General features: G+C 38.8%; 1 protein-coding gene across 5 annotated transcripts; it reads right to left on the reverse strand.

Annotated features, from left to right (window-relative positions):
• Positions 1–8,190: 8,190 nt before the first annotated feature.
• Positions 8,191–54,429, reverse strand: SGMS2 (sphingomyelin synthase 2). Of its 5 annotated transcripts, none has more exons than XM_075090698.1 (7): positions 54,383–54,429; positions 53,765–53,796; positions 16,772–17,429; positions 15,870–15,987; positions 13,924–14,077; positions 11,009–11,175; positions 8,191–10,162 (listed from the first exon to the last, which is right to left on the reverse strand). In XM_075090698.1, exons 3-7 carry the CDS (start codon positions 17,224–17,226, stop codon positions 9,959–9,961), a joined length of 1,098 nt encoding a protein of 365 aa, XP_074946799.1. In that variant the 5' UTR covers positions 17,227–17,429; positions 53,765–53,796; positions 54,383–54,429; the 3' UTR covers positions 8,191–9,958. The 5 variants fall into 5 exon arrangements, with proteins under 5 accessions (XP_074946799.1, XP_074946796.1, XP_074946795.1 ...); XM_075090695.1 differs by lacking the exons at positions 53,765–53,796; positions 54,383–54,429 and adding exons at positions 39,154–39,191; positions 39,648–39,678; XM_075090694.1 differs by lacking the exons at positions 53,765–53,796; positions 54,383–54,429 and adding an exon at positions 39,648–39,731.
• Between the last annotated feature and the right edge of the window lie 9,426 nt (positions 54,430–63,855).

Raw genomic sequence — 63,855 nt, forward strand, 5'->3', positions numbered from 1 at the left:
TGTTGCAACATTAAAGTGTGTTTTTCCAATTAAAATTAGAACCAAATAGTTTCTTTTTAAAGCATAAAAGTAACAGCAAAATATAACTGATATTCGGCATATCCCAAATAACTACATATACAAGTTTTAGCACTGTAACGCTTTCCTTGGAAATCATTCCTCCTCAGTCCTAGTATCAGTATAATAAAACCCACCCCCATTTAGTTCTGCACTTTAGGAAAATCCATTCTTCAAGCTATAAACTGAGCAAAGCATTTGGTGACTCTATTTTAACAGGTAAAAATACAAAACCTCCATGTGACAAGCAAACAAAAATCCCAAAGACTCCTTATAATGTGTGTAAAAAAACCAGAATAGTCCAAATTAATTCATTTTTGAGGATAAGCAAGTTACAGAGTTAAGGCCCAAGCAGAAGCATTGGAATTTTAATTGACATGTTAAACTCTCAAAAGCAATATAATATTCCTTTCTCAGCCTTTATCTTCGCCTTTGAATCCTACCAACACCTACAACTTTTGACCAGTTATTCTGTACAGTTGTTGAGTTAGCACCTATTCTCTTCAAACATGGGCTGTGTTTTTATATGCTTTATTTAAGCTTGCAGGCAATTTTTTTTGATTTTTAGGTCCACAGGCACTTTATTCACAAAAAACCACTCTACTTGTCAAAAGAAGACTGAAAACATTTGAAAGTTCTGACAGACTAGTGCACTGACAAACATGTTTGTCACTCACATCAGATGCTAGGGCTGAATATCTGCTCTGAGTCAAGTGCACGTCACATGCTTGCAAAGGTTTCATTTTTGCAGGGCATTTAAACATGCGACCATTTATCTCAATAGTCTGTAAATATTGCACTTTTTCATTAAGTTAAAAAAAGACAACCAGTTTTCTTTGAAGCATCTGGTAATTAGGAGACAGGAAAGTTATTTTTCAGTGTGGCTTAGAACTGTTATGGATGACTGTTCTATCTTTGGATCTTCCAAGTGTCCTACTATTAAAGCAAGCACTGAGAGAGGTAGCAAGGCACAAACCAGACCACTGTTACTAGACTATCCATCTTCACTCAACAAAAACCCAGCCAGCCCTGCTTTCATCCTAGATGGTGGGTTTGTTTCTGCTTTAAATGAAGTTACCCTAGACCTGGTATATTCTTTGCACGGACACACACGTTCCATAAAATAGATAGAGAAGCCTGTTCATTTCTTGAAGTACTAGGTGCAAGCAATACAAGAGAACTTGCTCCAGTATATGAGAGAGCGCTGTTCAGCGACCAAAACCTCAGGGTGCGACTACTTTAGAGCAGAGGAAGCACGCCGCAGTGTTCCAGACCATACCCTTGTGCGTGCACCCTGCTCACTCACCACTATGTTCACATGTCCAGATCAATTAAGAGCATCATACTTATTTCAGGGATGACTACAGTAGGATTTCCAAACATGTTACAGGCAGACACTTTTACAACTGCAAGTTGAGAAGTAAGGGGCCTTTAACAAGAACTAAAGGCTTTGTATTCTCCATGGAGAGAAAAGTGTAGGTACCACTGCCCAAAGATGCCTCTTGAAAAGATCTGGAAGTGTACTGTCCTTCACTACATGCAATGCAAAATCATACCCGGGGGGGGAGCTCAACAATATCTTCTGCACAGAAGGCATAAGGTAGTATTTCATCACAAGAGAAGGTTGCTTGTGAAGCTTTGAAACAAAGTTAGAAAATTACTTTACTGTTCCACAATCTAAACAATCCTAATTTAAGGCTCTTTCATGTGTTTTTAGAATGTCCTACTATGAATTGCCTTGATAACAATGTCAAGTTTCACTTCTGTTCTTTAGATATGGTTACACAGTCATGTTCCTTCACAAGTTTGTTCTTCAGAAGTTTCAGCAAAAGATAGATCTACACTGTGTAATCAGTGTTCTCTTAATACAGCTTTGATCATTTTGCATCCTCTCTCTGCCCCCAAGGCTTCAACAACCATGAAGCCTGAGATTATTTTTTTTTCAAATATTAGCCTATGCCTTAATCCTACCCACCCAATTCTTGTATTTCAGACCAAGTTTCAGAAGATTACCTATCCTAAGCACGTAAGAAAATTTAATCTTGGACATGTAGTCTAGACCCATGTATATTCCTAATGTTTTCCTGCATTAAAAATACTCTAATATTTTGCATTTTTATATAAATCAGAAATAGAAAAGGGTCATATTTATATAAAAGGCATTTGGAACAGGCTCAAAACGTAGAGAAATTTTACTTTATTGAAAAGGTGTCACAACAGCTTTCGTTAGCGTTCCTGGGTAAGAAGAGAATACCAGCTCTTTATAGTTTTTAAGAGATCATTAGCACCATAAATGGACATCAGTTTTTGATTTTTAAAGATGTGTGTGGTCATGTAAGCAGTCCAAAGTATTGTATTTGTTAGTACAGCCTGACCATAGAAAGTTTCAACTTGAATGTGCTGAATAAACCACATAAGACAATTTCAACATGTTTTTACCAAATTCATGGAAAACAGTGCAAGTGATCATGACAGATAGCACCTTTGGAGGTAAAAAGCTACAAGATGCTCACGTTATTGCTTTTTTTTAAAACGTACAGCTAGTGCAATAGTGGTTTTGGGGTGGTGGGGTGTGTTGGGTTTGGTTCCCTCCCCTGCCCCCAGTGAAGAGATTGCAACATTTTACAACTCGCAACTCTAGTACCTCATGGATACAGCAAACCACAACACTCAGTTGCCATACACTCAACCAAAATACCTGACATGTGCTAGAAAGTGCCATCCTGAAAGTTTCGCAACATAAAAGCCAACTCTTGCTAATTATGAACAGTTTATGCAAAAATGAAGCCCAGTTTGCAAACATTAGTAGAAACTATAGCACAAAAGTCTAAGGAGTATCGCTTGTTATTGTAGTGTTATGTTGTACAGTGTTTGCAGAACTGGACCCTAAAGGCAAGGAAGGCACCCATATATTAGCACCTTATCATGCAAGCATTACAGCACTCCTGTGTTACCATCTACAGTTCCTCAGCAGCCAGCAGCTTTTCTTGACTAGCTCTTCCCAGTTTGCATACATAGCTCCAATTAACATACAGAGCTACAGATTCAACCTGGGGGAAGTCATGCAAGAAAAGCTGTCAGCTGATGAAGATGAAACCATGTTGCAGTTAAAAGTGACATTTTTACTGTATTTACTATTTTTACAGTTTCCTCAAAGTCACATGGAAAGCACAAGAAGCACGGCCATCAAACGAGTATTTCCTCTTATTTTCAGGTTCCTTGGTGTGACCCTGACCTCACAAAACACCCAGAATGTGTCTTTTTCACATCTCACACATGCTCTCCTGGATCAGGAAAACAAACAAATGAATGTACTGAACATTTAAAGAGCAAGAACTGATTCCTGAAACAAGAAGTGTGCCCCAGGATGTTAGGTCTTGTACTTGAAAATAATTTCAAGTTTCAAATCGCACAGAGGTGTGTCTGACGACAATACCTTTTGGCTTTAGTGTTAATTTTGTAGCCTTCAAAGAGCCTGCTCTTTTGTACTGAGCCATTTAGAAAAGGCAGTTAATAGAAGCAGATAAAGTACGACAGGAGCCCAAAGCAGCCTAGGCTAAAGCATAAGCAGATTTTGAGTGGCAACAAACTATGAAAAAAAGTGGAATGCAGAACCAGTTTTTACAGAAGTAACACAGAACTGATCACAAGTTACTCAAGATGTAAGAGGGGTTGAGTTTAGCAATATTGTTTAAGGTCCATATCCAAACACTTCACTGGAAGAGGTAAAAGTAAGCAGGGAGATAGATTTCCTGCTTATGGTCTCAGCACTCCTACCATCTCTAATTAAAAAGACAATAATAATAGTAGTAATACTTTAAAAGAAAACACCCACTCGTATGCTTGAAGTAACACCAGATTATGTATTCCATTGCACCAGAACACAGCCCTCTGATGACTGGTTTTACAGCGATCTGCCTTTTCACCCCTTTCATAGTTTTCTGGTTTGTAAGTGAACTTCACCAGACTTCTTAACTATTGCCACCTTTGGTACTGTGCCCTCAGCCTGAAAAGAGCTCAAAAGGGCAAGCAAAAGGTGGCTCGTGGCCTACTACGTAAGTACAACCTGGTTTATCTTCCCAGAGAAGCCTCTGTTTACTGCATCCAATGTTGTGTACGCTGCAGAGACCCCCCTCCACTCATGTGTGCTTGCATGGTGCCTGGGTCCCCAACTGCTCAAGATGCCTTTACTTCAGTCTAGTTTCTAACTATTTTTTCTTTTAATTAAAAAAAAAAGGAAAAAGTCACCTTCAAACACATTTCAAAGTTGTTTTGTGAAAAATTAATCTCAGTTGGCACAAAGGAGATTCTTCTGTAGTAAGTCTCTGCAGTTTCACACATGCTAACCTCCTAACAACCTTATTATGCAGAGGGCAAATACAAGAGCTGAAATTAATATTATATAGGCATAGTTTGAAAGAAGAGTATTTCTGCTAGAAGAAATCTATGCGTCAAGACTTTAAAAACACCTTAGGCACTGTATGCAATGGATCTGCTTTTTTTCATTGACACTTACCAGAACTAAAACCAATTACACCTAACCATACAGCAAGTAAAGGACAAAACCACTCACTCCTCATCTAAGGGAAGGACTAAGCAAACCAGTACAGAATCATTTGAAAAAGAGTGAAGACTAAATGGTATAATAATGCAGCATTTTTTTCCTACTAGAGCATGGATATAGTCTCTGTGCTACAGGCAGTCTTATAATTTGAATTTAAAAAGTCACAAACTACTTCCAGCAAGAGCTGGTTTGCCCTCTCCTCCTACCTGGGTTCCATCTTTAAGTTAAAGGTTAGATGCAGCAAACAGCCACAGAAAACAAACTTCTCATAGTATTCGCTAAACTGAGTCCTTAGGAATTAAAATATTTTCCATGAGAACAAGTCAAATCTTCCTGAGTTTTAAGCACTGATTTTCACCAGGAGAGAAGGTCTCCTCAACACCAGTATTTTAGATACATACTAGAGACTGCACAATACCATTACTTCATCTTAAAACATCGTTCAGGCATTCTAAGTGTTTTGTTAGGAAAGGTTATCTACCAAAATAAGAGATGAGCTCAGAACTAGAACTTTTTCCTACAATATTTAAGTCACATGTACCTAGCCTGAAATCCTTATGTACCACTTTCTAGGTTAATAAGATTTAATCAAATAGTTAAATAGACAGCAACTTGACCTAACTAGAAAAAGCTTCAATATGTTTTAAGCATTGCAGCCCTTTCTTCTTGTTTTAGAAACTATTAGTGACAGCTTGGAGGAACAGCCTATGAAAATTCACTAATCATATTTAAATATTTTAAAATTTCCAAGCATCTCTCACTGAGTTGGGTTTTACTTTTATACTGTACATTATAGATGAGAACCAGCACAGTCTGCAGCACAACACACACAACTGGACTGTAGAATGAAGTGCTTCGTTTTGCCTGTTTCCTTATAGGTTGGGTTTTTTTTTTTTTGCAGCACTATTAGACATAAGCAATTTAATTCTACATTACTTAGAAGTTAGGTGTAGTTGTAGCTCAGTTTCATGTAAAAAGCAATGTATGATCACCATCTACCTCAACATTTTCACCTTCCTACCTTTTTGTTGTCAATATTAGAACAAAAGCCTTTGGGTCTTCACTCTCTGATTCCTGGCACAATAAGCAGCACATGAAAGCTAACTTATGAGCAAAGTTACTTCAGTAGCACACTAGGATATTTTTTTATCATGTGCACTTAAGCAGCACTCACGTGGTGTCCAACAGAAGTATTTATTTTTAAAACCCCTTTTTTTCAGTAACTGAATTTAAGACATTGATTTTACAATGCCTGGTATAGAACATGTAAATTCAGAAGTGTTCAATCTTAGAGTATCACTCTAATTTTGTGTGCCTATAGAAGATTTTAGGTAAGTCCAAAACACATATATTGTAAAAAAAAAAAATCAGGATGACAAAGGAGCTTAAGAGCTGTTGAGTCGGCCAGTAAGGAAAAACGGTTCTAGTACATCTGATAGACTGGACGTGTTTTCAAAATTACCCCATGAATCTTTAAGATAGTTTTTTTAAAGTTAAGAGAAAAAGAGCTGTGGGAAGGTTCATTTGAAGTAAATGGAAAGACTTCACCTTGCACTGAACTTAATGGATCTGGTCTCTAGGACTGTAAATCATATTTCATATCTTCTGGAACAGGAAAAAATTTGGGTTAGACAAATTGTCTAGCCAGATACTACTGATGGGAGAAAGCCAGAGTTTGAACAGATTCTGATTTAAGATGCAGATAAGTGGATTTGCAGTAATCTAATTAAGAGAATTGTCTCATCTCTTAAAATACTTGCAAGTTGTGTCTCTGTTACTGAGCTTTATTTCTCTATTACATGAAGGTGGTGTATCTTAACATATAAATGCAGTCTTGATTTTTTTTAACTTCTCTCCCACACTTTTTTTTAAGGGGGGAAACAAATCCAGTGCTAGAGTTCATAGCAACGTTTAGAACAGCTCTTTTTGCCACATACCTGTAGCTATCTTTCTAAAACAGTAGTGAAAAATTAACATTTAGTACCGTTTATGTCCACAAGGGAGTGCTAAGCACGTACCATAAAAATGTCAGTTTACAGGAGTTTCAAGTACATGTTAATCATTTATGGCATCAGAATTAAGCATCTGTAGCATGACCACATAGCAGCGCAATTCTTTAAATGCTCAAATTAACCTTTTAGATCCGGGTTTAAATTTAGGTTAGGCATTTAAAGAAGCACGTTTCATAAATGCAAAGCACCCAAGAGAATCTAAGTCATACTGATACGCCAGGTGTACAAGCGTGGTGCCTTCTGCCTGGGAAATTCAACATGGAAATGCTCTTCAGTAGGGAGAAGAAGCATTTCATTTATAGTCACAGTACAGGTGCAGCTCATGTATCATCTGTAACAAAGATTATTGTAACTCCAGGAAAAAATAGTGACATACTGTAAAACATTTGGCATATTCAGCCCAAATAAGGTACTGATCACTTTGAGGGCTTAAGCTGTTCTTTTTACCTAATGCAATCCTTTTTCCTCTTAGGACGAAGCCATGTTTTCAGCTTCACAGAATTTATATGCCATGATCACTTTGTTCTTAAAGTTAATAATTTTTATGTACCAGCTGTGGTTTGTATTGGATAAACTACTACAGCAGTAAGCACTAGCATATACCATTACTTACCCCATTTCATCACCTTACATATAGGCTTAAAGAGTCTTCAAACACACCTATACCATCCAAGTTTGCAAAAGCAATTTAAAGCTATTGAGATAGTAGAAGAGTAGGGTTTTTCTGTTAATTAAACACACACACACCATTTTGAGGTTTTTGATACAATGGAGAAAGTTTAAGAACTCGAAGGGAAGGCCGAGCCAGAACAGGAATCAAGTATTTTTAGCTAGTGCTGCCATTTAAAACCTTCCTTCTGTATTTCAATAGAAGTTTCTATCAGATTCAGCAGTAGAAGGAAAGCTCACACCGCCCAACAGCAGCATCATCTTTGCTTGGTTCTATTCCATCACTTTCATGTTTTTTCCTTCCAGAAATAGGAATAAGTATAAAAAAGGCAACCCAAACACCTCAATCCGCATGAAGAAATTCTACTTTGCAGATATATTACAGAAATGCCACTGAGACATGGTGGTGGCTATGCAGGCAATTAGCTATCTAGACGATCAAAGTATTTATTATTCAGCCACCAGATGAAAAACCACTATTTAAGTTCTTTACTGGAACACTTTTCATCATGTTATGTTCAAGGCATGGTTACCACTAATGAAATCCATTTGCGATTTCTAGAAGATAATATCACTACAAGTGGCTTAACATGACTGTATTTAACACAAAGCTTAGAATTTGGCTTAAAAAAAATATGCTCTATGAAGTAGCATTGATATAACAAGAATCTCAGGAGATTCACAGGCTGATATTGAACAGCTTCATTTATATGACGTGGGAAAAGGACTTCCAAATAAATGTTTTGATACTGGCTTTTTAGCTGCTCAAGGTCTGCCAGGAGCAAGCAAATGAAAACACAGGTACACCCATAGACACAAAACTTCCACAGGCTTATTATAAGATTTTAAGAAGCTTATTTTAAATAACAAAACCAAACATCATCAGAATGTCTTTCTTAGCTAAGTTTTACCAAGGATGTATTATAAGGAACATTGTTTATTGTATTACTTCAATAATGCACAAAAATATTTGAAACGCACATTAATAATATTCTTATGTACAACTCATAGCAATTGATCCCCTTAACTAAAAAATCTTATTAAATACTCTGTATTGCATTTTATAACTTTAACTGGGCTTTTTAAAAAAAGTTGTCATTTAAGTAAACTGTTCACACTTGTCACTCAGTTCAAGACATTTTTAAAATAACCAGCATTTCATTTATATTAGTACCACTTCAACACTTAATGCAGTTTTATCTTTGCTATCAGATTTTACTGAAGATTTGAAAACAAAATTAACTGCAGAAATTAATACAGAACATAAATGGTTAAACATAGAATGCTAATTTCCTACTTTGCTTTCCCAACAGTACAAAACAATAAAAACCAGCAAGAACCAGGTAGCTGTGAGTCTGTGTTTTTGTTACATGTTTGCCATGGTAATTTTCTCACATTCTCAGCCAACTTGCTTAAATAGCCACTTTAGTTGGCCTCAAACCTGGCCGGGGAGGGGGTGGGGTAGGGAAGAGAAAACAGAATTTGCATGTGAGTTCTACCACAGTGTCATTTAATATGAAATGGTTTTAGGTAATAATTGAAGAAATGCTACTGTTGTAGGTATTCACCTTGGCACTTTAAAAAAAAAAACACAAACATAAAGTCATAGAAACATGCCAACAGGCAAAAAAGAAATTCAATGCAGAACTATGGCTCCCAAGCAAACCTGCTACATACTGTCAGCAAGAGAGATAGCTACTAAAATTAAAAAGTTTGAGATCTGTAGGACTTTTGCCTGAATTAAGAACTGTATGATCACTCTTTCCAACAAGTAGTTTTGTTTAATTGTGTTTAACTATGCAGCAGCGTGTGCTTTTGTGTGTATATGCACATACATACACCGATAGGCACTGTATAGCTATATACACAAGGCCAAACTGCAATTAAAGGTTTAGACTTTGAAACGGTGTCCTTTTTTAAAAAATACAATTTTAGGCCCCTTGAGCTCTGATGTTGGCAGCTATTCCTAATTTGCAAAGTCATCAGGTAGCACAACAGTTTAAATATAAAATTACTAATAAAAATGTAAAAATCAGTATCTAGTAGAGTATATGGGAGATAACGGTGGTAAGTAGCATTTTAGGGTCATAAGATATTCGTACCCACAGAGTGTAAAAAAAGTCAAGACTTGTTTCCAGCTGTACCAGTCATGCAAAGGCCTTACCTTCATTAGCAAGAATAATGCAACAAACCACTTCCCACAACTGTGTTTTGGTTTTCTTTTTTTTTATACACCTCAGTACACTGATGTTGTGCCTTTACATGTTCACATGTTTTTGCCCTTGCGCACTCCAGAAGTCTGAAGACGAGATTTTTGGGTGCTTCTGTGGATGAGTGATAGTTAGTAATGAAAGTGTTAATGTGGTCTTTGGCACCTCTATCTCATTAGTAAAGCAAAGTCCTGCTCCATTTTTTCTTGAATATAAAAAAATCCCATCAGTGGTGCATTCTATTAGCACTGAAGAGTAGAACAGGTCTGTACAGCCTGATGATATGAAAACATACGAAATGGCAATATGCGTGTCTACAATTGTCTTTCCAATCAATTGCACAGAAGCTTGGTCCACTTCTTCAGTTACAGTGTAGTCCTCTTAAGAACTTTGGTTACAGCATTAATGTTTTGGTAAAAAAAACAGAGCAGATGCTTTCCTTTTCTTCAGGTAGATTTTTCATTGTCTTCTCCTGTCTTCTGAACCCGTGAATATTTTTTGCATGAAGATTTGAAGCAGCTAGGAGGCCAAGATATCGGCCAGGAAAAGCTACAAGGAACAGAGCCTTGCACGTTCTTCTCAAAGAAATAAAATATTGGATACCACCATGCTCGAGAGAGAAAATTTGTCTGCGAAGAGACCTTTAAAGTCTGTATTGGCACAAGTAGGTAAAGAGGAAAAGGAAACAGGCAATCAGTTTAAAGCATTACAATCAATGACGTTGAGTCAAGACAACTACAAAAAAAAGCGTATGTTCACATGCATTTCTGCAAAGACAAGGTGCATTTAGCCTAGAAAACACAGTACTGAGGCAGCGCATACTTCATAGTCCAAATGTCTACTACAGACTGAGCATCTTTAACACAAAGGGATGCTCTGTTGCTGTACAAAATTTAGGGAAACGAAGCACTCAAGTCTTTTGAACAGGAGCCCTTTCAGGCATGTCATGTTTCCATTGATCACTAATAGTTGAAAGCTAGATTAAAATGGCTGGAGAGCTGTGCTCCTACTTGAAAGTGTTCTTGAAACAACTGCAGCAGACACCTTCTAAACAATGTACTGTTCGTGACATTTACGGAAGAACTGTCACTAGACTTTCAGGGTGGTCTAGGTAATTTAGGTCTGTCAGAAATGGTTACTAAACTACTGTTTATTCATAAGCTTAGACAAACAAGGGCTATTCAACACATCTGCTACAGCAATAAAACCTTGAAGTTCAAAAGAAATGTTTCTAAGCCACAGTATCAGGAATTTCAAGAATAACTTTATAAAAAATAAGTTTTGAAATAACTTAAGAACAAGCACAGATCAAAAAAAGAACACCCTAATCCATTAAATATTTACTTAAACCACAGTAAAGTGAAACTCCTTGCCCAATTTGTTTAAACTTCAATATGGAACCTCTTTTTATCTTGAAATCAAGAGCTAATTTTGACTTTAGAGCAGTATTAACAATGGCAGGCCATACATTGATTCTAAAGGTATTTGCCACTCACCTTTTCATTAGCCATTGAGTGGTACCACCAGAAAAGCCGTGTAGTGATATAGTAAGCAATGATGACATCTATGGTATAGTGTTCATGAGCAACAAGGATACAAATTATTCCAGCAGCACTCATTAGCCAGCAGATTAAGTGATACCACCAGAAATGACGTGGTGAATCTATGAAAGAGAGATGATGGGCAGAAAAAAAAAAAACACACACAAAAAGCCATATACATTATTATAGCAGTCCACAAAGGGAAGGGGAAGATAAAAAAGACTATTTAATTAAGGCTACTAGATTTAAAACACAATTCATTTGTACCACACTGGTACAAGAGCCCTGTTTGACATAGAAAACAAGACTGAAGAATTACACAAACTTACTCACATGTTCTTACTTTGTAAAATGAACCCAAGATGAGCTTACAGGATAGTCAGCACTATACCCCATTTTCTAGTCAAATTAAGTTTCCCAGTAAAACCACTTCTAGGGTGCAGAGGAAGAGACAGAATTTAGGCAAGACACGCATGTTGATTATTTTACTTGGATGTGTTGAATCCCTGCTCTTTTTACAGTCTATGCTCAAGTGAAATGTCTAGAATCGATATAACCTGAGCAGAGATCACAGATTAAAATAATAGTATCTCTTCCTGCTTAATTCCTAGGTTTTAACTACTTCGCATGAAACCTCCATTCTGTGAAACAGGATACACTGTATGGGGAAGTACAGTATGTGAATTTATACCCTTTCATTAAAGACTAACAAATGGGAGCGAAGCTATTCTTCAAAATGCATTTAAGCCACTTCAGCGGAAAAGTTTCCCTGCCCTCTTTCCCCTTTGAAAAATGCCTTGGGTGTCACAATGACCATTCATAACTTCTGACAGGCTAACGGGCTTCATTTCACTCGCAGTGGGAGGTTTTGGCACCCCTTGCCTTCTGAGGCAATGGTCAGCCTTTACTTTCACACAATGCTGGCAGAAAAGTTACCGATCTCAAAAAGCCTACCCAGTAGTAGTTTGAGAGGCCTGCGCAAAATAGGTACTGCAGGGCGACTTAAATTTTGGTGCAAGTGTCAAAACAATAAATTCTCTTAACTCTCCCCAAAACATTTCAAACAAATCTGTATCTACTGATTTAAAAAAAAGGAACCAAGTAATCAAGAAGTTGACGAAAATGGTCCCAAGCAAGACATACATATGAAGGCTAAAAATGTAAATGACTACTCTAGGCAAAAAAGCTGGAGAGCAGAGGAATAAGTTGAGCAGCAAAGGGTGAAAGGAAGAGCAGAGCAAAAAAATCCACTAAGCCAGAAGCAATAAAAACCTCAGAATGCTCTTCTTGCACTGAAGACGTCATCAAAAGAGCAGAAGAGAATACAATAAGCAACCTCTTATTTAGAGCAATTATAGGGCTTAAGCCCTTGCTCAGATAACATTTTGCTAATTATACAGGAGGCAGAAAAGGAAAGCTATGCATTTCTTATTTATAGAGCTTAACTCTGCTGAAATATATGCCTAACAATTAGGCAGTGGTCAAAGGGCTTATTACAAGAATTTGTACAATACAATTCCTCCAACTCCTTATGATAAAAAAAGTACATGAGTTATACCAGCCCCAGACACACTGAGTTATCTACATCTTTCCTGGTAGTAAAGATATTAAAGAGTATGTGACTAGCATTAAGCTGCAATAACGTACACAAAACAAGGCAAACAACAAATCTATTAGGCTGTTTTCCTAATAGTGTTCTGGCAGTTTTGATGGGTTACACATGTCATTCCCCCAGTAACACTCACTTTACACAAAGGACCTAAGGCCTAAGAATCAGCAGACCATAGCCAGCATCTTAAATCAGTGTTTGAAGAAGAATGTCTTGCATCCACAGATTTGAAGTTTGTTGTATTAAGCAGGTGTTTTTACATTGTGTTTTTTGTTTAAGGCAGAACGTAGCACTGCAACACTTCCTTCCCTCAACATTTTAATAAAAGGAAGGCATTCAACTGATGCTGGCTAGTCTTATTTTTGTTTCACTGAGAATTACACATTCCCATGAGCCAAGCTAGCATTCGCATAGCTTGGGGCACAACAGTAGGAGAGAAGATTCCCATTCCAAACATGTGAACTGGAAAGGGAACTCCCCACTACGCATTCATGAGCAGCCAAGTTCCCAGGGTAGAAGCTTTGCTTACCATATATCAGATTTAGAAGTTGCTGCTCAGTTTACCAAAGCTTTGATCAATGCAGTGTGTGCAACACAGACAGATTTTTACCCCCATGCCCCATAGCAATGTAAAGCAAAGGGGGAAACCATAACCCCAACTCTATCTTCTGTGTGCTTGCCAAATTATCATCAACTTCAAGAGGCATAAGTAGGAAACTCTAGCAGAAGATGTTCCAGCAGCATGAATCAATTTTCCACTGTTTAAGTGGGCTGTACATCAGTTGCTTCAAAGAAATAACATTGCTTCTGGATGTGGTACAAGTGTGCAATGGCCTAGTGCTCAAGCCACAAAAATTCCTTTACACCCAAGGTATACCAGCCAACCTGCACAGAGCTAATCTGCATAAGTAACTACAGTATATTTTACCCAAAATTTGAATAACGTGTCAATGAATAATGAAAAGCTAGCTTGCTTCAACCAGTAAGCATTCTATATGAAGATAGGAGTGACATGACTAGTCACATTAAGCTGTTCATTAAAGCCCATACCGCTTTATTACACCCACATTCCATTTTCGCTCAGCAAAGTCACATTTTGCATTTCAAACCCATACACATACAACAGGCTGCGTACCAGTACCTTTGGAGGGCAGTACCAGTAACTTCTGGAGGGCAATAGTTTTTACATGCACTTTTATCATGTTTTTTCCCAGTACAACAGATTTAAACAAGAAAAGTGCTTTGAGATACCACCACTTACACTCTTTGATGAACAGGTAGATCAGCGTTAATACCACAGTGTGACCACTAAACAGGAAGTCTCCGCATAGGATGTGTGATCCAGTTATGGATAGACCACCACCAGAAATCAGTCGCAGGATCCTCTGAACCTTTGCCTGAGAATCTCCATTCAACTAGAACACCAAAATAGTACAAGAACAATTTAAGGTACACCATAACTGACTTGAGTAAACTTCTTGCCCCAAAGTATGTCGCTTCAGGGAGAAAGAGGGGACACAAATTATCTTAACTTTCTTTGGCTTTCTTTCACATATTCTTAAATAAACAAACATGCATATCAAAGTTGACAGGTGCTAAAGATCAGCTTAACACCACCAGCATTCTGTCTATGCTTTCCCAAGCTATTTTAAAATATGCATTGTATGAGAATGAGATGCAGAATATAGTGGAGAGGTGAACATGAAAAATTTGTGAGGTCAGGTATCTCATGATAGCCTTTGGTGGAATGGATAAAACCCGTTCAAAACCGGTTCCAACACAGTACAACCTCACATACCACTTCTGCCATTCTGTTCAGAGACGAGCAATGTTTCTACAGGACAAAAACCTCGAACTCGCTTTATTTTAGATTTGGCTACAAACTCAGTCAGGACTTACTCAGATTTAGAGGATTTACTTTTTAGTCACACACTAGGATCAACTTTTGATTCTCACAGATACTAGGCAAACACTTGGTTTCACCTAGCTGTTAAAGATTAACTCTGGAGAAAAAAAAACGGCACAAACAAGATAAAGGGATAACTGAGTTTTTCATAATCAGAAAAATATTCACATGGAACACAAAAGAAATCCAGAAGAGCTATCAAGTTTTTCCAGAGCTGAAGTAATTAATCCTATTTTAATGGCAGGAAAATGCACTTTCAGAAGAGACATTTAAGTGTCTGCTTACCCTTTCCCATTCCTGAATACACAACCTACTCCACAAAGTCATTCCCCAAGCTACTAGAACACCACAGTTGAGTCTTTACAACAGTGGTAGGTAAACAAAGCTTTTTCAAATAGATCCTGATTCATAAGTAGTACATCCACTGTGTTAAGTTGTCCCAGTGTAAGAGAATAAGATTGAACAGACATGATTCTGTACCTCAAGACCTACACAAGTCACAGATTCATCCCCCAAAATGGCAATATTTTCAGGTTTCAAAACACTTATCTTCTCAGTGCACAACCAAACTGTGTGTTACTCTCAAGTGCACCATTCTTTCACTGCAGCCAACACGATACAATATGTTCAAAGGCAATTAAATGTCTATAACTTTTTATTAGTAATCTAAAATGGCAGTAACAGAATTCCTTTGTATCACCACCTAACTACACCGCCACAAATTTTTTAAAATATTCTTGTAGAAATATTAGCATGTACATGTTTCTATATGTGTCAGCTCACTTAAATAGCTGAACTTGGTTAAGTCACATTTATGTACATTTTGCAGGTTGGAAGCAGGCACAGGCAGCTGACATCAGGTATTGTGACAGCTCTTGACAAAATAGCATGAAAAACAGGGCAAAGCATATGATAACATTGTAGTTTAACAGGATACTGTAACACAAGCTTGTGTATGAGCCTATGAATTACAATATTGACCTTAAGTATCCCATCACATAAGAAAAAAATATTGCTACAGTATTAGAGTGATTAGCCTGAGTCTCAGAAGCAAGCTTACTAATTGGTGGCAGCACTATTTCAACATAGGTACTTTCCCTTAAAGCATCTTAACTGCAGCAATGGCTTGAGGCTCTCTGTATCACACAGCTTTCAGTTTGTCACTATCTAGGTTTCTGAAGACATCAACTGAAAATAATTGTTATTTATTAACACCTGGAATATTATCTTCTGTTTGCTCTAATGAGCCACAAGGACTCAGGCAGAAACTAAGGCAAGAAACAGGGAGCAAAGGCTCTTACCTTTGGTGCACACTGAAAATGCATTCCAGGCACAGGTAAGGTGGTAACGTACATAGTAATACAGCGGTACAGATACAAAGTTCCTATTATAAAAAAGAACCTGCGTCCCACTATTGATCTGAAAGAGAAGGGGGAAAAAAAGATTGAGTACAAAGTTCCCATGCAGGATATGTAAAAGTTACATATAACAGTTATAACAGCTTTATTATATAGCTGAATCCATAGAATTAAAGAGCAGCTCCACCCCTTGCTCTTCACCACACACTTCTCTAAATCAAACACTAAAAAGTCTTTCTTCAGATTTTAGTCTTACTAGCTCATAGTACATAACTACCACAGAGCTCCCACCAAAGCTACCTAGCCAATTTAACGTTGCCTCACTTTAACTTAAGTGAGCAGTCAGGCATAGTTTTCCTTGACTTGGTGACCTTCTCTTTTTAGTCCCATATTATAACCATGTACTTGACTTAAATATGTATCATTTAAGCAAATGAAGACAAAGGAAAAAGCTTCTAGTCTAGCTGCAGAAGAGAGCGGGTTCCTCCTCAAATTTGGGTGATGTTTTTTCACATTATCATGACCTTCTCTGTTTAAACACCACCATGTTAGTAAACACACTTTGGGAAAACCCAGTCCCAGAATAAATTTGGCTAGTACAACATAGGTGTCAAATTCAGATGTAAAAAAGGTTTATTGAATAATCAGAAGAAAACTGTATTTCTGCAGTCCAGCATGGACACTGGAACATTTTCCAAGTAAGTCATCTCTCTCTCATTTTCCTGCCAGCCCTATTCAACAATATTGCTACAGATGCTACCATAAAATTTCTTCTATCCAAAGTGAACGAAGGAAACCAATGTTCTGAAAACATACAGCAGAGAAAAAACCATACAGCTACTTACTTGTATCTAAGAAACAACCACTGGAATATCCATAATCCAACCAGTATCATTCCATTTATTTCTGATACAGAAAAAGCCCATTTCACACGATCAATGTAATCAAAGAATTTGTCAGGCAAGGGAGGGCTTAGCTCCTTTGGAGGTACTCTCTCATGGACCACAGTGATCATTACAGTTGTTAGAATCAAGTTGAAGAGAGCATAGACAAAGGCAATGCCTGTTTTCCACCATTCCAGAGGAAATTTGTTCCTAGACTCAGCAGGCATAGCAATCTGGATGTAATCAGGATATTTCTTTGCTGTTTTTCGCAAACCGTTAGACAAGCCCTTTGGTTTGCTAGTGCCATTTTTGTTCTCTTCACTGACTGAGAGAGTAGGTCGTGAGTAGCCATTAGAAGTGTCATTGTTTTGACCCTCCATATGTTCTTCAAGCTTTGCTGTCTCAATGGTATTCATTCCCAAGCGGTATGGCCAAATCGGGTTTATCAGTGACAGATTTCTGGGCTCTCTGAAGTCTGTTAATCTTCGAAGTCCAGCGTTCTTGTTCCTGGATGATTTTTGATGTCTGTAAAACTTTAGAAAGTGTCCATTGTGCTTTCACTATTCAGATACTGTACAGCAAGTCGTGAAGACAAATCTTTCCCCTAGTGCTGCATCATCTGCAAAAAAAGAAAAAAAACCAAAACAAAACAGATACTGAGAGTCAGAGCTAGTAATGCGACACTGAACAAAATCTTAAAAATGCTTATTCTAAGTTCCATCCAAGTCTACTTACATATACAGTCAAAAGGCAAACTACAGACAGGTGGTTACTGTTAAATAATTCAAGCTAGTTTCTATTGAGTAACTTGATAAATCTCTGGGCAGTTGAGGAACTAGTAGGAACTTAGTTCTTTTCTTTCTTCTTCTTCTCTCTTTCAAAAGGACAAGATCCACAAACTTTAATGATCATGACAGCACTTGCTTTATCAGTGTCAGAATGAAGACTAACCCATGTTTGCAGCAATATTGCTTTTTATTGCTTACGGGCATTCCATGCAAAATACCTCCTTTTTGATCCTAGGGTTGCTACAGATATTAGTATAGTTTGTCCATTACAGATTAGGTAATCTTGCTAGTCCAGGTGATAGGACAGAAAACAGAAGGGCGCTATCGGAATTGATTGTGTAAGGCATAAAGTAATTTAGATTCATCTAGAAAATCTATTCAGAAGATAGCTCTATTTAGCATTCTTGAATATAAATGGGTATTTCAACCAAAGTAGTAAAAAAATGTGTCTACATAGCTACTATGTCTACATATACTACATAATGTTTGAAGTTTTAGAGAACTGAGAAATATACCTCTGAATTAGATTCTTAGTTATTGTAACATATGTATGGAACAGACTACAAATGGATCTGTGTTTGACCTTTAGTTACTTAAGAATATGTCTAAATAGATTTTGGGTTTGGTTTTTTTTGAAAACAGGAACAAGTAGCAAGATTCATTATCATGCAGGATTTATTTCAGGCTGCATTTGTCGATTCAGTAAAATCTCATTAGGTAAAAAAAATAGATAAGTACTTATGTTTTATAACATCATTTTCTACAAGGAGAAAAGGATGCAATTTACCTCTACAGAACTGACATTGCTCTGGTCAAAACAAAGGCCTTTCCCCTCCCCCATCTTTAAAGTTCTGTGAAACCCCTTATCATAGTTGTGATGTACTTATTTTTATTACTTTTTTCAGCTCCTGTGGCAAAATTAGTATTATAATGTACAAAGTGTTCACTATCTACCAGCAAATTATAGTTCTCTCCTTTTTAATTGTTCCCCCAAGAGAAGTTCAACACTATCACCACCTCAAGTCTGCAAGCCAACACAGTTTGCCACGCTGCATGTACAATTAAGTCATCATGACAGAGACTAAAGCCGGCAGTCTCCCTAACCGTACATCACAGAACTTGACTTAATAGAAAACAACATGCTCAGGGAAAAACTGTCCAGTAACTGATCTCTTGATAGCAAGGATGATCTAAAACCAAAACAGCCTGGGAGGTCAGGTGTTTGCTTTGGTCCCTTCGCCCAACCCCCCCTGCCGCCACCCCCGCCCCCACCCCAAACAGAGAAGACATTTAACATAGTCAGCATGTAAGTCCCACTGATTTTCTAGCGGCTGCTCTTGCTGCTGAAAGAGAAAAGAGGTTCAGATCAAATATGTGAGATTCATACAAATACTGAAATAGTCAAGAAGCATTTCTAAACAAACCTCTCAGCGCTTCTGAAATCCACTGTCATTGCTTGACCTTTCCTCAATCCCTAATCAACAAGTGTATGAAAACTGAAACACACAACACCTGAGCAACAACTCTCCACCCCCAAAAAAACCACAACACCCAAGTAAAGAAGTGGTGATTTCAGATGCTTTTTCTCCCTCTTAATAGACTGTAACCTCTGCTTCACTAAGAGAAGGGGATGTTTAACCCAGCAGCCAGCCAATGACCTCTCTGATGCTTCCTACAACTAAGAATATTCTTTCAGAACAGCTGCAAAAGCAACAGCCTTACTTAAAACTGTAGTAGAACAACCCTTCAACTTTCACAAGTCCTTTTCTTGACACACACATTCTTTTGTTTCCTCTGTCTACTGAAGATAAGCATACGACAGACTGCTGAAGTGACGGTATAGAAAAAACCTGAACCTGTGTAGTTGCTTACATTTAGGAACACAGGTCTACTTAGCACTCACCTACTAAGTCAAGACCCTTCTTCGCAGCACAGTGTTATACGCAGCAGTCACTGATGTAGAGATAAGCAATCAAAACTTGATACATTTTATATCCTGCACAGTTGAAACATTTTTAGAATTATGCATTTACTGAAGAACAGAGGCCATCATAGAAACAGAAAGTAGCATGTACCTCACTTAGTTCCTTCTCTTCCCCACAGATACCTACCACCACCAGTAACGTATGGAAGAATTTTTTCTTTTCAGATATTTAATGGCATCTGCGTAAGCCTGAAAGATCAAAGAGCATCTGAACTACAGATTAACAATAACCTAACAACCTAAAAGTAGAGTGGCACTCAGGTTTTAATATTAACTTAAGCAAAGCAATTATACCTACAGCTTCACAGAAAAAAGTTGTGTTCTTTCCTGGTACTTTTAAATGGACCGTAAGGCATACTGATCTACCATTTATGATGACTCATCAAGATTATTTCAAGCAGAGTACATACTGCGGTCAAACCTTTGTTTGCATTGGTAGTTCAAGGTGCTATACGTCATCTGATCAGTGATCTGTAAGAACACTCTTTCCTTTATAGTACCTTTTCAACCTGTTTCTCCCACATTCTAAAAGAAAGCAGAAACTCTATTGATGAAAAATACCAAAACACTCTGCTTGATGCTTTCACTGCCTTGCTGCCAATCTGACTGGCCAGAGAAGTGACAGATGTAGAGTACATACAGCCTAATCACCCTCTGATACGGGCTGTAAAAGGAACTCCCCAGAAATATACAGGTTTTTCTGCCAACTTCCTGTCCCCAATTCACATATCCATCCAAGTCCCTGTGAGGGGTGTGCTCCTTTTAGCTTCCATGTTGTCCTTATATTAATTTAGGTAAAATATCCTATTGCTTCTTTTGTTAAAGCTGGAATGTCCCATATCAAAAATAGACGTCCGTAAAAAGCCTAGTATTAGGCCTTAGACTTCTTCAATAACGCTCAGACCTGGCCATCTCGCCAACATCTAGGGTATGAAAATCAAACCCAATTGCTCTAAGCTATGGAGCATCCAGTGGGGGACTCACACAAAATTGGCCAAGTAACCCAAGAGAATAAATAAAGTTTCTGTAAGGGATAAACCCAGGTTTTAAGAACAAGTTTTCTTTTTGGAACCACTTCAATACCTTCTAAAAACAGACATGTACCCTTTTCCTAGCCAGCAATATTACAGCAGAAGTCATAATTGCCACAAGGAACAACTTATTTCCAGGAAAGTCTTAAGAGTGAAAGCGACACAAAAAGAGCAGGGGTCCTATTTATCCTGAGCTTCTACTTGCTCCCATGCAAATAGCTCCTTTAGTTTTCTGCATCCCCATTTGACCGTCATTCAAAAGAAGATACTTGACTGGGGGAATAGCTCAGAGGAGTGCAAGAAAGCACGTCTACATTTGGCTCTTTATACTAGAACTTAAGAATAACAAGCAGTTTTATTTAGCTTGTTAGTCATCCAATCTTCACATAAAGGTCATTTTCACATAAGTTAGCTCACAATTGGTGTTTCTCATCCAGTATTTGAAACTCCTGTAACTTCTCAAAATATTTTAAAATCTATAATTTATCAAGGACTGAGTAGTCACAATTTGCACGGGCCTTCCAAATAAGTAGTTCTTAACCTGCTGTTCCAAATATGAATAACACTACTGGAACAGGAGCATCCAAAACAGTAAGACCAATCTACTCCGACGTTAAGGAAACCTACACACTCACATACAAGATGGAAAGGGTTTCTAGGCAATAGTATTTTTAAACCTCATTCACTTTTGTTAAGGTCAGCTCAAACATTTGATACAGCTGTAATATATTCTTGTATTTGGTAGTTGCAGAAAAACCAAGATAGTTGGAAGTAACAAGAGAGAAAGTTATCATATTGTTGTCTATATCACAATTAGCAGGAAACAACTGTTAGCTCGTTTGTATTTTCTTCAAATTTTTAGGACTACCTAAGGGACCAGAACTGGAAAAGAAGCTAGGTAGCCTCTCTCACCTTGACAGCAATGAATAAGAACGGACTTTTTGGTGTTTCTCTTTTTATTTTTTAAAGCATCCCTCCTTTCATGCTATATGTATGCCTCACAGCATGCAGACCACAGAACAGAAAAAAAAAAATCACACCACCAAAACCCAAAAACAACTGCTAAACCAGATCTGAGCAAAGTACATTTAGGTATGCAGAAACAGGACTGAGTTTAATAAGTTTGCTTATAACTTTTATTTCCCTACAGTAAAAATATTTTCAGAGCTGTGTTCATCTTTCAGCTGCACAATGTTTATGCTTACAATATATAAACACATGCACAAAGTGAACTGCAGTTTATCTACAAGTTTATCTACATTCTCCAATAGACTGCCAGCACATTTCTTGCTCATGTGGTGCGAAAGAAGTACAAGATAAAGCTGTATTACAGAAGTGCTGTTCATTCAAATGCTCTCAGAATGGAGATCATCATCATACTGTCACTTGTAATAAATTTCAACTTTTATAAAAAGCATTAACTACTTATCCTGTATAAAATTCTTTTCAGTAGTAGAAATAGAGCAGATGCAAAATCCCCCTCTCAAGAGGTAGTGTAATTCTCTCATTTAGGATTACTAATGTACAAAGCGATGCTGTATTTTAAGGACTAAATCCCTACACTTACCCAGATAGAGGGGAAAAGCTTCAAGGTTGCTGGTTATCCATTTGTACAATCCAAGTTTTACCAGTTCTGTGGAATTCTGTTTCTTCACGCCTCTTACTAGTAAGAGGGATATTAGTTTCCATTTTCCTGACATTTAGTATTCAGTGTGTTTCCAAACAACTGTTTGGTCCCCAGACTCCAGAGGATCATATTTGGTAACTAAGAATCTGATGCCCTTTAAAGGTGTTTAGTATCCTGAAACCAGACAAGCTTAGATTTTCCTCCCAGATATTTACCCTTATCTTTTAAGAACCAAGGTCACAATATCGGTTAAATGGCAATTATCTTTTAGTGCTAGAGTAACTCATTCTGCTAATAATCCACCTGTATATGGCATAAGACAGTTTTACTTACAGGTTAACAGCCTTTCCTAAAACAAAGGTATTGAGAATGGGCAGAGTCATACCTGTAGAATCAGAAGCTCTAACAGAATAATTCAGGGTAGAAGACACCTCAGGAGGTCTCTAGGCCTCTGGCCAGGAACAGCTATGATGTCAGGTTAGTTGCTCAGTGCTTCACCCAGCTGTACCTTGAACACTTCCAAAGATGCACAACCTCTCCAGGCAGACTGTTCTACTGCATGGTTTTTCTCACAGTGAAAGTTTGGGGTTGTTGGGTTTTTTGTTTGTTTTTTTTGTTTGTTTGTTTTTTCATCGACTTTTTTTATCTACTACTAAATCACAAAATTATGCCCCTTGTGTCTCATCCTCCCACCACTGTGAAGAGCCAGGCCCCAGTGTTCCTGACCACGTCCTTGAAGCGCAAAGGGGCTGCTGCTAGGTCCCCCCAAGCCTTTTTTTCAGGCTGAAGCAACCCACCTCCCCCAGCTTCCCCACACAGGGCCTGTGCTCTAGCCTCCTGACCACCCTGACAGTTCCTCTACTGGGCTCGCTTCCAGTTTGTGTTTTTCCTGGATCAAGGACCCAAAATCAGACACAGTATTCCAGATACAGCTAAGAAGTACTAAGCAGAGAGGAATAATCACTCTCCTATAAATACTGGCTATGTTCCTAATAAATACAGCTCAGGATAGCATTGGCTGCCTTCACTGCCAATGCACATTGCTAAATCCCTTTTCAACAGAGCCAAAAGAAATATTGTCCTTTTTCCAAGAGGCTAAAGACTCCCTCAACTTCTTCACTCCAGAAAAATAAGATTAAGAGTAACTCTTCTTCCTACTTAATCCATCCCCTCCAAAATAAGCCTGTTTCATTATTTCAGATCTGGACAAATCTGCTAACCTGAATTGATACTTAAGCTCTGAATCAGCTGCTTTTGAATAAAGGAAAAAAGGTACCCTATCACTGCATATTTTGCAACATTGCAGAGGAATGTTGGGCTTATGTCCTTTCTTTCATTCATTAAAAATGACTATTTTAAACATTCCACAAGGAGTAGAAGCCACTGTACTACCTCAGTCTTATCAGGCAAAATAATTCCCAAAGAGTGCCAAAAGAAACCTCTGGATCATCAGGCTTTTCTTTAGTTTGCTGTCTGAGCATCTGGGGCTTCTCACTGCTAATTGCTTTCATTCTGCTATAGCTTTGCAGACGCTGTTAAAGAACCACTACCCAAAGCAAGTTTCTTCTCAAAGAGACAGCAAGGTTTAAAGATTTGATAAGAGCCCAGCAGCACATCTGATGCCCCACATCCCTTCTAGCTCACAAAAAAGTTGCAGATTACTGGCTGTCAGGTGGGGGGCCTAGCACAGAAGGCAGGACTGTTTTAGACTGTTTTGTGAAATCCTCCACCTAGTTACCGAGGGTAAAGGTTGGGCTTCATAATGGAAAGTCAGACCCAGAGATTAGTCACCACTTTCAGTACAGGGCAGTGAGGAATCACAGTGACTAATGTGTGCTTTAGAATGACTGCTACAGCTTATCAGCCATCAGGCAGCAAGAAGAGGAAGTCACATACTTAGAGTAACTTTATCAGTGATACACCCTAAAAATATTTAGGTAATTATTAAGAGGATAATGCCTGTCAAATTCTCCCCCCCCCGCTATTCCCAAAAAGCAGCAGTGCCAACTCCAAAACAAGAGGTCACATTTATGGGAACATTCTCAGATATTTCCAGCAGCAATGAGCACCCTCTTCCTAAAAGTTTAAATAAGAGGACAATAGAGAGGGCAATAACTGCTTAAACCTGTAGAGTGTTTTACAACATTAGCAGGTAATAAGGAATACACGCACAAGTTGTACAACCCAGGCAAAAGCTATTTTGGCACTGAAGTATACACAGAGGTTCATACCTCAAAACTCACATTTAAGCAAAGCCTAATGCAGACATTAGTCCATGCAAAGCACATGACATTAGAGACAGCCATTAACTCTAATCCTCATGTAGTGATAGCAGAAAGACACCACATGAATTCTTAGGACAAGGCATATTTAAAACTGATTAATATCATACTATAAACTAGTTTCACAAATCCCTCAGTTTGATCAGCACATTACAAATTATGGATCTCTACATAGGAACAAAACACTTGTTGTGTTCAGACACTCAAGCAATGAAAACATCTCTTCTCAGAAACGCTAATATTTCCTTTCCCCCACCTCTTATCTCAGAGCATCCTGTGTATGTATCCTGATCAAATCCTGACACACTGTTGAACAAATCAGGAAACAGCCACTGAATACCTTCTTCGCTCTTCCCCAGAAAATCCTCCAACAGCTTTCAGCTTGCTGAACTCTGATGTAGCTGCCTGAAAAGCTTCATGAATATTAGTTAAGAGGGATGATACAGACACAACACATCATCTATCATTGACGGTAAACACATGGGTTAGCTGAAACTGATCATGAAATATGATCTGCTCCCTATTTTGGTCTTCCCCTCTACCTTGCCACAGCTAGCAGTTCCTAACCCCACCTGCAAAAAAAGCAGCAACAGCATAAGGCTCTCGCATCATAACCAACACCCCCAATAAAATAGAGATGGCAATACTCAGACCTCTTTTTCAAGCTGTTTGTTCACAGGCTCAGACACCCAAATCTACATCCAGCTCACACACTGAATGTTTGTTTCCCTCTCACCTTGTTTGTTTTGGGGTTTTGGGGTTTGTTTTTTTTCCACCTTTTCATGCCACACTTTCAGAAGTAAAACCATGTAAGTTTAATTCTAACACCAAGAAGTTTAGACTACTGAGCAATTTCAGTGACTACTTTGATCAACCCACACAGATGCTTATGTAGGGGATGAGAACAACAGCACAGAATCCTTTCTTAATACATTATTCGATCTTACAGTTTGCAATAACCAAAACTGTATCAAGTTTCTTATACGTAACTGGGTTTTTCACTGAAATTCTACCCATCAAGTTTAAGCACTACATAGTTAAAACTGTTCAAAAAAGTCATCATAACCTAAGCTTCCAGTGCAGTCCCATGGTCTTCCTTAAACTTGTTCAAGGGTTCCATTAGCTCAAGATTTTCTATTAATGGAAGAAAATACTTTCCACATTATGCTGACAAGAAAAAAACATTTCCTTTTTATATTATTTAATTAGTCAGGGAAGAAGACACTGTTTAGCCTTAAATACTAAACACTTAAGTACTTGCACTTCTACACTTCCTTCTTCATTTTTGTTTCTGCCACAGGCTGACGAACAGAACACACGCTTCCTTAGAATTCTCTTCTCCTGCCTGGCACGCTATCTCCCAACAACACTCGGTGTCATTATTAAATTTTCAAGAGTATGGTAACAGTGGGACAGCAGTAGAAAATAATTACAAATATCACCCAAATTCTTTCTGTAATACACTTTGCTGTCTCCATTTGAGCCTCACCCTACAGGTGAGAAGAGGCCAAGAATACTATTAATGTGTTCTTAAGAAGTCAAAGAATCTTTTTCTGTTGGATTTTTTTTTTAAATAACCAGAAGCTCTTTTAACAGTATGTACATATTTTAAAAGTTTAAAGAAACTGTCTAAAAAAAGTCTTTACACCACAAGGTATGCGAAATGCTGCTTTGGCATAAGATACAAATTGAGTTAGAATTTAGTAGTTTAAGTCCTTCAGAAAGCAGGATCTATGCCCTACAGCAGATACATTATCCCTTCCCAAAACTTTTCATATCAGCACCCATCATTCAGTGTTTCACTCAAGACAAATAACACAAAAAACAGGTTTTCTACATAATACTGTTAGCATTCCAGCAAAGACTGGGAAACGAGTCAGGTCAAAAATCACATCCAGCCTCTGAACAAATCTGATTTCCTTTTATTTGAAATAATGGACACTGTGAGCTGCCTTAAGTATTGAACACTCAGATGTGTGGGCCATAAGGAGAAAAGGAGTGTCACATCTTTGGAGTAAAGATATCTTCCAAAGCCAAAAATGCTTCTTCCTAAATTCCTAGGATAACTATACTGAAGCACACGGTCAAAAAGTTGTATCATCTTCAACTCTAAAATAGTTGAATTCCAACAGAGTAATTAACTATCCTAGTCTGAGAAAGACTAGAGAAAGCTCTCAGCTTCCCAAAGTTTCCTCATGTCTGACAGTAAGATTTATAATTCTGACAGAATTGAGACCTATTCAACGCTGCTTCTACCAGGCAACAGTACAAGCCCTATGATAGCACAAACTATCATCTTATTCTGCAAGGAATCAGTCAGGGCAGTCACCTGAAGTGTCCAGGGTCAGAATTCACAGTAAAATTTCTTAACGTGTTCAGACAGCAGAACACTGAATATTCATACGCACATATTGAGACACTTTGCAGCAACAGCTTGTTTCTACTAACCCTCAACATTTGAGCTGAAATGCTGACTTCACAGCCAGCAATTAAAGAAACACCAAACAAAAAACCCAACCAAAAACCACACACACCAAAAACAAGCAAAAAAAATTAGGGAACAAGTTACTATTCTGTTTAACTCTACGAAACATTTTCATCATGCATACAGGAGACAGAATAACACAACACAAGAAGGCACTCACACACCTACATACTTCCTCAAAACTATAACTATTCTGAACTGCTAAGTAAGACTCTGTATGTTGTTTGATACGTATTAACGTGAAGGTCTATTTGAAATATAATTTCATTATCTGCCAACGTAGCTCATGGGCAATCACTCTATAGGTGCTGCCTGGCTAAGAGGTAAACACAGACAAAAAGGTCCTCTCAGACAAGGCTAGATTTAAGTCACATCAGCCTGTACATTAAACATTAGGCCAAAACTGATTAACCAGTTTTGATGCTTTGATGTCCTGAGGAAGAAGGTCCTGTTGAGCTATGGCACAGGTCAGCTCATGAGCACCTCTGGCCTACATGCCTCCAACTCCTCAAAAAGACTTGCTTCAGATGAAGCATTTCAATCTGCTCCTTCAGACTAAGTCTGCTCATAATGAGTTCGTGCCAGGGATGGTGAGATTTAGCAAAAAAAGAAGCAGCAGCCACTTCATAGTTCAAACGAGGGCCAAGAAATTCTAAACTAAGAAAGAGGAGATGTTTTCTAGATGTACACACACTTCCAATTCACATATCTGGAATTATAAAGTGATATGTCACTTTATGATTTTCTTGCACTGGCAAAAAAAAAGGAAGCAAAGGCTGCCGTTGCTCTTCAATTCTATCTACAAACTGTCCTAGACCTACAGGACTCATGAGGAAGAGATGGAAGGTGTGGAAACAGTATTTTTAAATAGTCACAATAGCAACGAGACAAAAAGTAATCCGAAATAACAATACATTTTCCGTCCAGTAAGACTGTCTTTTACTGCATTGAATCACGCTATTACAAATATACAACAAAAGTACTCCGACCTGCAGTTCACAAACCTTTTGATGAAGGGATAAAGGCTTATAACCCAATTCTGACTGAAAACACTATAGTATATCACTATAAAAGCATGTGTAAGTCGATTTCTCCTGTTCCACCCTCAGCAACACACAACTCAATCATAAACTATGTAACATCAGTCTAGCACCTGCTGAGTAATACAAACCATTAAAACCAGAGTAAGCATTTTCATAACAGTGTTATGCAAGATTAGTCAAGACAATAGCTCCTCATGCAAATTATGTGAGGCTTAAGTACAATACTGCTCTTCTAGCTGTCCTTACAATTGCAATACAGACTTGGATAACCACCAACCTTTTCTGCATATTACATACATCACATTGAAATTTTGACTAAATTGTGTTGCCTTAAACTCGATCTCAAAAGGCTTGCAGTGCTAAAAGCTTTGTGTCTGATTTCACTACAACAGGATGCAGGGGAAGAATAGGAAGAAAGCTCACATGCATGCACACTCAAAAAAGTTGTCAGTACTGTAAAAGGACATAGTTCTAGTGTTTGCCATTAATGCAGCACAAAAGAACAGAGAGCTCCTGCTTTCCTGTAACTCTTTTGGGCTCCAGGCCTTTGAGAGAGAATGGTGTCCCATTTTAACTTCAGTCATACAGTACCGAGCTCCTCAAATATAAGAGACCTAAAGGGTTTATAGTCCAAACCCTATGATGTTTAAGAGTTTATTTTAAACTTTCTGAGAGTCCAAATTAAGGGGGGGGGGGGGGGGGGGGAAAGGAAGAAACAGAAACTGTTTATAGGAACAATCATGCTGAACAGTAAAATTAAGCCAGGCAGCTACTCTTCTTGTTCAGATTGTCCAACGACTAGAAAGCAGTGTACACCAGAAAGCGTGAACTGCCTGCAACCTGTAGATTTATGATTTTTAAAAAAAACTAAACACTACATATCAATGAAAATACTTTTAGAGCAAGAAGTCCAATTATTTTTATTTTTGTTAGAGCTGAGAACTTCTTTAGCCCAGCTACTTTAGCTTTGATATTTGACAGGCATCGTGCCTTGTCCTGTGGTTGGTCAGTTGAGATTTATTTCATCCATCTTTCTAACCTCTATAAGTCAGTGACTTTTACCATAGATATACACCTTATTCCACCCTACTTTACAAAGACTAGTTGCTCTACACAGAAAAAACTACTACTTAATACTTATGCTTCCTCATGCATATGAAAATAGTTCAGCCAATTTAAGAACTGCACAGAGGAAGCTAATGACCATGGTTACCACAAAAAAAAAAGCTACCCTCAGTAGAGAAAGCCTGCCATTCAGCTATATAGCAAGTGTGATATTCAATGTCATGGTGGTAAATACTGCTAAGATGATGAATTTTAAATACTGCCTGCAAATTCAGCATACATTCACTGCAGTGGACAGAAGTTTAAACCCATTAACACTCTACTCTTCAGTAAGTTGTCTTTTGTCTTCATATTAACTTCCAGGTTCACTACGGCGCCTTAGAAAGTGAAATGCCTTTAATACTTCTTGCTTCAGAGCCAAACAGGATGCCATAGCCCTTCCTCTCAAAACTGAAGTCCATCGTGGAAGTTAACTATTTCTAGGAAAACAAAAAAAAACTGAAAGGAGTTGTTTTTCTATTTTAGTACATGATTGCTTTTAATGGCCAATACAGGATTCAAACTAGTGCAGTCAATCATCTTTCTCACAAGGATGGAAAGAAACACAGCCTCACTGTGGAAGACCACCATTAGCCTTCTGGCATGTTTTCCACATCAAGTAGAGTTGGTTGGGTGGGTTTTTTTGTGGTTTTTTTTTTTTAATTTCAAAAATAATTGCCTCTAGTTGCCCACAAAGTATATACATGCAGTGAAACAAAGCAGACTGAGCATCTGTACTTCTTCAATAACTGCAGTGAGCAAGTGTCTTAAGTTGGCCTTGTTACTTATTAAGTAGAGCCAAGTTTTGTGCTCATGAGCCTCTGTAAGTCCAAGGTGGTATGCCAGAAGACAGGAATGAACTCTTGTCAAGTGACACACTCAAAATGGTATACAAAGTCAAAGTGAAATCAAATGAAGACAAGTTTGTGCTTCTGAGGATGGTGCTGTAAAGAACTCTTACATAGCCTCCGTACAAATTAGTGTTATGAATGTAGGAAAAACCACAAGCTTTGGTAGGAATTTTGTCAGGCTCCTATTACACGGGAATTAAGAGTAACACGAGTAACTTTAAGCTACAACAGATGGATAGTTTCTATTCACTCCTGTAATAGGTATGTTACCAGAAAAACTAGTAAGTATGAACTAATTCTAAGTAGATCCATAGCAATTATTTTCTTTCAGCATTAAACAACAAAAAAAAAATTGCTTTCAGAATTTCAGTCTAAATGCTTTTGGATTTATACTGAAATTGTAATACGTAAGTTTGAATCAGAATAACTGGCAGAGGGTGAAATGACAGAATTCTACATTAAGGGTGTTTTTAGCACTGTTAAGACAGCAACGCAGCATTCTAGTCTTTAAAATGTCCTTTTGAGGCAGCAGCGGTGATAGGAACAACTTGCTTCAATACAGTCTGTGTTCAGTCATAAACCAAGACATGGGCAGTGGTATTTGGCACCATTATAAAGCATCTGCAAGTAGAAAATGCTGTTTCCCCATTTACAAGGTTGATGTGGGGAAGTACAAAAAAGAAAATCAGATGAGCTGTAATAACTGTAGAAGTGTATTAGAACTATTATTGAGTTACAGGATTATATCATTCCCTCCATATAAAAGACAGAATTAACGACTAAGAGGGATTACCTTCTTTACTGCTGTTCCTCATCAGCAAATTATGTCCACTAACCAACTCTCAAGCACTGGAGCTAATACAAGCAGGAACTTGGGTGTGTGCATAAGTAAACATTTTGTCACTGTTAGTTTCAGTTATGTGAAATGTACATAACTGTAAGAAGTCATTTAGCACTCATCACACAACAGCTTAAGATCTTAGGAAGCTAAGCTCTAAAAAGAGGAAAAACTGAGAAATGAAAATGTATTTCAACAGGAAAAAACCTGTGAGCAGGTGACTTCTTAAGAAAGAACTTTTACAGATGCAAGTGTTCTATTAAAGACATACTGGGGAGGGAGCATATACCCAAACACTTGCAATAACACTTCAATAAAGGAAAACCATTACCTTTTGCTTAGGGCTTTAAGCTAGTTCTTACAAGATCCAGGTACTGGACAGGCTCTACTAGAGGCCTGTTCTTCGAGGCTGGACAGATTCCTGCACTCTGATAGGGTTACGAGCTCCCACTTATTTTACAGGTAACCAAGATTTAAAAGAGAAAAACAAAATCAACCAATCAAATTTAAGTTCTAGTATTCAAGACATGAACACCAGAGATCTGCAATTAAATAAAAAACAACACCTCCCGTAAGTTAGACTCTACAAATGCAAAATTCCAGTAATTTTTGCTAGTTCACAGCAAACACTTTGCCATCAGAACCTGCATAAAGGTGAAAACTGAATAAACACACTAGTATGACTTAACCCATGTTAGTACTCAAACTTAACACTTGGAACATTTGAGTTTGCAATAGTAGCAAGACTGGCCTAGGCCTAAGGTATCAACAGAGACACTACGCAAAAAGATCTTCTCTCAAATGAATAAAAGTCACAACTTCACACAGGACATACTGGTTTATGACACGCAACGGGTGAACCTGCCCCTGAAACATCATATTTCACCAAGACATTACCAATTGCCCAGGGAGTTTCTGAAAGCCAGTGATTACGAACTGCTGCAGGCAGTTTGTGTCTTCTCAGATGGGGGTTTGGAATGAACAGCTTAAATATATTTAGCTTCCTAGTTTTGTTTTTCTTGCTTTGTTTAATTTCTTTCATCATGCCCATCTCTTTCACCAAAATAACATTACCATAATTGAAGATACATTTAATCATTATTTGTACTCCAAACTTTTCAGTTTCAGCCACATGCTTATGCCTTAGATAAGAAACTGAATTCAACTCTACACACTCCATTTAAGATTCCAGATTACTGCTAAATCAAGAATAATCCTGAATTAATTTTAAATTTAGCCATTCTTAAGCAAAAGCGTCAATAAGTGCTCCACATCAGTTCAGCTTAAATCACCCAAGTTAAGCTGATGCAACTTTCCAAAACATTCGGTGCTGCACCCAAGAGGCTCACCATCTTTTCTTCAAGGAAGAATGGGTGCACAACCCTAGTCCACTTTGCATGAGTAACCACAGACAAGTAAAAAAAACTGCAAAGCTTAGCGTGAAGCTTACCACATTGCACAGGATTCTACTATGATTCAGCCTAAGGAAATCGGCATATATCAAGAAAAGGAAACAGAAGAGTACAGAAAGGAACAGCAAGAAATTAACTCTAAAAGACAGAACAGTAAGACATTGCTTTATGCAGCAGCAAAACGCACCTGTTGAAAACCTCACAGTTCCACGGACAGCAGCAACTTATTCTTTATAAACTTCATAAACAAAAGTTAAGTGGGATGTCCCTGAAATTTAAACAGGCCTTTGCAAGTTAACCTACATAAACAGGTGGAGGTAAGTGAAAGCAAGATACCTGCTTTTTTGTTCAGGTATTTCAGGTGAACAGGATGTTGCCTTTTCTAGGGTTACACATCTGAGAAAAAGTATTCTGTCTGGGAAATTACACAGTTCAATATTGGATATGTGCTTTTTTTACTATAAAACTATCTTGTCAGCGGGAATGCAACGAAATTTTCCTGTGTGATCATGCTCAAGAATAATTTTCTCAGACAATTTAAACCTGAACACTGTTTTAATAAGAACCATTCTGTTTGCTGTGCTTAACTGAACAGCTTAAGATACTCTGACAAACTATTTTGATTTCTTCATCCATACAACAGACTAGACTTCAGTATTTTTTAATGCCATCAGACTGCAAACAACAAGAGGACCCACACTTGACATTGCATTTTTTTTTGGCAGGGACTTAACACAGTAAGGCAGGAAGTTTTACTCAGCAACCACAAGCATGACCACAAGGCACAGCAGTCCCCTTGTATTACAAGTACTACCTACATATATGTTAGCTAGAGGGTAAGTAACAGGTTTTCCTGAACGTGATTTAGTTGTAGTATACAGTTTAGTCCTATTAAAATTAGTTTCAACAGCTACAAAGCAGACTTCTAAAACTAACTATATTGGTAAGAAGTATTTTATTCTTTGTATTACACATATCTCCAAACAAGAGCTATTCTGGGGAAGAGAAACAATGATAATATAAGCAAGTGTCCTCATATAGGAGACACTTGTGGTTATTAAATTCCTAGAGCATCCGTAAAACAGTCAGGTCCAGTATAGTTAAGAAATATCTTTCAAACAGGTGCAGAATGGACAAGACAGAGCTATCTGTGTTCTGCAAAACTTTCCCAGCTCTTAAGGTCTTCAGGATCAGCTGGGACAGTGGTGCCTGGATGCCTGACATTCTTAGTGTCCGCAGCATCTTCGGGGACAGTGGCGTCCATGGTACAAACAATTCCCCCAGCAGACAGACGTCTCTGAAGACAGTGGACCTAGTGTTACATTAATCTTCCCAGCATCTGTTAGGACTGCTGCAATACCATATCCATACTAAATAAAACGTCACAGCATCTGTATTGTCCACTCTCCACAAACAGTATCCAAGAACACTGCAGGCCAACAGCCTGTCAAAATTTGAAAAAACATCCAAACAGAAGACGTATGCTATTTTGTTACAAATATCTGCCTCTTCAAAGTCCATTTCTATACTAGGAGACTTAAAAACTACTAACTTTTTTTTCAAAATCCATAACTTGTTTCAATATTTTCTTTCTAACTTTGTTAATCCTTAAAAATCAATACACTGTTTTTGAGTCTTCATACTTTTATTTGGTATATTGATACACTAAAGAACTCTGTTTTTTAGAATGAAAAATACTTGAGAAGTGTCTTATTCAGCTCCTCCAGAGACAGAGAGGTATGTGTGGAAGGGTTGGGGTTTTCTTAATTAATAAGGAAATACAAGTTTTTCACAATACTGCATTCATGACATAATACTTTGATGTCTACTTAGAACATTAAGGTTTGAATTCAGAAGAAAACTACTTTATGAAAACAAGATTGTTAAGCCCTACCATTTTTGTGTCTTACAATATTACAATCACAAGACACTTTTATGATCCAGAAAAATAGATGCTTGTCAACGTGCCAACCACGGCTCAATATTTGAAATTTAGGGGTTTATAAAGTCATTCTAGATTCAGATTACCGACCTGAATCCATCCACCAACAAAAAAAAAAAACATCTTTGCTCTCTTCAAGTTCTCATTTTTCCATTGTATAAGTTCACTTCAAGGACAGTACAGCAATCACTCTCATTAGGGGCCTTTATCTACCTACTGTTGTCGTCACCTTACAATTTCACCTAAAGTTCCACCACCACTACTCCAATTTGTCTACATATCCCTTGTAACTGCACATACTACAGAGGGTACACTTGAATATTTTTCTGAAGGACAAAGACACCAGTATACATTTCTCTAAAATCAGACATAGATTATAGATTTTTACTAAACAGCAATGTAAATCCTATCCAAAAGAAAAAAAAATGGAAGCAAGCATATTGACCTTTCTAGTAAATTAAGCCCTAGATCACTTAAGTTAGGTTAAAATAAAGAATAAGTTATTGGTTTCATTGAGAAAAAGTATCTAAGGCTATACAGTCTCCCAAAAACCTGTCCTGTCAAATAATAATACACATGAGTGACTGCATTAAATGTAACTTAAAAAGAAGTTTGGTTTTTTAGGCACACCATTTAATAAATGCAACTTAAAGTGAAGCTTGCCAAAACTCCTGTAAGGCCTGCTATTGCAGAAAAATATCATGTACCTACTCGGTTTACGCCAATACCTCTATAGAACCATTCGCCTATATAATTAACTGTGTATAAATTAACAGCTGTTAAGTGGTTTGAGGATAGATAGATACCTGATTTTCTAAGGTGTTAAAAAAATCAAATAAAAATATCAGAAATTGATTAAACTGAACAACAGCTAATCTACACTGTATTCTAGGAGTTCTTACCTTGCCAGATTATGCATTAACTACTTCTCACAAGGATTTTGAGCTAAGTTTAAGCCAGAAAACATGCAGTGTTAACAGGAACATACTCTGCCACTAAGTCAAGAAGTTTACTTAAGTGCACTTCAGGAAGTTTAAGAACAGCTTCAGTGGAGCAGACATACAGCAACAAAAAAACCAACCAAACAAAACAAACAAAGCCTATAGCAACGCACCTTTACAACACCATTATGGTCCTTACAGCAATCCTTTATCTTCCTGAGCTGAAATCAGGCATTCTGAAGACCCCTCCTGTTCAGCTAGGTATGCGGCACTGCTCTCAGTGGTACGCACATGTTGCCCACATCAAGAGCACAGAATTTTACTAGCAAACGAAGTATGCTCCTTGCGTCACATAGTCGCAAGGGAAGCCAAAAGAGCAGGTGCCCTCCCCAGTTAAGAGGGGCCTCTTCAGGAGTAAAATTAAGACTATTTTATAGGCAAAACATACATACTGTAGAAACAGAGAAGAGCAAGCGTAGGATTGCTCTCCCCAGTCTGTGTCTTGTTCACATGTAGGTCTTCTGCGAAAGAGGTTCTTTAAGTGCGTACCTGTGGTATGCCATGCTTTCAATCCACCTGTGCCGTTCCCAACTTACCTACTCAGCCGTACATGGAAAAGCTTGCTCTGCTGGCAGTTCCTCCTCTAAAGGCAGCTGGAAGTCTTTTTTGGAGCCTCGGGGCTCTCAGGTTTGGGCTCTGCAGTTCCTCACGGCCAGACACTCCCTCCACTGAGGCAGCAGCACGCAGAAGCAGCTAGAAAGTTTGCCACAATCTCTACCTTCCCCTGCGATTTGCTCCTCTCACAGCCTCAGACTCTTCTCCTTCGCGGCGAAAGGGACTGGCTTTAAGGGCGTCAGCGGAGGCGACACTTCTCGCAGAGGTTTCCCGCCCGCGGCGCTGCTTCAGCAGTGCCGCAGCTGGAACCGCTCCCCCGCTGGAGGGCGGCTCCGCGGCGGGGGCAGCGCTCGCTCGGGCCCGCCGCCACCGTCACCGTGTTTACCGCCAGTCTCATGCTCGCCGCAAGAGCCACCGTCCTCCCTGACATCATTCATTCTCTCACACGCGCGCGCGCCCGCCCACTCCATTGCCAAACAGTGACTCACCCCCGGCGCCGCTCGCTAGTCACAGGCAGGGCGAGAAAAACCGGCAGGAGCCCCTACCGGAGCGCGGCCCCGCCCGCTCGCTCCCGCGGCTCTGCGCGCGCGCGCTGCTGGGGGGGGGGGGGGGCGGGTGGCCGCGCGGGGCGGCGGGCAACGCGCGCGCGCATAGAGCCGACGCCCGGTGCCACCGAACCGCAGCCCCAAAGCCAGGCCGGACCCGAGCCCGAGCTCAAATGAAGGATGACTCGTCACTGAACCCCCCCCACCCCCCCAGGCTTGTTCCCCGCCTTCGCCCTCGGCTTTGCTTCGGGTAGGGATTTCCCCCACCCCCCGCGTTTTGTTTTTAAAAACGAGTTCCCCCGGCATGACGCTGGAGCCTTCCAGTGCAACAAACACGAGATTTGCGGGGAGGGGGCAGGGACGGGGGAGAAGTTGTCAACTCATCCGCACCGAAGCTGGTGGTTGGCCGAGATACACCTGTCCTGCCTTGAAGCCGAGCGGCTCCAGCGCCCGGCGCGGTCACGCGAAGGCAGGCAGGCCGGCCCGCCTCGCCGCCCCGCATTCAAGGAAAGCGCCTGACCCTCCATTTGTTACATCCCGGGAAAGCCCCCTTCACCCGCCTATTGGCCGTTCTGCTCGGGTTGCTCACGCTGGTTCCCCCCCACCCCCACCCCCCCCAAAAGCGTGGGGGAAGGGAAGGGGGAATCTGCTTTATTCCAGCACAGGGTGGAAACATTTTCTGCACTCTCAGAGTTGTGTGGGACAGGGAAGCTCTACCCTGCTCTAACAGCGGCAGGCAGAGCGCTGGTATAGACAGCACGCCAGGATTTTAAGTTTTCCCTCCTGCAGGCTTAATACAAATAGAATATTGTAACCAGACAAACAATTCAGCTAGACTGCTGCTGTTCCTGTTGCCAGGTGAATGCACATACGCACCTGTAGCGCTCGAAGAAATCTGTTGGAACCTCACAGCTTTCTTCACTACCTGCTCTGACCCCCCGCCCCAATTCCTATGACTGGGTAATGCACCCTTTAAAACAAAGCTGAAAAAAGAAGACAGAGGTACCACAGGCAGAGCAGGGTGTTTGCTGGTTACAAAGACATGTACATATGCTCGATTGCACACATGCAATTACATGCAAGTCTCTGCAGAATTGGGTTTTACTTTTGTAAAAGTTGTTATACAAAGAAGATAATAACTGACAGAGTAACAGTTCAAGAGTAGAAATAGTAATGAGAGTAAAAATGTGTTTCTGCAGGCAGATGTACATACAGGTACAGCAAATGCTGGCCAGAGGAGCCCGCGCCCCCCCCCACCCCCCCCTTTGTTTTTTTTGTAATTAAAGCCATTTAAAGAAGGAAGGCTAAAAGGAAAGAAGTGAACAGTTACTGGCGTTTTTCTAAATTCCTTAGATATAGCCATCTGAAACACTGTCCGTCCTTTAGTTTTAAATATTATTCTTTGAAGCACTGGATTTGAGAGAGCAAAAAAGTGCCAGTACACCGGCTCACTCTGAGGGCTACGCCTCACACCTAACCCTGCAAGCCCAGCCCTACTGCTGAAGAAGTACAGAACTTGGTCCCGTTGAGCTCCCGTTGAGCCCAGAAGCATGCCTTTGAAGAGGCGCTTGCAGGAATGGTCTGTAATTAATTTGGTAACTACTGTTTGCAAATTTTGCACAGCCACAAACTTTTGAGAGCAAGTGGTACATTTGTGAAGTCACAAAACTTGGCAGAGGAATTTGCAGTGCATCTCACGATCATTACCTTAGATTGACTTCACAACGCCTTTTTCAAGACAGGAGTTAGGAGGGGGAGAACTTAAGACTTGCAGAATGATGACTTATTTTATGAGGAAAAAGAAACCTCTCACACACATACAAAATTCCACGGGGATGCCAACGTACAAGTCACATTCCCTCTCACCTCCCAGGGAGGCGGGATGGGAGGGAGGGAGGAGAGGAAAGTTTACTCTTCCTTTCAGCTGGAACAAACCCAGGGCCTTTTTCATTACTGTTTATTTTTTTTCCCCTTTCATGAGACCAGCAGGGATATTATTGGAAACAGTAATTCTATAAACGAAGACAGCCAGCCTGTGCGTTAAAACTCTGACTATTTCCAAAGAGACCCCCAGGCAGTTTTCAAAGGCAGCAACCACCAGACTCCTGCTTAGTTCTGCCATGGGACAGAACTAAAGCTGCAAGATGGGGGGGGGGAAGCAAGAACAATATAGGAATCTCTAGTTCAAGCTGACTTTATAGACAGAGTAAGCAGTAGTAAAAAAAATAAAGCTTACTTGTGTAGCCAAGCCATAACAGACACCTGTGCAGAAACTTCATACGGAAGAACTAATAAGCACATGTTCTAATTAGTTTGCACATATTTGCAGCCTTTATTACAGCTGTGTTAAGGGCAGATGAAACCATATGTAGGTATTTTACACTGAAGTATCCCGTACCCCCCCATAATTATAGTCCCTCATAATTCTTCCTTGCCTTCTCTTCAAGTAGCGTATTGATCAGGGTGATCCTGCAAACTAGTTCTATACAAGCCTAACATTATATTCTGTAACCCGGTATTCACAGCAGCCCTATCATATCCATGGAGGTGCTAGTTGATAGTCCTGCCTCAAAAAAGATGAGGTAACTCCAGAATGATTTATTATTCCCATCCAATTATGAAAGAATAAAATACACTAAAGCCAAATGCAAATAGACTATCAATTCCTACAGAGATTCTTCATCAGCATACACTTGCTAAATACGTAATACCACCTAACAACTCTAAGTTTCACAGTTTGGGAATTAGATGCATTTCACTGATGATGTGAATTCTATGTCTCCAGGTAACTATTTTAATTAATTAACTAGTTCTTTTTAATCATCACAGACTTTCAAACAAGAAAAAAAGCTTACCTTACAGGTTCACCACTAATGTCACTGTTTTTTGGCAACTGAAAAAGTAGATGAAAAGATAATCCACAGCAGAAATTATAAGACGAGTGTTTCCATCACAACTTCACAAGCATCACAGTTCAGAAGTACAGAGTACTGCCCTACTCTCATAGGAGTCATGACCTTAAGAAACATCACCACTAGCACAACCACAAGTTCAGCTGCCCAGATAGCAAGCCTATCTTAACAAGTCAGTAGAGGCTGAGCCCAAATAAATACACAAAGGAAAAGAATACTACCTACTATGAAGCACTAAGCTGTCAGCTTAGTAGCACTCAGCTGCTACGCTCACCCTCCAAACTCAGACGACTTTGATTAATGCTACCACTTTGTAAGAAGACCCACGAGCAACGAAACCTCGGTGAAGCTCCCTAAAGCCGACCGGACCCGCTTTCGAGCCTCGAGAGGCACAACCGCGAGCGCAGCAAGCCGCCCCCCGACCGCCCGGGGATTACCTGCGGCCTCCTGCTCCGGCCCTGCCCCGCCGCCCGACTGCCGAGGCGCCGCGGCCGCCTGCCCTCCTCACGCTTTCAAAGGAGGCGGGAAGCGGCGGCAGGCCAATGGCTGGCTGGCTGGCAGGCTGGCAGGCGGGCGGGCGGCCCCGGGAGGCCCACAGGCCCCCCGCCCGCTTGGGGCCGCCGGGCCTTCCCCCTCACAGGTGCCCGGCTGCGGCTCCGTCCGCCGCTGTCAGCCAGCCTGGTCCTCAGGGGCAGCCCGTCCAGCTTGGGACTGCTGGAAGCACCTCTGAAAGGGTACGGGCTTCCTCTGCTTTTCATTTCCGAGACCTGCAAACCCTGTGATTTTTGTTTTCCGTTTGTCTTAGTGATTCATACAGCTTGCATTCCTCAAAAATTGCTGTATTAGCAGTTCTCACGACCAAAAGCTGAGCAGAGGTACTTACTAAGTTTTCCAAACTATTTTTCCAAAGGCTTACGTGTTATTGAGAACACCCTTGGATAACGTCAGGAAAAAAGTGCTGAAGCTTTGTGGAATGACTACTCTTGCTAAAGCTCATGAGAAAGAGAAAAACTGCTTGAGACTGCCATGATTTTTATTTCTTTTTTAACAAGGCAACAACCAAAAACAAACTTTACACTCAATATTTGACTTACATGAGTAGAAAAAGCTGTATCGCAAAGTTATCCTATTTTTTCCTTTGGATACTATTGCAGGGTGGGTTTTGGAGGGTAATGCTTGTAGTATTCAAACTATCTGAAGTAAGACATGCTTTAGAAGCTGTGAAATAAGAGAATGGGTTCCGTTTCTTTAAACCAGTTTCCCTTATGACTGAAGCCAAAATGGATTTTCTGTCTAAAAATAAACACATCTGACATCACAGACTCCAGGTTCAGAGCTCCTTCTCTATACACAACAGCAGCATTTGAAGAAATGCTTTTCTTGTATGAAACAATGGTTTGGAAGAAATAGAAATAGTAAGAGTGCAGGTTCTTACTTGGCAAAGGGATAGGGGGAAATGGGATATCAGGGAACAATAAAAATAAATTCCAGTTTATTGTTTCTATCTGCAAGTTTGAAAATCAAGGTGATTCTAGGAAACTGCGTCAAGCAGAAGTATGGGAAATATTCTCAACCTCCTTAGGAAAAGAGGCAACGTTTTTGGAAACAACTAGTAGATCAGAAGAATGGTGCCAGGCAGCTGAAAAGGCTTATTAAGGCTTGTCTGTAACATCATAAGAATTTCTGGATGTGACATCAAATTCATGAAAATGCTTAGCTGTAACAATTACCACAATGTCTACTGACAGCTGAATTAGCCCATTTTCTTTGCTACTTAGCTGTATCTACTTTATCTTTTCCTCATGCTCCTGAATAGTTTTCTTCTATAACTTCTCTGATTCCATCTTTCCCATGTAGGTTCCTTTTCATTTCCCAGCCTTAGGATTTTTTGCAGCAGGCCCATCTGAAGCAGAACAGTTGTGCTAAACCTTTGACTGCCAGCAACCATTCTCTGCACCAAAAATTTTACAGGGCCTTTTCCCCGGTAATGCAAAACAAAAAAGTCCCTAAATTTTAGTACAAACTAACGGTAGCTGAACAGGAGTTGCTAGACGATGTCTTTTTGTCTCTGCATGTGTCCCTTTTCTGTGAAGGAGAATATTATCTTATTCAGCTGGGAAAGGAGAAAAAAAATGGAGTGAAAAGGAAGTAAGACTGGAATGTGAATGAGCAATCAAAAAATGCTAAGATTTACCCCTCCCCATTGAGGTTTATAAGCAATATATTTTTTATCTCATTATCTTACATTTTAGGGTTCTATTAGTATGAATACTTTTTTTTTTTTAGCAAAAATTATTTTTAAACCTAAGCAGCTGACACAATTGCATGAGGGACAGGTGGCCTACTTAAAAAAAAAAAATTACTGCTGTTATCATCTGAATGTAAATACAGTATGAAACATATGGAGAGATCTATCATACTAGCATAACCTCCTATCTAATCTGCTGTCCTGGCTCCAGTAGCAGGCAACAAAGAAGCTTCAGAAGGGTCACAATGGCAATATAAATAAAAGCTAGGAAAATGACAGAAAGGAGCTTCTATTCTAGTTGCTTGTCTTCTTACCCTTCCAAAGTACTTGTTTTCTTTCTGGCTAGTGTAACAGGAGATGCTTTTTCTCCTTTTAAATAAAAGGACCAGCAGCCAACAAGTAGGGCTTAATGAAGTTATGTCCTGAACACCAGAAGGCTGCTGCCTTTGGTGCATTTTTTTGTGTGTAGGGTGTGATGCTCCTCAGATATGTAAGATCTTAATACAATCCCTGTTCCTCTGAGAGATGAAAAAGGTTTGAGGAAAAATACTGGAAGGTACACAAAATAGTCTCAGATGAAAACTTGCTATTACTTTGTGCAAGAGTAGAAGAAGTCTGACTATGAAATAATGGCTAAAGACAGTCTGACAGATATCCTTCAAGCGAGCGAATGAGTCATGAAGCTCAGAGATATGAAGAAGCAAAAGACAGCTGACTCATGTATCAGCTCTGAATTTCAAATATGACTTGCTTCTTTTGATCTTCTGTGTATTAGCAGGGCATTAACATGTCTTCTTTTTCAGAGGACTCAAATGAGTTTGGTGAAAAGATGCACATAGACCTTTGTTCTACTGTATTTGAAATGTACGCAGAAGTAATTTTGGGCTTATTCTTACATGGGAGCAAAATGCCCTGGTTCTACTTATGGAAAGCCATGGCCAAAAGATCTGGCACAAAGGCCCCAGCTGAGAAAATGTGGATTAATGGATGATTCTTTAAACTAAAAAGCACTTCCTGATGAGTCTTTTTGCCAGTTTGTATGTATCGTACACAGATGTGACTAGATGGCTTCTGATGGCATGAAGCCAAAGTAAAAGGATCCAGGTAGTGTTATGTCCTGCCAAAGGTACATTTACTGTCCTAGAAATGTGTTCTAAAGTGTCTTTTCCTTTGATTCATATTTTTAAATTGATTTGAAGGAGGATGCAGAAAGGGTGAGTCATAATACAGGGAGAAGGGTTCTTCCTGTCATCTGATGAGAAAAAAGATGAAGAGTCTTCTCAAGTCTCTACCTTGAGAAGAGGGGCAGATCTCAGAAGAGATCAGGAGGACGACAGTTTTCCATGAAAAGTCTCAACAGAAAACACCACAGCATAACCTTGACTTTAGGTACTGCAAGTTTGTATGTAGGCGGACCTTTGAGATGCCTTTCCTGTTAAGATTGGAGATTCTGGTTCTGCTCTTATAAATAAATCACAAGGAGTTGTAAATATAGATGTCTCCAAGGTTGCAGACACTAGGAAAGGCAACAGAAAGTAAGATGGCAATGGAAGACTATTCTGCAATCTGAAGCTGATGGGAGTCTTGTATCTACTATGAATACAATCGATACTGATTAATTATGCACTGAGTTGAACTGGCATTGTGTCAGTTCAGGGATAGGCATAAAAAGTATGAAAGTATGAAAGACCCACAGGGTGATAGGCTTTGAAGGAGGAGCTATACTGGAACCAGAAATATGAGGATCCTTATCTTCCTTTCAGAGTATGAAGAAATATAAAGCATATTATGCTTTGACTGGAGAGTAGTGCTACTTTCTGACTCAGAAATAACTTGTGGAAACACTGCTCATCATGTAACTGCTATGAGAAAGTGTTGGCATCCACAGGCCTGACAATAATATCCCTACTGAGCTACTGAACAAATGTAATTAATGAAAAGAATAAGCTTTTTAACATGTTTCCCTGAACCAAAAGCAGCCATTGTCAACCACCTTGTGGAAATAACTCCAGGCAAGCATTTTTCTAGTCCATCTAGAAAACCTGCAGTACCTGTGGTCTTTCCTAAGGCAAAAAACCCACCACTGTAAATATCCAGTATGCACTCTCACTCAACTCTCTTATTCCTACTCTGCTTGATACTTGTATTTTCTAAACATTATTTTATAACTTTGTTAATTATTTTCATTAAAATGTTGAGGAAAAGGCTAACGAGAATAACAGAAAAACACTGCAATGACAGAGAACTATGCCATAGTAGGCAGTCACGGCTAAACTGGATATTGTGGCAACTGGGAGGTAGTTAATTAGGACCTCCTTCTTCTATGCCTTTCTGCTGGGGCCTGGGACAGATGCAGGCTGGGGATGGCACAATCCACAATACAATGGAAAAGTATTTTCGCATCACCTAAGAGCTGTAAGTGGAGTCTGAGTAATGATTCCTGAAGACTTCACGCTGCAGTGATTATTAGTTAAACATTGTAGTTAGAGGTACTGAGATTTCTTTAAATCCCTTTTTAAAACCTGTTATTCCTTAATTCAAAATGCCTTTCTTTACATCTTAAGAAATTGTTATTTTGCTGCCATATGGAGACAAGGAGAAAGACAAAGTAGAGACAGTTCCTAGCACACATGCCCTTTTTTGTGCTTCTGACTCCTGTTACAGACAGAAAGAGGGGAAAAACGGATTTTTAGAGTAGGTACCAGGATACATCCTACAGCAAAAAATATCTGAAATATAAAATCTGGGAAGTAAGGTGGAATACAAGTGTCTTACAGTCCTTACATCTCTGGAATCATTTGGGGATTAACTGCCTTTGAACCAAAGTGCTCTTGCCTAAGAGATCATGATCTAACTTAAACTGGGCATCCCGAGAACAAAAGCAGAACCGGAACCCTCCAGTGGCCAGTGTTAATCACTTCCATTCCATTTTTTTCCTGTACATCACTACAGTCCACATGCCAATGCTAACAGGTCATGTAGTCCTTTTATGAGACATCAACTCCTGGGATAATTTTTGCTTCCTGTATATTTCTCTTAAACAGTTGCAATACTTAAAGGTCACTAGTAGAATTACATTTTAGTCCTTATAAAGGATTTGTGGAAATTACTTTCTCATATGGTGAAGTTTTTATGCCACTATCTTTTCAAAAATACCAGGGAGACTAGGACAAAAATGGGATGTATGCAAATACCACTGACTGTGACTGCCCAAAGAGGCATAAAGGAAAACTGTAGCATGCTCATTGGGTTTCACTTCAGTTACTGGGAGCAAAGTGGACTGGAATTTGCCTACATTTGTTCTACTTAGCTAAATTTTCATTGATAGTGTCAGAGTTACACCTTGCTTTCTGTCCCAAACTCTTAAGCAGTGCTGCACGCTGCCTGTTCAAAAGTCGTCACATTCAGTGCCAGGGTCAGCTGCAAATCCAATCAGAGTCTTAGTCAGACAGGAATGGACCTCTGGGGGTCACCTAGTGCAACCCCCTCCTCGAAGCTGGGTCAACACTGAATTCAGGCCAGGCTGCCCAGGGCTTTGTCTAGTTGGATCTTGAAAACCTCTTGAGACCTCACAGTCTTTCTGGGAAACCTGCTTCAATGCTTCAATACCATCATACTGACATATGTTCTCTTTATATCTAGCCATAATGGATACATTCCTTTCTTGATTCCTGATTGCTGCCTGATTCTGTTTTCCCTCCCTCTGTAGAGACCCTGGCATCAGACTCTTGGTGGGCAACGTTCTCTTAAGCATCGGGAGGCTGCTGCTAGGTCCTCACTAAGGCTTCTTTTCTGACAAATTTATTCCCTGCCCTAACTGACCATCTACTAAATCTGTAAAGTGTTTAGGGATATACTGGATTAAAAGTTTTGGTATTAATGTAAATCTATGAAGTTCTGCAGGTCACTGATAAAAACCTAGAAGTTCCACTACATTTCTATATGATAAAATATTCAGAAATATTTTTGTGGACTTCACATTTTTAAGAGAAATCCAGAATCACATTTTATTTCAGTCCTTAGCACCCAAGTAGGTGATGGGTCGTAATCGCCAGCTCTTGCTTTATATTGATCTAGAAGGGAGTTTCCAAAACTGAATGGAAGAAAGACCTATATCTGTTTTTCTGTAATTTGGGATAGCATGTGAAACATGTTGAGAACAACAACAATTTCCATCCTGCAAGATTTCAAATTACTACTTGATTTTTCTTTATCAAGAAAAGAAGCTGTAGTATGAGAAGAATATATTTGTCAAGATTAGGTATAGTTATAAATACCTCATTTTCACAGTGACTATTCAGTTGTAAAAATCTTTAATTCTTACTGATCCAAGCCAGTCACGAATTACCAAACTCAGTCTTGAGGCATATACACTGTGACTGCTTCTCTTCTGCCTACATTTACTGTAACTTTCCCCGTTCATTGTTATTGTTCTCTGCTGCTCCTTCCCACAGCACAGCTCTGCAAATTTTCTGATAGCTGCAGTGCTTTCTGTATATTCTCACTTGCATTCAAGGTTTGTGTGACCTGCTTTCTTTTATTTATATGATACTCAAGGTGACAAAAAGTTAAGACTTAGTTGAAGAATAATAACTAACACTTAAGTCAGTAAGAAAATAAAGATATGGTTATTTTTTTACATACTGTAAGGGCATTTTCTTTAAGTATTAATGTAAGTTTTGCATAATTTTAATGTTTTCAATCCTCCTTGAAAAATTAATATGTAATTGATATTCAGTTGATCTTTCTAAGCATTTATTATTTGTAGTATAATATTCAGTATTTTTTATCCATATGCCTCCAGGCTTTTTTAGAAAGGAAGGTATGTACAATTTTCCCAGTTATCAGATAAAAGTAAGGTAGTGTCAAGTGGTGGCTTCTCCAAGGTTCAGCTGCACATCAGAAACAGGATGAAGATTCCTGACTTCCGCTCACTGATCTATATACTGTAAGCCAACATCACACCATTTTTTATCAGTGGGAAATCTAGTGCATCGAATAAATAACTCTTGGAAATTTGAAATAAGCCCAGAATTCAAAAATATTAGTAATGGGGGGAGTGTCTGTATGTGTGCTTCAAAAGATGCAAGACAGCTCAGGCTTCTGGTACACAAAATATGAGAAGGAACTTCAGAATGCTGCAGAGGGAAAGAAGGCCACATAAGCCCACACAGTGTTATGCTAAACTTTGTTAGCCTGCCAAAAAAAAAAATCCCAAACTGTATAGAAGATAGGGAACACTGTCAATCTATTGTTTATCTTAGGATTTTTAAATAGAAGACTGGAATTCTATTTCCAGCTCTGCATTGTGATGTTCGGCAAGTTGCTTCTAGTTAGATTTTATGAGTGTTCACTGGTTTTTGACAGCTCAGTTACAAGGGACCTGCCACCAGCCTCCTCTATCAAAGACTTTGATGGGTTGGGACTGTATTTTAAAACCCTCAAATAAGCTTATACATATATTTTGGGGGTAAACCCTGCCTATTTTTTCTCCCCATTAACCTGTCTATTTTTTTAAATACTTTTAAGATCCTTACCTAAAAGTGAAAACGTGGAAAACTGATGGCACTTGTATTACTTCATATGGCTAAAAAGTTAAGTTTGTATTATATATTTATTGACTTCCCAGGGTTTTGCACGATCATATACTAAATATATTGTTTATTTTTAAAGGCAGATATATTGCTTGTATTGTTTAAGTACTACTAATGTTATCTCAGCTAAGATACAGGCATAGCATCCTAAGCTCTAATGGATGTACACTTGTATTAGCTGCAACCATTTCAGCTTCTAGAAAACCCCTTCTTATTCTACAGAAATTAACAGTGTAAAAGAAAATGCAGGGACCTCTTTATGTTTCAACAATATATCCCATAGAGTTTCGGGGGGGGCGGAAAAAAAAAGAAAATAAAAACTCTTGACACCCCTCATACCAAATACAAATAACATCAATAACAGCAACGGGAAAAATGTGGACTAAAATCCCGTTCCTTTAACTATTTGAAAATTTCATAGGTTTCCACCTGAAAACTTCTATTTTACAGGAGTTGTGTGTATTTCCTAAAATTGTATTGACAAAAGCACTGAAAAAACAGAGATTCACCTTGCTAATGACCTCTGCTTTTGGCAAGATAATAAGTATGAGGAAAAGAGAAGATCTGTTCTTACCATAAACAGGAAAAGAGGCTTTATAACAGCAGCATTTGCTAGCACCTCTAAAATTAACTCTGGGTCAAGTTTTCCACAATAAATGCCTTTTTTAGAGTTAATACAGAGCAGCTCAGACTATAAACACATTAAAAAATATATTTCAAACAAGTTAGTCTGGAAACTAAGCTTTAAAATAGTAAAAGTGGAAACAAAACCATAAATTTATACTGAGTATCCATTTTCTATTATAAATTGTCTGGCCTACAGTATTTCCATCTTTTCCTGGGATTGAAACAAGGTAATTGAGGGCATGGCCAGTTGACTGTAAATCATAGCAGAGGTTAGGTTGGAAGGCACCTCTGGAGGTCATGCAGTCCAACCCTTTATCAAAGCAGGGCTAAATGTAAAGCTCTATCAGGTTGCTTAGGACTGTCCAGACAAGTTTTGAATATCTCCAAGGATGCAGATTCCTTAGGGTTTTGGTCAAGAAGTTCCGGTGCTTAACCTTTTCACTGGGACATTTTTCTCCTTCTATCTATTTGGCATTTCCCTCTTCTGCTCCAAACAATCCCCATTTGTAATAATCACCAGACAACTACAGTGTGAAGGAAAAATTATTTTACAACAAATAGGATTTTACACAGACACATTTTACTAAACATTGCAGCAAGCCAGGAATGCAGGTTTGCTGAGTAAGCAGTGGCCCCTCAGACCACATTAACCAATGTCAAATCTCTAGTAACTGTCTGATCACAATGTTAATCACTTTCGATCATAAATTTATTTGCGTTAGACGATATAAAGATATTGCCAGGTAGTTAAAGCTGAGAAAAGAGCTCTGATCGACAATTTTGACATTTAATAACTGATACACTTTGTTAATAAAATTGAAAATATTTGTTTGGATTCTAAATTTTCCTGAACTGGGTATACATCAAACACCAGGAGAAAATGTTAATGCATGGAAAAAAGGAAACGGAAAGCACAGCTAACTCTATGCTTTTTTGTGTATACTTTGCATAACATATTAAGTGCAGATAACAGATAGCAGAGGTAGGGAAAGATGATTTAACTTTTTAAATTGTTTAGTTTTAACAGTAATTATTACCTTACATAGGTGACCAATAAGGAAGTTTGCTGGGCTTTGTCAGGTTTTCTCAAGTTTTTTCAATTGCTGAAGACATTCTCATCTCTAAAAACCGTATACAAAGTAAGGGTAAAAATGCTTTTATTCTGAAGAACTAGCATTTTACACCATCAGCTACATTTGACATTACAGTTTCCTTGAATGGCAAAGCCAATTAAAGAGGTTCTTGCTACCTTCGACCCCCAAACCCCTCCTCTCCACTACTCATTCCTACCAAAGTGCTACAATTTAATGCTTCCTTTGCTATGACAAAAACCCCTATTTGTGCCTGTACAAATCAGCTCAGTGAAATGATCCAAGTTAAAAAACCCTTTGCGACTGGATTAAGCCCTTTTCAACTGGATTAACTCAGGAAAAACTCTTAAGGTATAAGAAGAACATTATGTACATGTTGTGTTCTCTTTGTGTGAGAGTGATTGATGACAATGGGTAAAAATGAGGCAGGAAAGAAGCCCCTTTCTTTAATAGACTGAGACTACTTTTTGTGCTGTCCAAGCTAATTTCACAGAAAGAAGATTCACATTTGCAGAGAACATGCAACATTACTAGTGCTGATGTGTGTTTCCGCAGTTCTTTTTTCTAAATTATCAACTTCCTCAGTCTTTAATGCAAGAGTATGAGTGGCTGAATCAACCCCAGTTTGTCCCAGAGTGTGGAAAACCTCCTTCCACGCATTACTTTTGGCCAGTGTATGGCAAATGACCTGTTGACCTCTCCTATCCACCTGGCCTTCACAAGTAGTGATCGGGTGCTTTTGTGCTGGCAGAAACGCTGCCACAAATGTACGTCCATTATGGTTTAGGATGCTATAGCCCACTTCTGAAGCTGAGCTACCACTAGCACTGCGTTTTGTAGTATGTGGGAGTTAGCTAAGTATTAGAGACATATTATGCCACAGTGCCTAAACGGGGGTTCTTGAGATGCAAATCTGCATATATTGATATAGAAACAGAAAGCACAGTATCTTAGAACAAAATGAGGCAATAATTTGTAAATAAGGGCAAGCATGGAAAAGAAATCAACTATGAAAAGATTAAAATATCACAACAGAACAGACATAGCAGAATCCAACTTCAAGACAACCAGAAGACGTATTAGTAGTCTGTGCCAGAATTTTCCGTTTGGCTAATAATGATTAAAACATCTCCCTATACTTCTTTCATGTTCCACTGCAATTAGAAAATATAGGAAATTGTTTATCCCTGATATTAAAGAAAAAATACTCCTCAAGTTTATATGCATAGTATTTAACTATTCTAGTAGAAGGTAGTTTAGCACACTGCAGCAGTAGCGATGTTTAATACATTTTATCATAGCTCAGGTGAAATGTAAGGAACTACCAGGCTATGGCAGTAGAAATTGAAGGCTTTCCTAGTCTTATCATATCTAGTATTTAAAAATGTTTATAGTCTTTTTAGTAGAGAAAAATATGTAGCATTGTTTATTTCGGTGTGGCACATCAAAAGGCATACTTTGTCCTTTGCCCTTAGGAGTTTCCAATGGGAATTTCGGTGGTATATGCACTGCTCTTCGTCAGTGAGTGATTTCAAAATGATGCAGAATCTAACACAGGGACAAGAGCTGCCACTGCCAGTGGTGTCCTACCATCACTGCAGCTGTTGGTACAGCTGCTGGTGTCTCTGAACCCCTAACGTTGAAGAGGAAGTTAACTAATACCTTCCAAAGCCATGCAATTCTCTGCTGACATTGCAAATGAGAGTAAACTATTCCAAGTGAAGAAAAGGAAGGTTGGGCTTTTTAAATTTTTCCCTCCGCTGTAGATAATGGGAATGGGGAGAGGGAAAGTTGACAAATGATTCTGAAGGATATTTTTAAGTTTTAAAGGAAAAAGTACAAGTTAGACACATCACTAGATCCTAACAGTAGCTGCCTAGGTTTTAAGAACCTGCACAGGGAGTGCTGAGTCATTCCAATATTATACAGAAGAATACCCCCCATAAGGGCAGCTGGGTAACATTAGTTTTAAACCAGAATATAAAATGCACTAAAGAATCTCTCAGGAGCGGCGCCTGTAGAGGAATGCGGTTTACAGCACTGACAGCAGCCAAGGTCAAATGAAAGTGCAGGTGCATATTACTTTGTTATTTAGATTTTAACAATAATGGCCAGACCTGTGGAAGGGTAATATTCTGTTATACTCCACATAGTCATATATTTGACATTATACAAACTGTTTACCCCAAGGGTAAATTTTGTTTTGGTTCATCACTGAAACTTGAAGACAAGAACTAGTAAAACCGGTTCGGTAAAAACTCCGACTTGGGAGTTTGGCAAGACTTATGTTTTGATTATAAACTAAGCGTAACTTCTAAATATTTTGTTCCTCCAAACTTAAAGAAGTTAAAAGTTATACATTTTATGCTATTTTTGGAAACAGGCAAATCTTGACTACGATGTTATCTTGTATTGGTGGGTGGTAAACTCTGCATATACATATTACAGAAAAAAAAATTTTGAGGTTTCACCATGAATGAAAAACCATGAATGCTGGGTGTGTGGTAAATGTAATCTGTCTTAAGATGTTGCTGTTTATGGCAGGTAACCACTTACACTGGTTTCTATCCACTTTTTGAGGTTAACCAACTAGATTCCAGTTAGATATTAATGCCAATTAAATTTTCAGGTTATATACTAGGGCATCACTGTATTCTAGATTCTCCTGAATTCTGTTTATGTGAATTGCTTCAGTTACAAACCTTATGTCTCAAATGTAGGTCTTTCAAATCAGATCCAAATCATTCTAGTGAGAGCCAGTTATCATTGTTCACATCAATATTAATTTTTGAATCCTAATTATAACAGTATAAAGACTGATCTGTGTACTTCACAGACCTTGGATGTTCACAGAGAAAGGCATTTCCATGCGTTTTTCTGCCTATTTGTAGCTGTAGAGCCAAACAAGGATAGGCCATCTAAATAACCACATTTCCTGATTTCCAATTTTCATTTGTGCGTAAGTACATAAAAGTATAAATATGACAAAAAATGTATCAAACTCCTTGCTACCCCCATTATGGAAGCACAGGTTCTAACTATTAGCATATATGCACAGATTTAAAATAGAAATAAACCCTGAGAAACGAATAGCCATTATTGTTCCCAAAGCTGAACACTGAAAAGCAACTTTTTTTTGTTGGTATCTGACTTTGTAATTAGAAGAAAGCTAAAAGAACTAAAAATCACTATTAGCTATGGAATTAATGGATAGTTTGTGTGACTTAAAGGAAATAACCTCTATTGAATTGGTGCATATGTTTGCAGTTTGTTTTGTGAAAAGAACAGAGTGGTGTTTTGCAATAGCTGGCATATACAGTAGTGGGTATGTTTTATATCTGTATTGATCCTTTGTGGTGTCTTGTAAAAGAAGCCTGTAAATTATTCATGTCTAAACCAAATTAGATTCTAGAAAAAAATCCTTTTCTGAAATCCATTTTATGGGCAGCAGAATTGTAAAGTCAGCTGGCTTAGCTGTAGTGATTTCTAACAATCATTCGGTTACTAATAATACCTCAATCACCGTATGAAAACTACCCTCAGACACTGACTATAAAAGCAGTGGTGCAAAGTAAGTTTTGGTAACAGGCCTCAGAAGGCACCATAATGGGATATCTCTTTGCCCCAGAAGTGGTAGCCTGCTTATGTTGTTTCAGGGCAGGAAACAAAACCATGGGGATATTAAACGACTAGTCTAGAAGCTTGAGGCTAACACATTGAATGGTGTCTTGCCACATGTATATTCCCCTGAATAGGGGCCGCACTGTAAATCAACTAAGTGAAATGATCCATGTTTGCAGTTTTCAAGAGGAATGGAATCAGGCCTTCAGTGGGCACCCTGAAACAGTATTGGCCAAAACCACTAGTCTTCTTATTCCTCAGTTTAACAGTGCAGAAACAAAAATAAATTTGTAAAGTGATCGTCTGAATAATTAGATAAATATGTAAACACATTGTTTATAGAAAACATATATATACAAGAACTAGTAATGTTCATTGGGTACACTGATAATTCTTATCACTTCCTCTATAATGTGGGGTACTTGAGTCCTGGGAGGGAAAAGGTACTGACAGCTCAAAACTAGGAATAAGCATCTGTTACAGTCTGACATTTTTGACCAAGAGATTACTACACAGATACTTATAAAGAACAGATATTGTTTTAAATTTCCTTTTCTTTCTCATTTCATGAGTGCTTCCAAGCCTATTGTGCAAGGCATTGAGCAGCCTACAGGTACAGCTATGCTGTCTTCTTAGGCTGAGGTCATCCTGAACGGCATATAAAATAGCTGAGGTAGTATAACTTGTAGCACAAGAACTCTGTGCCAGCAAGTTGTCCAAATATTTACTTACCTTTATGGGCAGATTTTACAGCTGACACTGAACTTGCTGCCATGGCTACGCTGCTTCCAGTAGCTGAGCTACTTCATTTGAATCTAGCTTGAGTTTCTCTTCAAAACACTGCAGACATAACTCTACAGCTCTACAACATATATGACTTCAGTTACCAATATACAATTTTTTTTCTGTTCTCTTTCTATAGCATATAAGACATTGGAGGATTACTTTATGTATATCAATGAGGAAAAAAGCTTACATATAAAGCACAATTACTCCATAACAACTGTAAAGGGATTACATGCTAAAGCATGTAAAACCAGCTGGACTTAAAGGTGTTTCTCAAGCTGCCTTACACCATTAACTCCTCAGGAAACACTCAAGGCATTCCAGGATTTTAATTTGTGCTGTGGAGAGTCTTTTGGAGTTTCAAGTCTGCAAGTAAAACCTGCTTTTTTTTTTTTCTTACTTCTTCTGTGTTACTCCAGGTCTAGCGTAGCCTTTCCTACTGCTTTAATGTATTACAAATCAAGTTACTATAACTAAAGATGTACTGTTGAATTGGTAGATGGATGAGATGCTGGAAAATGGAGTTCAGTTTAGACTGTTTGATTTCAGTTTACTACTCTGTACCAAATCCAGATGTATTTACTCACCTTCCATTTTAGTGAAGCATGTCTGGAAAGACCTGTAAAGAGGGAGGAGACCAATAAAATTTATGTTAATAATTACAATACAAAGCCCACTATTTCTCAGTTGCCCCATAAACTCCCATGTAACTTGCCTTTAGATAGATCACATTTATAAAGATAAAAACAGATCAACCTTATTCAAATAGTTATGGTTTATAATTTGAATTAAATGTCCTATTGCAACCTTCCTTTAGATTGTCTGATTCCACACATACTTCACTATAAACCCCTAAATATTTACATATTAAATATTTATTATTAAATATTTATACAAACATTCATGCAGCTAACTCTTGAAGGATTAAAGCTGTGCTCCAAAATTGTTAAACTTTATATGGAAGAAATGCAGCCAGTTTGCAGACTATAAAATTCATCTTCTCTGGCTTGGCTTTCTAAAACTTTGGTATTTACTGTAAGTCACGTAGGCTTTCTTTAGCCAATCTAAAAAACCAGAAATTAACACAACCCATTCAAAAGCAGCTTGGATAAATAATTTCTCTTCTTTCTCATAACTATAGGAGACCAGGCATCTAGCTTAGTTCTGATACGTACCCAGTTAAAGTTAAATGAGATGAATCTTACCATATCAGACAGATCTGGCTTCTCCAAAGAACATGTTAAAGGTAGTTTATTTTCCATGTCCTGGAAGAGGCAATAAGGTACAGCTTCAAATTAAAATAGTTGGACACGGAAATTAGTGAAGAGTAACAAACCATCTCTCATTTCAAATTTAGTATTATTTTTTTCCTCACAGTCTGTAGCACCCACTCAGTTTTTTGTATTGGGAGGAGACTCTTATAATCTGGATTGCTGTCAGTGGTGTTTTTCGAAGAACCAGCACAAAGCATTTCTCTTGACTGTTCTTAAAGTGTTGCAGCCTGCACATACGCACCAGATAATGTTTTGGCTGCACTGATGATTGAGTCAAGGATTTTGTAGGCAGGATCAGTATTTCGGGGAGTATTACATCTCAAAAACTACCTTATTTGGGTATCTAATAAGGAACATTGAAAGACATAAGGACAATATAATTCCTGAAGCCTTTCTTTCCACTTCATGGAGGGTCATCTTCATTTCATCTTCATTGCTACAGTTATAAAAGTTCAAATACTCCTCAATGATTTTAGGCAATGAACTGATATGCAGTATTAATACCATGCCATAATTCCATTAAGGCAGTGTTGAGCCTAATACATATATGGTATAGGGAAAATAATAGTTTTGGAAAAGTCTGCTCTGTTCCTTGGAAACTGAGAGCTGAGGTCAGAACTCCTTAAGGATATGATAAATCCTATGGCACATTCACAAGGACCCACACTTACATTCTTGAGTAATCTCAGCAAATTACTTGAGTAATTGCAGTTGGCTTAGTGGTTTTAAGTAGTTTAGTATTACTTCCTTCTTGGCTAAAATTACAGAAGAGACAAATTGCATGCTCTTTCCTAGTGGCAACTTTCCACTGCAGAAACACTAAAATTCAGGTTAGTTTGCCTATAAATACCTCCTTTTTAAGAAAAGGTTATAGTGTGTTCACAAAACTTACACTTTACAACTTCAGCTATCTCATGGTGTACAGGGATGCCTGGAACACATATTGATCAATGCTGCTACACACCTTTGCACATAGCACTCGAATTTTAATAATCTTTAGATGCATAGTACAAATTTTAGATGCATAGACAATTGAGTAATTGTCAGAACTGTTTAAAATGAGGCAACATAGCTTCTATTAATATTAGGAAAAAGTTATTATATAGTACTGTAGAATTATTTGCCCTAAGAATTCCATCCAATGCATAGTAGCCATCTGATGGAAACACTTGAAATTTACTGTTAATGCATTTCTGTAGACACAGGGTTCAAGCAGGCATCACAGACTCAGTGTGGTTTCTCTTGTAATTAAAAATATTTTCATTTAATGGCAAAATATTTTTGTTCATGTTCCAAGAACAGACCAGTGCAATCCAGTGTTTTAAACCAAATGTTTTCTTTTAGCTTTCCTCAAATCCTTAGCAGCCAAACTACACATGATTTCAGTGGATTCTATTCAAGCTCTCCCATATAAACCAAATGGCTTTCTTATAAATGTAGCAAAGAAGAGAAGCTGTGTTACACAGTAAATATCAAGTCCACTCTTATTGGAAAAGCTTACCATTTGTTCCATTTTCCATTGTTCCATGGAAAGGGTTACCATTTATTTACCAGAAATAAGCATCCTGATCCTTTAGCCAGCACATGGCTGAGATAATTCAGATCCATTAAGGTGTTTCCATAAACTTCAGTAGACCAAACTATACGAGGAGAGATTTGAGATTTAACTCACACTATATATGCTGATAATGTTTTAAAATGAAATCACAATGTAGGATGTCTATCTGAAGCAAAAGTGCAATTTTGCTTAGGTTGGGAACATCACAGAGAACTGCAAATGAGATACACTCTGGGAAAAAAAACCAGATTAAAACACAAAGTAGGCAGTGCAACCTGACAAATTCATAGCATACACACACAAAAAATCTGGTCTTCAGATACAATTCCATCAGCTACAATAATAGAATCTGGTTTTGGAAGGCATAAGGCACTATAATCCAGATGACAGAGAATTTAAATAGGGAAAGGAAATCTTCCTAATCCTCAGTATTGCTTTATTACATAATCTGGTTAAATTAGATCATCTGTACCAACTGCTGCCTTCAATGAGCTGCCAAACAAGCACAAATACTACTACCACCAATCTTTCGTTTTGCTTATTTAATGGGATCCAAGGTAAAAATTACTTTACAAAAAGTTTCTTGCTAGAATCATAGGAAAAACATTCAGTTGGAATAAAATAATTAAGGAGAAAATAGGTGTATCAGATCAAAGGCTTCCTCCCCCACTCCAAAATAGATTAAAAGCAGATCTTGATTTTATCATGCAAGTACAAGTCAAAGATACATTGTTAGCATGATTTGCTTTCATTTAATGCTTTTGTAATACAAATAACTTGAAAATACAACTCCCCTTAATATTCTGTTTTTCTATATAGCAAACAAATGTATTTAAAAACTTGGTGAGGGAGTGGTAGGTGTCTAAATAAATACACAGAAACCCCAGTGTTTTCTCATATAACAAACTACAATAGCACTTCAAAGTTTTGGACCATTTTCCATATATTATTGGTTTAGGGTGTAGCTGTGTGGAAAACTGTAAATGTTGTCTTTTGGTATTTACTTTACAACCCTTTGTAATCTTCAGCTATATTTATAGCTTAAAGTGGGAAGAAATCAAAATTAAAGAGGCCTGTTTGAACACCCTTTGTAATCAAATGCTTTTCCCATTTCTCCTTAAAATAAAAGCACAGCCTGCATGTTTGGCTCCCTGAGAGACCACCCGAAGAGTTTACATGTCCTGACCTTACAGCGAAATATCTTTGTGGAAAAGTGTAAGTTGCAGGAGCATCACAGAGAGGAGTCATGGATAAACTAGCCAATTTTTGTGGGGAGAAGGGGTCTACTTTGGTTTGAATTGGAGTGTTTATCTAGAAGTAAGAGGGAAAGGGTAAGGTTTTCTTGCCTGAGGACAACATAGGAGCGAAGAGGGTTGTTTCTGAGGCACTGGGATCGCGTCTTGCTAGTTCGCCGGTGCACCGGTTCAGTCCATCCCCACCACCCACTCCTGGCCAGACTCGGGTAGAGGTTTCAGGCCCCCAGCAAGGCGGTGGTGGCCCCAGGCCCCTCTGGACCAGCAACTGCTCTCCCCCGGGGCCGCCCCTGGCGAGGGGCTCTTGGCACCAGCTGCCGCCCCTCACCTCCTGCCCCAACGGCCGCCACCAACGGCCGGGGCCCACAGTGACCCTCTGCGGGGCCTTCCCTTGGGGGAGCCTGCCTTTTCTGCTCACCAAAGAGCAAACTTGCCCCCGTGATCCCAGTGCCAGGGTTACCTCCAAGGCCTCCTGTGCTTGCCTGGGCACAGGGGCCTCCAACAAGTGGCATCTGGCCTGGAGCGGGGGTGAGGCCGGACTGATGGCACACAAGTTGAGTTCGGTGTACCCTGGTCTCACCCATGCTGAGGAGACAGGAGAAAAGACCACCCAAGGGGAGGTTGCTCCAGTGAGTGCATGGCTGTGGCAAGGGAATGAACCCAGTTAGCAGCAGTGATGGAGGCCACGCAACGGTGGTGGTTGGTTATAACCAGAGACAAGCATCCAGCCAAACAGAGGCATCCAAATACAGAACCCAAGACTGGGGGTGAAAAATTGGCTATGAGTTACTTTATTTAGACTTTTGAAAATTGTTTCCATTGTAAATAAGGTGGTCTGAGAACTGCTTTTAGGTTTTGACTTTCCCAGTTGTTTATAAGATGATCAAGGCAAGGTTTATAAAGAGAATTGCTTTTTATTGGACTCACTGCTCTTTTTGGCAAAAACAACTAAGCTTTAGGGCAAACAAAAACTTCAGGCTTGTGCAGCACCATAGGTACATAAATTACAGGAACTCCTTCCCGTTTTGCCAAACGCTCTTGACCTAAGACTTTAAAGCTGTTGCTACGTAGTGAATATCCCTGAGGAGCAAAGTGGGGTTTTGGAGGGGGTAAACAGGAGCCTTACCAAATGAGGTTCTGGCTCTGGACTAGTCACTGTAGTGAAAACAGTCCCTCATTTGCTATAACTGAAACAAAAGTAGAACCGCTTGGAGAGGAGACAAATCTCCCTATCTCCCGTAGCAGTTTTGGAAATGTCCCAGAACTGTAGTTGTAAGAGCAGCTGGGTATGCTGTAAAAGAAACAGAATAGCAATGTTTTCTGAAATTTCAAGTAAGAGAGTTCACCTTATGGCCAGCTAACTTAGGCCCAGGTGATCAGATCACAGCTGCATTTCATTTAAATTTTGTTCCTTTATATTTGGACTGGAATCTTCTTGTTGCCTTTTGCTTCCTTCATTGCTTAATCCTTCTTCATTATTTCTTTTTTCTAAATAGAACAGAGGATCAGAAAAGATTTCATGGACTATGGAGTCTAGTTCTTTCCCACAGCAGTCAAAACATGTTGTATAATCCCATTTGTAAATTTATCAAGTTTTCATCTTACAACAGGTTTGGGGTTTTTGCCTCCATACTTCTATTGGGAAGCTGTTGCAGTACTTTATGTCCCTGTTAGTTGGAAACTTTTCTAATCTCCATGATAAATTTTCATGGCAATTTACTCAGGTGATCTTATTCTGATACTGAGTTCTACTTTAAGTATTTTTCCTTTTGCTGTTTCTCTTATCCTCCTTTATCCCTGGTATATTTGGAGAGCAGTAACAAATCTTTTCAGAGATTTTCTTTAAATCAGGAAATAAGGTAATAATTTAAATAAGGTAAATCCTTTTAATCTCTTCTACCAAGATTGTCACCAATTTTGCATTATTTCAGAAAAGGTCATAACAAAGTCTTACATAATAGGTTGTATACTTGCCTGTCTGCAGTAAAACTGTGGGGAGGGTTTCCTAGCTTCATTTGCCCAGTAGTACATAGCTCTGCTGCAACTGACAGATATACTAGGCTTTTTTACCCAAGTATCCTTTCTAAACTGTGAACTATTAGCTGGTAATAGAAAATTCCTGTAATTAATTCCAAAGTATACAACCTTGCACTTTGTACATTTTAACCTCATCCCCTTTCAGTAACTGAAGTTTAATGACCTTTATGATATTCCAAGCCTTTTCTAGTTTGACACTGCCTCCAGAATTTGTCATCAGAAAATGTCATAAGCACACACTTAACGCTGTGCCAAAATTAACTATGATACTATGCACTATTTTTAGTCTCCAAACTAATCCTAGAGAATTCTGCTGGTAACTTTCCTCCAAACATACACTTCCCCTTTCAATGCAACAGGTCGAATCTTTGTAATTTGCCCTGGTAGCGAAGATAGGACAATCTGTCCACCACCAAGAAATTTGTGGTTTTATCTGTAATTTTGATCTGATTCCAGTCCATTTCCTACCTCTGAATTCTTATTTTCTCTCACAGTGAAGCCTTTTTCCCCTTGTGGGCTAATTTTTGATGGACTAATGTATAAATGTTTAATAAGGTGCATAAAAATTAGTCTTATTTGGTTTATTTTAACTAGAAAAAGAAGTTGTTTTTATCTGAAAAAAAGGCAGCTAGGTAGATCTCATATAGTCTACTTTGCATAAAATAATTTTTTACTCTACTGGTTTTCGAATTTCCATTTATATTGATGTGTTAATTGTTCTTTCCTATGCTGTGTGTTTTAAAACCTTGCATACTATTAAAGTCAGTTTAATAGGGCTGTAGTTTACTTGGTTACTTCCTCTTCTCTCCCCATACTCCATTCGCTAATCTGTAGTAATATGGTACAATACTTGCCTCATTTCCTCAATTAACTAACCCTCTGCTTTTCAGTTCACCATTTCAGGCAAAGTAACAGAATTGGTAAAAGCTTGTCATTCCAAAAATAAGCTTGGTAAGGAGTACTGTGCTATTAGGAGCAGAACTGAGGTGCCTAAAGCAACAGCTACACAGGACCCTTTGGCTCTCTGCCTAATGGTCAGCAAATCCACAGGGGTTGTATCTACACCAGGGGTAAAAGGAGGAGCCTCGCTGTAACTGTATCTCATTTAAGTTAATCGCTGAAATGTCTGTTTTTCCTTGTCTTTGTTGTTAGAAGTCACTGTGATTTACCATAACAATTACTTAGCTGTTTGGTCTGAATCATTCTTCTCTGTCAAATGCTGTGTTCTTAAAAAGTTATAATTTTTTCAGTTGTTTATATTATCTTGACCTTCACAGATATGCTTCCTAATTAACCTGTGATGTTTTTTCCTCTATCTACACCGAAACAGGAAAGATGGATCAACTGCATGGTATTCTGACTGACCAGCATTCTGGAGAGCGTTGCCAGAATTTGCAAAGGGCACAAGTTCAAAAAGAAGGGTATTCCCATAAGGAGTGGTACAAATCCTACTGTGTAACAGATATGAAAATTGAATTTTTCCATGATGACATAGCACTGCAGAGCTGAAATCTCTAAGGCATCTGAAACTGTCATCCTTATATCCTTTTTTTTAATGTGAACAATAAAACTTGTGGTTTAGATTCTTACAACATCCATATCAAACTTACTTTAAAAATAACATTCCAGGATGAAACAATAATTTCATTGTTTGCCCTATGCTGCAGAAAGGGATAATGAAGGAGAATTGCAAAAATTTCAAGAAGGAATCTGAACTCCTGCTCCTTGCGTAGGGAACTGGGTTTTTCTTTGCAATATCTGCTCTAAATGAAGCCATTTAGCATACCCAGTAATGATGCCAGAGAAATTTTATTTTTGTTTAGTAAAGAAAGCACTTCAACCTAGAATTTCTGTAAAGCATGGGTTTAAAGTTTGACTATTTATCTGGAAATATGGAAGGCCTTAATATTTCCCACTGGATTCCAACTCTCCCATATTTGTCTGTCTTACTCTCTTAACACTCATAGTAGAAAGCCTTGGCCACAGACACTTTTGAGCTGTTTCTCCTGAAGCCAGAGCATCTGAAAAGACAGCTCTCCTCCTCTGACGCCTTCCTTTTTTAACAGTGGTCTTCAAGGAGTTGCAGTAGCTTATTCTACATCTTTGAAAACAATGTCTCCTAGTTGTTGGGTTTTTTTGGTTCATGCCCTCCCCAGATGTAAATAGGTGGTCAACATGTACCATGTCTGCTATTTCAGGGACATGCCTATTAAGATGAAGGCCTCTGCTTTCCTAGGCATCACATAGATCGATCAAAAGGCCAGAAGCCTGTGGGTTTCCTTATTGCCAAAGAGTGCATTTTGCTTCCAAGTTTTTTAAACCACAATGAATCAAGGGCTTCAGATATGAGCTCTGAAGTGAGAGACTACAGATTCTGAAGAGAGGCTAGTCTTGTCTACATATATTACAAGGACTGCTATAAATGTTACGTCTACCAGAGAGGCTTTCAAGCCAGTGGCCTGAAAATTGCAGTCTTAGATGGAAAGGGTGAGGCTGAAGTGAGGAGCAAAGGAAATTATCCAAACCTGCCAAATTGTATAGTTTCTGACAGGCATGGGGTGTGGAGGAGTGTGCTTGAGTTACTTTGTACAGGCACTCTTGATCTCATGTTTTCTTTCAGTCAGAAGATACATCACTATGTCATCTCAGAACAAGATGGTTTCTCTTTTATTATTTTGAGCTGTGAATCTTATACAGTGTAAAGCCATGGAAAACCACCTGCTAGATCTCAGTTACCCTTTTCTGAGTAAATAACATGAAAAGGTTGCATTGTGTAAAGTGCAGGGGAAAGTCTGTGAGACGTTTGTGTTCTACATGTCAAACATTGTTCTGTATGAAAGATTTGGCAGCCAACATTGTGCCTTTGAGCCCTCTCATGACATAGTATCTGTAGAGAAGAAACAACTGGGTTTATTGTTTGGTGTAATACAAAAGTTCAGGTTCTACACTTCCCTGATATACACAGACCCAGAGATTGTTTAAAAGACAAAGTGTGTAAGTTGCTTATCTTGGTTTTCTCTTTTTTCTCTTCTTTTCTTCTGTTTTTGTCAGGTTAGCCCATTCCTCCTTAGTTATATCTCTGGGAAATTTCCCAAGAAACCTATGAAATTCTCTTGAGAAGGATGTGTTCTCTGAGCTAAAAAAGACACATTAAACTGTACTTCTACAATTTCAAATTACACAGGAAGATTATGGAGGACGTACTCATATGTCAGATCAGAATAAAACTTCATAGGCTGCTGTGTAAATACGCACAGAGTGGTTCTTGATGTGGTTTCCCACAATAGTTGCTTTAGGCTTTCATCTGGTGCAGTTTTCACTGAGTGCCATAATGACAGGTTCCACAAAGGCCCCCTCATTCATTTTTAGTTCTACCAAACCAAAACAGAAAAAAAATCAGAAGAGAACAGCCAGTAGCTAAAACCAGACTCAGAAACAAAAACTTCAGCTGGTAAATCCTGTCTCCACACACTGGGGACTGGACACTATAACTCTGCTGAAAAACTGTATGTATATGTATATGTATATATGTATGTATAGATGAATATTTAGGATCCAAGTAGATGGAGACGGTTGCAGGCACACGAGGCAAGGTGCATGTGAGTGGCAGTAAGAAATGAAGTAATTTTACGGTATAGGTCAGTTTAACCAGGTCAAAGGGACTAAGCAGAAAGGCTCGGGATCACATGGAGCTACCCCCACAGCAGGTAGCCGGCTCTTCATGCATGGATGAAGTCAAGTAACAACTTTACCAAGCTAAGGGACTAAAACCAATGTGAGTTGAAACAATGTCTAATGAGTTCGCTGTGAAGATATTATCCCTAATTCGAAGAATTTTAATAAAGCAGTAAAGATCCTGTAAAGGATAAAGAAAAATTTAATAAGCAAAATTAGAATGATTCAGTTAGAAGGTACTTCATTTCCATCTCTGTCTGAGCTGTATTTTTTGTTCATTGGAGGAGTTTGAAATAATAAAGAGTAACATGAACAATGAATCACTATTTCCTGTCATGACCCTTCTCCTGATTATTGCAGGTTACCTTTCTATGACCAAATTCTACATGGCAACCTTCCCCTCCTGCCCACCCCCCTTCCCCCCCACCCCCTCCCCACCCCCCAAAAAAAAGCTTGTTGAAATATGGATAAAATATAAAATAGTCCTTTGGCAATATTTTGTCTTGTTCTAGGAACAAGACCATACTCTTCACTCTGCTCCACTGCCCAGCTCCTACAGAGAGAGAGTTTAAAGCTGCTTTACCTCAAGGTACTCAATGTAATTATTTATGTAAATTATTGAAGTCAGAGCTTTATGCGGAAGCATTTTGGCTTAGAAGCTAACCATCTAAATCCTCATGCTTCTTCCCCGCTGTACTGTAGATTGATTTTAGGTAGCACTCTGTTGATTGACTGCCGACTGAAGTATATAGATTGTGTTTGCATGTGGCAAGCTAAACCTAGATGTAATCATTTCTTCTACTCAAAACAACCGTGGTGTTTATTACATTAAATTGTCAGTGAATGTGTAAACACTGGAAGCATTCCAATGAAGTTTATGG

Source organism: Phalacrocorax aristotelis, chromosome 4, assembly GCF_949628215.1.
Source record: "Phalacrocorax aristotelis chromosome 4, bGulAri2.1, whole genome shotgun sequence".
NCBI lineage: Eukaryota > Metazoa > Chordata > Aves > Suliformes > Phalacrocoracidae > Phalacrocorax > Phalacrocorax aristotelis.

Bases quoted from the DNA above. Each gene is read 5' to 3' on its own strand.
- SGMS2 (XM_075090698.1), bottom strand. From the start codon at position 17,226: ATGAATACCATTGAGACAGCAAAGCTTGAAGAACATATGGAGGGTCAA. The intron at 11,176-13,923 runs GTAAGTGGTGGT...TCTCTTTCATAG, and splicing joins CTACCTGTTCATCAAAGAGT to ATTCACCACGTCATTTCTGG. The intron at 10,163-11,008 runs GTGAGTGGCAAA...GTGCCAATACAG, and splicing joins ACTCAATGGCTAATGAAAAG to ACTTTAAAGGTCTCTTCGCA.